The 53,486-nt window shown below is 52.7% G+C and overlaps 2 protein-coding genes and 1 pseudogene across 8 annotated transcripts in view; 1 reads left to right on the top strand and 2 right to left on the bottom strand.

The window, feature by feature from the left end:
• The first annotated feature begins 10,255 nt into the window (after positions 1-10,255).
• LOC106991560 (carcinoembryonic antigen-related cell adhesion molecule 6-like) lies at positions 10,256-17,232 on the top strand (annotated as a pseudogene).
• Positions 17,233-25,683: 8,451 nt separating this feature from the next.
• LOC114117899 (carcinoembryonic antigen-related cell adhesion molecule 7-like) lies at positions 25,684-41,229 on the bottom strand. Of its 4 annotated transcripts, none has more exons than XM_060398636.1 (8): positions 41,057-41,229; positions 39,813-40,172; positions 38,348-38,626; positions 28,533-28,644; positions 27,315-27,343; positions 26,966-26,997; positions 26,184-26,348; positions 25,684-26,063 (listed from the first exon to the last, which is right to left on the bottom strand). In XM_060398636.1, exons 1-8 carry the CDS (start codon positions 41,118-41,120, stop codon positions 25,998-26,000), a joined length of 1,107 nt encoding a protein of 368 aa, XP_060254619.1. In that variant the 5' UTR covers positions 41,121-41,229; the 3' UTR covers positions 25,684-25,997. The 4 variants fall into 4 exon arrangements, with proteins under 4 accessions (XP_060254619.1, XP_042086911.1, XP_042086912.1 ...); XM_042230977.1 differs by having other exon boundaries at positions 26,307-26,348; XM_042230978.1 differs by lacking the exon at positions 26,184-26,348.
• Positions 41,230-50,739: 9,510 nt separating this feature from the next.
• Positions 50,740-53,486, bottom strand: part of LOC114117995 (carcinoembryonic antigen-related cell adhesion molecule 6-like) — an 11,461-nt gene continuing 8,714 nt past the window's right edge. For 2 of the 4 annotated variants that reach the window (XM_042230981.2, XM_027978392.3), the window contains 3 exons: positions 52,348-52,376; positions 52,000-52,084; positions 50,740-51,116 (listed from right to left, as the gene is read on the bottom strand). In XM_042230981.2, the coding sequence (XP_042086915.1) occupies positions 51,032-51,116; positions 52,000-52,084; positions 52,348-52,376 (199 nt within the window). In that variant the 3' untranslated portion in view covers positions 50,740-51,031. The remainder of the gene's footprint in view (positions 51,117-51,999; positions 52,085-52,347; positions 52,377-53,486) is intronic. The other 2 variants (XM_042230982.2, XM_042230983.2) reach the window with 1 other exon arrangement.

The following is a 53,486-nucleotide window of genomic DNA, read 5'->3' as shown; positions in this document are numbered from 1 at the left end:
GAACGCTTGTCACAGGGACGTCCTCCCCACGGTGCGTGGGAATCACCTGTGGAGCTTCTTGAAGACTGCGAACCCCCAGGTCACACCTTAGAAATCCTGTTTCAGCAGCCGCCAGGTGACAGGCTTGCCCAGCATGGCTGAGACCCCAGAACAACGGTTAGCCCACCCCACCCACCCCATGTTGGCCTCGCTGTGCTTTGTTCTGGGGTCTCTCAGCACAGTCACAGATCCAGGGGTTTCCAAATTTTGGTGGTAATTGTTCCTGTGACACAGAAACCCAGCTCGATGCCCAGGGTCTTCCTGTTGTTCTCAAATATCTGGGAAGATTGCAGATATTGGACCCGCCTGAAGGTCACACTGACTCTGGAGGAGAGAAAGGGGTCACGAGAGTGATGACTGGAGAGGGGACCTGACCTCTCCCTTAGCTTGTCACCAGCCTGGCATCTGTTTTCAGGGACTGCTGCTGTTGCTGCTGCTAAGACACTTCAGTCGTGCCTGACTCTGTGCTACCCCATAGACAGCAGCCCAGCAGGATCCTCCCTCCCTGGGACTCTCCAGGCAAGAGTACTGGAGTAGGTTGCCATTTCCTTCTCCAATGCATGCATGCGTGCTAATTCTCTTCAGTTGTGTCCAACTCTGTGCGACCCTATGGGCAGTAGCCCACCAGGCTCCCCGCCCACAGGATTCTCCAGGCAAGAATACTGAATTGGGTTGCCATTGCCTTCTCCAGGAACAGAGACCCAGAACTGGGTGTCAGGAGGAGCTGCAGTTGGCAGGTGAGAAGGGAAAGCTTTCCTGTGTGTCCTGGGAAGAGAGGGACCTGGTGCTGAGCGTGGGCTGCATCTGGGCTCCCTGGTCCTCGGGTCAAGTTCTAGGAGACTCTCCCTCTCTGTATCTGTTGCCTGAGCCTTGGTTAAGAAACTGTCCAGGTCTTCCTTGCCATTCCAGGGCCTCCTCAGTCAGCCTGGCTGATCTTTGTGAGGTCGCTGTGATCTTTCCCATGGGTGGCTGCAGGCAGGGATGGGAGCTGGCATGGGTGCCCATAGGCCCCTAGAAGGTTGGGCAGGGTAGTGTGGGCACCCAGGAGGGGCTCTGAGGGTCTGTTAGAGAAGGGGTCCCCTGGGGCCTAACGCCTAATGACCTGAGGTGAGGCTGATGTAATAATAATAGGTATAAGTGCACAGTAATTGTAACGCACTTGCATTATCCCAAAATCATCTCCACCACTCCGCAATTGTCTTCCATGAGACAGGTCCCTGGTTCCCTTAAGGTTGGAGACTGCTATTTAGAAGGAGGGATGGAAATCAGGCTCCTTCTCCACTTCCTTAGGCAAAACAAAGTTCACCTGTTAATTTCCTGTTAATTTTCTGTTTGGCCCAATGTTGTCCCCTGGAGGTCATGAACAGACCTAGGGAAAATGTAACGGGCTGCACAGGGGTGCCAACGCCAAAGGGTGTGAGCTGGCTGTGCACCCTGGGCAGAGGTGGGCGCTGACCTCCAGACTAGAGGCTATCAGCCGGAGTTCAGGTCACTGTGGGTCCCCAGGCTTCCCCACCTCATCCCAGTGCAGGGTGAGCCCAGGGAGACGATGGGCATTGTTCAGTGGCAGGAGAACCATCCATCCAGGTGGACGTGTGCTCAGGAGGAGCTCTCAGTCCCTGCAGCTTCAAAGGAAGGGCCGGCAGGGGGTCTCTGGGGCTTTGGGGAGAGGGTGGCAGCCTGTGGGCTGGACCCCAGAAGGCCCTGTCCTTCTCCACCTCCCGGCACTGGGCCTGCACCCTAGTTCTCTGTGTCCCCATCAGTGGTCTGCTCTCAGCCTCCCACCTTGCCAGGACCTGGGGCAGCTCCAACCAGAGCCTCTGTCAGGGGAGGAGAGACCCCCCCATGGGACCCCAGTCTCCCTGAGATGGAGCAACTGCGGACGCTAGTTCCTCTGTTCCGGAAGTTCTCCTCATTTCCCAGGACGCCTTAGGGGGAGGGCCTGAGATGTCTCCAGGGACCAGACCCAGGTGTCCCCACAGATGAGGGGCCTTGGGATGAGAAGCTGCTCCCCAATTCCTGAGTTCAGCTGGGGCTCCCCCCTCCCCGTGGCGACTCCCTCGGGATGGAGGATCGGGAGTCTGAGCCAGCTCATCTCTCTGAGAGCAGGGAAAGGACTCAAGCTGCCAGCCCAGGCCCTCCAGGGAGACTAGAAGATTCTCCTGAGTAGAGTCGGGAGTGGGTGTGATTATCTGGGAATGAGCAGAGGTCTGACCCATCACAGTTAAGAGGCCCCTGTCCTCACTCCTGACTCCAGGAGGAATAACGTCCTGCCCTGGAGCAGCTGTGGGCTCTTGCAGGTCTCCCCCCAGTCTGAAGCCAGGGCCCCTGTGTCCACAGGGAATATTCTCTGACCCCTCGGTGGCACACTGGGTGGGGGGTGGGGTGGTTTCTGTTATGTAGATTCCCTTATCTATTTCAGTTCAGTTTAGTTCAGTTGCTCAGTCGTGTCCGACTCTTTGCAACCCCATAAACCGCAGCCCGCCAGGTCTCCCTGTCCATCACCAACTCCCTGAGTTTACTCAAATGTCCATTGAGTTGGTGATGCTATCCAATCATTTCATCCTCTGTTGTCCCCTTCTCCTCCTGCCCTCAATCATTCCCAGCATTAGGGTCTTTTCCAATGAGTCAGCTCTTTGCATCAGGTGGCCAAAGTACTGGAGTTTCAGCTTCAAAATCAGTCCTTCCAATGAACACCCAGGACTGATGTCCTTTAGGATGGACTGGTTGGATCTCCTCGCAGTCCAAGAGACTCTCAAGAGTCTTCTCCAACACCACAGTTCAAAAGCATCAATTCTTCGGCACTCAGCTTTCACAGTCCAACTCTCACATCCGTACATGACTACTGGAAAAATCATAGCCTTGATTAGACAGACCTTTGTTGACAAAGTAATGTCTCTGCTTTTTAACATGATGTCTAGGTTAGTCATAACTTTCCTTCTAAGGAGTGAGTGTCTTTTAATTTCATGGCTGCTATCACCATCTGCAATGATTTTGGAGCCCCCCAAAATAAAGAGTATTTATTGAGCATGTGTGACCTGTCAGCCCTGGGTTGTGTCCTGCTCTCCAGAGAATACCGTAGACTTGGACTCCAGGCTCACACACCTGACCTTCTGACGGGGAGACAGACACTCAGAGAAAATCCTGGAAATAAGGAGCTAATTATGATGGAGGGGTCGACTGAAGGGGCAGCGTCTGGGGCATCCGGACCCTGTCACGGAATCTCAGCTGGACTGGGTGTCATGGAAGGCACCCCTGAGAAAGTGATCTTTTGACTGAGATGTGAAGGGTGTGCAGACCCTCAGCAGAGAGGGACAGGGGGCTCAGAGGGCAGAGCTACCTGAGGGGAGTCTGGCCTTCAGGTGGGCCTGGCTGGGAGGAGCAGCTGACAGAGTCCAGTGTGGCGAACTGGGAGAGTGGGGAGGACCGTGGACGGAGTCGGTTGGTGAGGGTCAGAGGCTGCTGGGCGGTGGGCGCTGCTAAGTGGGAAGGAGGTGGGCAGCCCTGTGGAGGCTCCGGACTGTGGACGAGCTCTGCCGCCCTCTGGTGGCCATGGAGGGGAGTGTCAAAGGGAAAGTACTCAAGGAGGTTTTCTGCTAAGACAACTCAAGCATATGTCAAGAGTTTACATATCATTTAACGAATCCCAGGGACAGAGGATGCTGGCAGGGTACAGACATGAGGTCGTGAAGGATCGTATACAACCTAGCGACTAACCATTTCCACACTGCGTATCATTCGTGCTGAATCGTGTCCCACTCAGAATTTCCAACATCTCTCATCCAAGATCTCTTCTTATACACCCCGCTCCAAGATTTCATCCGGTTGAGATCTGTGTTGATGCCAGGCCTGTTTCTCTCTGTCGAAGGAGATCCAGACGCAACGTTATCAGTCCTTGGGCAGGACGGGAGCATCTGTGAGTAGGAGGAGGGTGAGGAAATGTCCAGTGTCCTGCCTGTGCCGGAGGGTCCATGTGGACACGAAAAGGCTGCATTTCCGTTCCCCCCATGCCCCCTCAGTGTCTTCATGGGGCAGGGCCAGGTGGAATCGGAAGACCAGGGTGGTGCAGTGATTCTGAACCTCGTCTTCCCTCCTTCTCTGTCTCTGCCCCCATCAGGGAACCTGGTCTTCTTGGTGGGAAGGAAGGTGAGTGGCTCCATAGGCCCCTGATCAGAGATTCTTTCAGCAAAAGGGGCAGAGGGGTCAAGTCCGCTAGCTCTGCACTCAGTGTCCCTGAAACCCTGTGTGACTGTAGGAACTGAATTATTAGGGTCTAATGGCCTCTTTTGTATTCTAATTGATTAGATTGCTTTTACTTCTTTTCACCTTTTGATATTTGAAGTTTCAAAGGTGAATCTCCATCTTTCTTGAGCCTGAGCAGGGTTGGTGCCAGGGCGGTTCAGTTGTCTTAAAGGTTATTTTTCATAGTAGCTTCAGTTTCACAGCAACAGTGAGGGAAGGTACGGAGTTTTCCTAGATACCTGCTGCCCACAAGTGTAGGGCCTCCTCACTATTCAACATTCCACCCTCGAGGTGTGCATTTTATCAGCTGATGAACCCGCGTGAACACGTGAACATGACCCAGCTTCCATAGCTTCCACTGGGGCTCACACTTGTCACTGTAACTTGCGTGGGTTTGAGCAAGTGATCAGCTGCAGCATGGGCTTCCCGGTGGCGCCGTGGTAAAGATCCTCCTGCCCGTTCAGGAGACCCAGGTGTGATTTCTGGCTCAGGAATATCTCCTGGAGAACAAATGGCAACCCACTCCAGTGTTCTTGCCTGGGAATCCCATGGATAGAGGAGCCTGGCGGGCTCCAGTCCATGGGGTCACAAGAGAGTTTCACATGACTTAGCAACTAGAACAACCACAATGTCAGTAAGACTGCTGCTGCGCAAGTCACACCAGCAAGGCTAGTAGGCATAGAGCAGGTGGTTGTGAGTCTGCAGGGCTGGTGAACACAGAGCAGGTGGTTGTGTTTGCAGGGCTAGTGAACACAGGGCAGGTGGTTGTGAGTCTGCAGGGCTAGTGAGCACAGAGCAGGTGGTTGTGAGTCTGCAGGGCTAGTGAGCATAGAGCAGGTGGTTGTGAGTCTGCAGGGCTAGTGAGCACAGAGCAGGTGGTTGTGAGTCTGCAGGGCTAGTAAGCACAGAGCAGGTGGTTGTGTGTCTGTAAATTTTAAAAGGATGACATACATCACTTGTTTATTTACCCATACTCAAATAGAGACACCTCATGTGTGAGGCAGCCATGATGAACCAGTGTCTCCTACAAGTTAAGCATTGTTTAGAGGACTCTTCCGATGGCTCAGTGGATAGGAATCTGCCTGCCAAAGCACAGGACATGGGTTTGGTCCCTTACCCTCACTTTTGATCTGACACTGAAGCTACTATGAAAAATAACCTTTAAGACAACTGAACCGCCCTGGCACCAACCCTGCCTATGTTCAAGGAAGATGGAAATTCACCTTTGAAACTTCAAATATCAAAAGGTGAAAAGAAGTAAAAGCAATCTAATAAATCAGAATACAAAAGAGGCCATTAGACCCTAATAATTCAGTTCCTACAGTCACAGGGTGTCAGGGACACTGAGTGCAGAGCTAGCGGGCTTGAGCCCTGTGTCCGTTTTGCTGAAAGAATCTCTGATCAGGGGCCTATGGAGCCGCCCCACCTTCCTTCCCTCCATGAAGACCAGGTCCCCTTATGGGGGCAGAGACAGAGAAGGAGGGAAGACGAGGTTCAGAATCACTGCACCACCCTGGTCTTCCGATTCCACCTGGCCCTGCCCCATGAAGACACTAAGGGGGCACGGGAGGAAAGGAAATGCAGCCTCTTCATGTCCACATGGACTCTCCAGCACAGGCAGGACACACGGACGTTCCTCACCCTCCTCCTACTTACAGATGCTCCAGTCCTGCCCAAGGACTGAGAATGTTGCGTCTGGATCTTCTTCTACAGAGAGAAACAGGCCTGGTGTCAACACAGATCTCAACTGGATGAAATCTTGGAGCGGGGTGTGTAAGAAGAGATCTTGGATGAGAGATGTTGGAAATTCAGAGTGGGACACGATTCAGCATGAATGATACGCAGTGTTGAAAGGGTTAGTCGTAGGTCGAATACGATCCTATGCGACCTCATGTCTGTACCCTGCCAGCATCCTCTGTCCCTGGGATTCGTTAAATGATATGTAAACTCTTGACATATGCTTGAGTTGTCTTAGGAGAAAACTTCCTTGAGGTACTTTTCCTTCGTCACTCCCCTCCATGGCCACCAGAGGGCGGCAGAGCTCGTCCACAGTCCGGAGCCTCCACAGGGCTGCCCACCTCCTTCCCACTTAGCAGCGCCCACCGCCCAGCAGCCTCTGACCCTCACCAACCGACTCCGTCCACAGTCCTCCCCACTCTCCCAATTCCCCACACTGGACTCTGTCAGCCGCTCCTCCCAGCCAGGCCCCCCTAAGGCCAGACTCCCCTCAGGTAGCTCTGCCCTCTGAGCCCCGTGTCCTTCTCTGCTGAGGGTCTGCTCACCCTTCAAGAAGACTCAGTCAAAAGATCACTTTCTCAGGGGTGCCTTCCATGACACCCAGTCCAGCTGAGATTCTGTGACAGGCTCCGGATGCACCAGACCCTTCCCTTTCAGGCCATCCCTCCATCATAATCAGCTTCTTATTTCCAGGATTTTCTCTGAGAGTCTGTCTCCGGTCACAAGGTCAGGTGTGTGAGCCCAGAGTCCAAGTCTATCCTATTCTCTGGAGACCAGGACACAACCCAGGGCTGACAGGTCACACATGCTCAATAAATACTCTTTACTTTGCCGACTAAGGTCCGTCTAGTCAAGGCTATGGTTTTTCCTTGGTCATGTATGGATGTGAGAGTTGGACTGTGAAGAAGGCTGAGCGCCGAAGAATTGATGCTTTTGAACTGTGGTGTTGGAGAAGACTCTTGAGAGTCCCTGGGACTGCAAGGAGATCCAACCAGTCCATTCTGAAGGAGATCACTCCTGGGTGTTCTTTGGAAGGAATGATGCTAAAGCTGAAGCTCCAGTACTTTGGGCACCTCATGCGAAGAGTTGACTCATTGGAAAAGACTCTGATGCTGGGATGGATTGGGGGCAGGAGGAGAAGGGGACGACAGAGGATGAGATGGCTGGATGGCATCACGGACTCAAAGGACATGAGTCTGAGTGAACTCTGGGAGTTGGTGATGGACAGGGAGGCCTGGCGTGCTGTGATTCATGGGGTCGCAAAGAGTCGGACACTACTGAGGGACTAAACTGACCTGAACTGAAATAGATAAGGGAATCTACATAACAGAAGCCAGAACTCACACCCCCAACCCAGTGTGACACCGAGGGGTCAGAGAATATTCCCTGTGGACACAGGGGCCCTGGCTTCAAACTGGGAGGAGACTTGCAAGAGCCCGAGCTGCTCCAGGGCGGGACTTTATTCCTCATGGAGTCAGGTGTGAGGACAGGGGCCTCTGTGTCGGGTCAGACCTCTGCTCATTCCCAGATAATCACACCCACTCCCATCCCCACTCAGGAGAATCTTCGAGTCTCCCTGGAGGGCCTGGGCTGGCAGCTTGAGTCCTTCCCCTTCTCTCAGAGACCTGACCTGGCTCAGACTCCCGATCCTTGATCCCAAGGGAGTCACCACAGAGGAGGCGGGAGCCCCAGCTGAACTCACAGGAATTGGGGAGCAGCTCCTCATCCCAAGTTCCCTCATCTGTGGGGACACCTGGGTCTGGTCCCTGAAGACATCTCAGCCCCTGCCCCTAAGGCATTCAGGGAAAGGAGGGGAACTTCCGGAACAGAGGAACCAGCTTCTGCAGCTGCTCCATCTCAGGGGGACTGGGGTCCCATGGGGGTCTCCCCTCCACTGACAGAGTCTCCAGGTGGAGCTGCCCCAGGTCCTGGCACTCTGAGGAGGCTGAGAGCAGACCACTGATGGGGACACAGAGAACTAGGGTGCAGGCCCAGTGCCATGAGGTGGAGAAGGACAGAGCCTTCTGGGGTCCAGCCCACAGGCTGCCACCCTCTCCCCAAAGCCCCAGAGACCCCGCTGCCAGCCCTTCCTTTGGAGCCTCAGGGACTGAGAGCTCCTCCTGAGCACACGTCCACCTGGATGGATGGTTCTCCTGCCACTGAACAATGCCCATTGTCTCCCTGGGCTCACCCTGCACTGGGATGAGGTGGGGAAGCCTGGGGACCCACAGTGACCTGAACTCCGGCTGATAGCCTCTAGTCTGGAGGTCAGCGCCCACCTCTGCCCAAGGCGCACAGCCAGCTGACACCCTTTGGCCTTTGCACCCCTGTGCAGCCCGTGACATTGTCCCCAGGTCTGCTCATGACCTCCAGGGGACAACATTGGGCCAAACAGAAAATTAACAGGAAATTAACAGGTGAACTTTGTTTTGCCTAAGAGAGTGGAGAAGGAGCCTGATTTCCATCCCTCCTTCTAAACAGCGGTCTCCAACCTTAAGGGCACCAGGGACCGGTCCCATGGAAGACAATTGCGGAGTGGTGGAGATGATTTGGGGATAATTCAAGTGCGTTACAATTACTGTGCACTTACACCTATTATTATTACTTCAGCTTCACGTCAGGTCATTAGGCGTTGGACCCCAGGGGACCCCTGCTCTAACAGACCCTCAGAGCCCCTCCTGGGTGCCCACACTACTCTCACCAACCTTTTAAGGGGCCTATGGGCACCCATGCCAGCTCCCATCCCTGCCTGCAACCACCCATGGGAAAGATCACACTGACCACACAAAGATCAGCCAGGCTGACAGGAGGCCCTGGAATGGCAAGGAGGACCTGGACAGTTTCTGAACCAAGGCTCAGGCAACAGAAACACAGAGGGAGAGTCTCCCGGAACTTGACCCGAGGACCAGGGAGCCCAGAGTCAGCCCACCCTCAGCACCAGGTTCCTCTCTTCCCAGGACACACAGGAAAACTTTCCCTTCTCACCTGCCAACTGCAGCTCCTCCTGACACCCAGTTCTGGGTCTCTGTTCCTGGAGAAGGCAATGGCAACCCACTTCAGTATTCTTGCCTGGAGAATCCTGGGGACAGAGAAGCCTGGTGGACTGCTGCCCATAGGGTCGCACAGAGTCGGACTCAACTGAAGAGAATTAGCAGGCATGCATGCATTGGAGAAGGAAATGGCAACCCACTCCAGTACTCTTGCCTGGAGAGTCCCAGGGAAGGAGGATCCTGCTGGGCTGCTGTCTATGGGGTCACACAGAGTCAGACACGACTGAAGTGTCTTAGCAGCAGCAACAGCAGCAGTCCCTGAAAACAGATGCCAGGCTGGTGACAAGCTAAGGTAGAGGTCAGGTCCACTCTCCAGTCATCACTCACGTGACCCCTTTCTCTCCTCCAGAGTCAGTGTGACCTTCAGGCGGGTCCAATATCTGCAATCTTCCCAGATATTTGAGAACAACAGGAAGACCCTGGGCATCGAGCTGGGTTTCTGTGTCACAGGAACAATTACCACCAAAATTTGGAAACCCCTGCATCTGTGTGTTGTGCTGAGGACAACACTGGGGTGAGTGGGGCGGCCTAACCGCTGTTCTGGGGTCTCAGCCAGGCTGGGCAAGCGTGTCACCTGGCGGCTGCTGAAACAGCATTTCTAAGGTGTGACCTGGGGGTTCGCAGTCTTCATGAAGCTCCACAGATGATCCCACGCACCGTGGGGAGGACGTCCCTGTGACAAGCGTTCCTGATGCACCCCCCACCCTCAGGCTCCTCCTCTGAAGGGAAAAGCCAGAGGGGATGAAGGAGGGCTGTCAGGGAGGCTGAGTGTGCATCTGATCCAGAGCAGTGGGGACCCTGGACCCGGACACCCCAAGGTTGTGCTTTTCCTGACAAGGGTGTGTGTGTGTGTGCATGTGTGTGTGTGTAGATGTGTGTGTATCTAGGTGTCTGTGTGTAGCTGAGATGTAGGTATGTGTGAGTAGGGGTGTGTGGGGGGGTGTTGTGTGTAGGGGTGTGTGTCTGTGTGTCTGTGTGTGTGTGTGTAGGTGGAGAATCACTGCTCTAGAAGGCATAGGACTCAGCAGAGTTCGGGAATAGAAATACAGACAGAGGGGGAAGGGGGAGGGGCCACGAGGGAGGGAAGGAGGAGATGAGGGGGAGGGGCCTGGACAGAGACTCCGCCCCATTGGGCTGGGCCACGTGACCCAGCAAAGTGCTCCTGCCCATGGGCAGGCCCAGCACACAGGGGGAAGGACAGCAGAGCTTCTGCAAGGACTGCAGGGTTTGTGAGCGTCTCTGGAGAGGAAGTTCTCCTCACATAGAGAGGGACACAGCAGACAGCAGGCACCATGGAGCCCCCTTCAGGCCCTGCAAGCAGGCGGCATGTGCCCTGGAGCAGGCTCCTGCTGGCAGGTGAGAGGGGACAGTTTTCAGGGAGGAGGCGGAGACTGGAGAACGAGAGCCTGGCTGGTCCCTGGGGGAGACGGGGCTCTGAGAAGGGACAGGGGCCTTCTGTTCAGACCTGAGGGCAGAGGGCAGGGGACCGGGGAAGGAGGGGCTCAGCCACAGGAGACTCTGCTTGAGCTAGAGCTGGTGAGGGGCGGGAGGACTCCACTGCTGTAGGTTTTACGAGTTATTCTTCACTGAGCAGTTTGTTGATAACTGAAGACATAATAACATTTTATTGTGTCACTACAGAAAAAAGACATAAACAGCACAGTAAACACTGTCCTTACCCGGCACCCTTAGAAACAGACAATTAAAACCAGGCTGTGGAATTCCTGGGAACTCTCCTTCCTTCATCCCCAGGTACTAATGTCTGGAGCCTGGTCCAGGCCCAGGGTTTCAAGCAGGATCAGAGAAGCCCCTGCCCTCACAGAGCCCGCGCTCTGTGGGGAGGAAGACAGACAAGCAGAGAGATGGAGAGTGTGCTGGCAGGTGCTACAGGCGTCATCCAGGAACCTGAGCGGGAAAGGGTCGGCAGTGAGCACGGAGGGCCTTTACAGCAGCTCTTCGTTGTGGGAGGCATTTCCCAACAGGCCCTGAGTGTGAGCAGGCGTGTGAGGGCAGCAAGGGGGTGAGCCGGGGACAGCTGGGGAAGCAGAGGAAAAAACGAGCCCAGAGGGGCTGAAGTGACGGGGGTCATGCTGCTGACCTAAATCCACTCACACACATACATGCAGACACACCCACACTAAGGCTGAAGGGTGAAGAAACCAGCTCAGGATCCAGGGCACCATTTTCCCATCCCCCACGCAGGTCACAGTATTAACTGATATCTCTCTCTTCCCTCCCAGTCTCACTCTTAACTTTCTGGACCCCGCCCACCACTGCCCAGCTCACTATTGAAACGGTGCCCCCGCTTGCTGCAGAAGGGTCGGATGTTTTTCTAGTTGCCCACAACGTGACAAAGATTTCTCTAGGCTATGCCTGGCACAGAGGAGAAAGGGTAGAAAACATCAAGCTAATTGCATCATATAGGGTAGATAATGATGCAACTATCTATGGGCCTGTGTACAGCGGACGGGAGGCACTTTACCCCAACGGAACCCTGCTGATCCAGAGCGTCACCCAGAAAGACACAGGATCCTACACCCTGCTCGTTACAAAGAAGGATTTACAGACAGAAATACAAACTGGACACCTCCATGTATACCGTGAGTGCTTCCTCTCTGACCTCAGGGTGTTTGGCAGGCGAGGGCGGGGGTGAGGGTGGTGGTTGAATTCTGTTCACACAGGACTGACAGCCCCGGAAGTTGCCCCCATCCCCCTCTGCATTATGTCCCGGGTCGGGGTTTGAACATTCAGTGCAGGACACACACTGTGGAGACAAACTCCAAAGGGTCAGAAATACTTCCAGGAAGCCAGGCCCTGCAGACAGTGTACAGAGAGAAGGACGGGCTGATGGAGGGACTCAGCAGAGGGACAGCACTCTCAGTCCAGCCCCCTGGCCCCTCCCCGTGACCAGGACCCTGAGGAAGACCCTGCAGGACTCAGGGAAGACCCTGGCCTGAGGGCCCCAGGGATCCTCACAGAGAAGCTCAGCCCCAGGAAGCCCCTCCCAGACCCTGTCCCAGGGCTCCTGCCTCCAGTGACACCAGGAAGCCTGTGCCAAATCCCTAGGCTCCCAAGCTGGTCACCAGCCAGGGCTCAGCCCCGAGAGCCACATCCGCGCAGGGGCACAGCCTGGTTCTACTCCTGAGACTCGGCATGGAGAGCACACAGGTACAAGGTCCCCAGGAATCAACCAAATGCCCTGGGGGACTTGGAGACGCCAGAGAAATCTCAGCACCCCCAGAGAGGAACAGAGGAAGGAAGACACTCCTGGCAGCTCCTCGACCCCAGGGTGCCGCCCAGGGAGCTCTCTCCCGAGGCTGGTTGATGAAACCAGGATAGACACCAGGTGGTCTCTGAATCCCAGGTCTGTCCATCAGTAAATGCTGCTGCACAGTCGACCCCCGAGGAAGCCTGTGCTTCTCCCAGACATAGAGCAGGTGGCCTCACACTCTGAGCTCAGATCCCCATGCATTTGTCTTGCCATACACAAGCATGCCTTATTCTTCAAAGACTCTGTCTGGCTGAGAGGCGAAGGATTCCAGTTTTGTTTGAAGGTGTTTCTAGAGGAGGCTAAGGTATAAAGAAAGGGAAAGTGTTAGTCGCTCAATCACGTCCCACTCTTTGCTACCCCATGTGCTATAGCCCAGCAAGTTCGGCTGTCCTTGGAATTCTCCAGGCAAGAATGCTGACTGGGTAGCAATTCCCATCTCCAGGGGATCTTCCCAACCCAGGGATTGAGCCCAGGTCTCCTGCACTGGCAGGCAGATTCTTTACTGTCTGAGCCACCAGGGAGGCTCAGGGCAATGTTCTCTCTGTTATCTGCACAGCGGTGCTACCCTCACCCGTCATCACCAGCAACAACTCCAACCCCTGGGAGCACGAGGACACCGTGGTGTTAACATGTGGAGCTGAGACCCAGAACACCTCCTACATGTGGTGGATCAACAGTCAGAGCCTCCCCAAGAGCACCAGGCTGGAACTGTCCAAGGACAAGAGGACTCTCACAGTAGTCGCCGTGACAAGGAATGACACAGGACCCTATGTGTGTGAAGCCCGGAACCCAGTGAGTGTCAGCCGCAGTGACCCATTCACCCTGGATGTCCTCTGTGAGTAATCTCTGTTCCTAGGTGACCTGAGCTGCCCACCCAAATGCACGTTGCCAGAGGCCAATCCACACCCATCCCTCTCAGGTCCGAGTACATGGGCCATCACCCCTGGACACCCAGACTGGCCATGACTTCCTGTCCCAGGCAAGTCCAGGCAGGTCCACCTTGAATGAAGCCAGGGAGGGGATGGGCTGCTCTGTGTTGGTGGCTGAGGATCACCAGAATATGATGGGAGAAACAAATTAATGTCAGACTCACAATGAGTGAGCATGAAGGATAATGATTGCAAATTTTTCAGACAAGCGTGTGAACAGCTCAGAAGGACCCAGGGCCCCAGTACAGACCCGGAACTTCCCTTCCCTCTGGTTGCACCACGTGTGGCTTTCTGCTCTTTGCTCCAAATGGTCCGGAAACCCCACCACGTCCCCCACAGACTATGGACTCCAGTGGTGATGCTGTCCCAGACAAGCAACAGTGTCAGGACGGAGGATGCAGGGTCCCATCAGTGTAGGGTCTCCTCCCAGTCAGAGTCTGCAGATGAGACCCCACCTCCCCAGCTGAGCACTAGAGTGACCGTCAACACCTTTGCATCTTCCCTTGTAACTTCCCTGGAAGTGGGTGCGTAATGAATGCAAGTAACGAGGACGTGGGTAGTCTCCTTTCGGAGCCTGTATAACAATGCTTAATTAATTATGCAAAACTTAGCTAATTTTGTCATAGTTTGGTTATTGTTTGTGAGAACTGTTTGATTGTAGGGGTAGCTAAGAGGCGACAATTGTGCTGGAAACAAAAAATCACAGGGAGGGGGCATACTGTGAGAATAAAAGAGTCCTTCAGAGGAAAATGAACAGATGGAAATGGCTATAGTGAGAGAATGGAGAGTGAGAGCAAGTCCAGGGTTTCAAATCTGATTAAGAGGAAAATGATGCAACCACGTGTGGTGGAGGTGTCAGGAGGACACCGTGGTGACAAAGCAGACCGCCACACGGGGCTCAGAGCATTTCCTCCTCCTAACCAGGCCCTCCCGGAAGACTCCTCTGGGTGTTCCCTCCAGGGAACTCGGACCCCATTTCCCTTCTCTCTTTCTCTTCTGCTTTCAGGGCAAGAAAACAGCCGAGCCCTCGGTGTGGGAGCCATTACTGGCATCGTGATTGGGGTCCTGCTTGTGCTGACGCCGCTGGCTGTCCTGGGGTATTTCATTTTCCTTCACAGGTACGGTGGCATTCCCAGATGCTGCTCCTGCCCCAGGTTGAGGCTAGTCCTAGAGGAATGACACCCCATCCTCCAATTTCCGGCCTGGATCTCCAGGACCTCCCCACTTCCCCACAGATATTCTCTCTCGTCCTTCAGTTCCTGCCTCACCTGGTATTGACCTGGGGGAGATTCCTTAACACCGTCCTCATTTATTTTGTTAATTAGTCACGAAGTTGTGTCCATCTCTTTTCCCACTCCTTGGACTCCCCTGTCCATGGAATTTCCAGGCAGGAATACTGGAGTGGGTTGACATTACCTTCCTCAGGGATCTTCCTCGCCTAGGGATCGAACCCGTGTCTCCTGCACCGGCAAGCGGATTCTTTATCTCTGAGCCACCAGGGAAGCCTTATTTATCAGTTGACAGAATTAAGACCCCTCCATGTCCTAGTTCCCTATATGTAGGCTGGCAGGTAGTAAGTACTCAGAAAAAGATATCTCTTCCTGTATATTTAAATCCAGCTACTCTATGAGGGGCAGTCATGGGGCCAGGGTCTGCGGGGCATCCTGACCAAGGTCACACTTGGCTAGAGAGTGGAAGTCTGGACAGGCCAGGTGGGGTCAAACGCCCCCAGCTGGCAGATGCGTTAACAACAGCCCAGATCATGAGACAGAACATCGTGCCGGGTCAGCGGGTGGTGGGATGTCTCTACACTTCAGGTCCAGGTGATGGAGACAGAGGACAAGGCCGCCGTCACATTTCAGCAGCTCCTGGGTGAGGGCAGGGGGCCACAGCAGCGACACTGCCCTCAGTGAGACCCCAGAGTCGCTGGCTTCCCTTTCCTCCCCACGCACTGGCCCTGCTCTCTCCATAAGCATGATGCATCCACTCAGACAGAGCTCTGGATGGATGGATGCCTTTCCCAGAGCCCTGGTCCCTTCGTTGGCCACTTTCTTCTGAACCCTATTAGCCTATGGTCCTGTCCCTCTCGACTCGGGGCAGATATGGCTGCTTAAGGACTTTCCTCAGCTTCCTTGTTGGGCCCTCCCCTCTAAGCGGCCTTGGTGGAGAAAGAAGGTGTCTAGCCCCTGCTTGGAAGTGAGGATCCTCGTGTCCCTTGTTCTGACACCAAAGCCATGACCTCCCTCTACCCTCCTCACAAATATGCAGGTTTTTCTTCCCTAACCCCGGCTGCCTGCACAACAGAGGGAAGTGGCCCCCAGCATCCACCTCAGGTGAGTGTCTATTCAGCCCAGGACAGCGGGGCGCCCAGGGCAGGCCCTGCCCTGTCTGTTCCTGCCTGCCTCCCCCAGGGTCTCTGGCCCTTTCTCTGGGGCTTCAGCACAGGGGCCCCGACTGGCTAGTCTGCTTGTCCTGTGGCTTATAATCCTGGGAGGCTCCCTCGCCCTCACTGGGGTCAGAAATTGCCAGTGTCTCTCCTTGGTGGGGCTCTTTCTCCCATGGTTCTCCAGAAGGTGGACTCTCAGCCTCTCCTGAGAGAATGGGCTAAGCTTCCTCACATGCTCGGTGGTAACTCCTGTCTCCTCCCAGGACGTGGTCCCTCTGGCAGCTCTGTCTCCCAGGTGAGTACATCCCTTCCTTGTCTCTTCTCCCCAGGGTCCCCGCTTCACAGGCTCAGGGCAGGGGGACTGTCCAACCCTGAAGCACTGTGCAGACCCCTTTCACTGGAGGGTAGTTGAAAGTCGCTCAGTCGTGTCCAGCCTTTGTGATCCCATGGACTGTAGACCGCCAGGCTCCTCTGTCCATGGATTTCTCCAGGCAAGAATACTGGAATTGGTTACTATTGCCTTCTCCAGGAGATCTCCCTTACCCAGGGATTGAGCCTGGGTCTCCCGCATTGCAGGCAGATTATTTGCCTCTGAGCCACCAGGGAAGCTCGTAAGAGTAGTTAGGACATGGCAAGTCCCACCAAGCTGGGAGGTGGATGCACTTCAGGGACGTGACCACCCACCACATTATCCAGAGGTTGCTCTGGTCCCCTGACTTGACCTCAGGAGAACCTTGGAGTCGAGCCAAGAGGAGAGTGGGCACTGGATCATCCATCAGGGGAGCCAGGCTAACAAGGGTGGGAAGCAGAGCCCAGACAGGATTTGGGGTGGGGGCAGCAGGCTTGGAGATGGCTGATCGGGAGAAATGACACTCCTTCCCTCTCCTCTGATGCCTGCTTCATCCATGCCCAGGCCTCCCGACCTGATGCCAGGCCTCCAGCTCCCATCTACCAGCTGACTGTGGGGATCCAAGTTCTGGTCCCATAAGCCCAAGGGGCAGAGGAAATGCCCCCTGCACACCTGGCTGTGTTTGAAGGTCCAAGAAATAGCAGGAAAGATGGAAAGGGGGTGAAGGGGAGGTAGGTCTGAACCAAAAACCTCTGACCCAAACAGACCTTGGTGACCCAGGGCTGGGAAGTCCCTGGGGAGCCATCTGAGAAGGTTACATGAGCTTGGAGGCGTCGGTTTTCTTTTGCAGGAATTACTACGCCCCAACACAGACGTTTATCAGCCACAAAGCAGATGTGGGTCCTTAGTTCCTCCAGACACGTCTCCTTAACAGACTGTGGGAAAGAACTTACCTGAGACCTAAGACCCGAGTGAGGTCAAGAGGAAGAGCCTGAGGCAGAGAACCAGCTCTGAGACCTGAGGCTATTCAGGAACCTGGGCCCAGGCTCAGGGTCCTCCTGGATTCCTGGAAACCCTGACAGGCTGCCCTGAACCCTGGGTGGACCAGAATTCAGGCTGCGATTCCCACAATGGGGGGAGGTCCCAACAGGGCAGCAGACTGGGCCCGTGACCCACGGTGGACCACCGGAGAGATCTGAATAAAGAGCAGTTTCCTTATGGCTGGAAAATGTACTGCCCTTGCGTCCTGTCCAGCAAGAATTCACCTGATTCTCTGCTCCGGTATCTCCATGGTTCCTCAGGGAACGCATTAGCTCTAATTACCTGGCCTCCCCATCTATTCCCTGGGGGAAAGGAAGGGGAAGATTGTGAGAATGGAGGGAGGGGGCATGCTAACAGGAAAGGAGGGTCACCAGACTCTTTGCAGCCACGTGGGCACTTGGCAGTCCTCAGACTGCCCTGGGGTCCCAGGCACCTCCCAGTGCCTGCTCACCTGGCATGGGGTCTCTGGAGCATAGAATATGGTTTCATCTGAGACCCCAAGAACCTGAGTCAGGAAGGATGAGGCGCGGGTGAGACCATATTATGGGTGAGGCCCCTTTGCAGCCTCTTGGTGTCCTGAACCCTCTGGCCCTCCTGTCCAGGCCCTGCTAGCCCCAACTGGTGATGCCTCCAATGAATTTTTGTTGTTCAGTTGCTAAGTTGTGTCTGAGTATTTGGGACCCTGTGGACTGCAGCACGCCAGGCTTCCCTGTCCTTCACTATCCCCGGGAGTTTGCTTTAACTAACTCCACTGAGTTAGCGATGGCACAGGAACTTTTGTCTGTCCCCAGATACTGGATCCAGAATGCCTTCTCTCCATGGGTTTCCATTGTTTCCCTAAGGGCCTAGGCCCTGAGGACACTCTTCCCTCTCATGGGACAGAGGAGCAATCAGAGTCAGCAAAGTAAAAGCGACTCAGAAGCCATGCTCTGAGCAAGGCCCTCCCGGGAATTCCCCATGACCTCTGTCCACTTCCTGCTGCTTTCCACTTTGCTCTCCACTGTAAATTGTGAGTCTCCCCCAACCACACACACCCATATGTAAGCCTCAGGGCGGAGTTGCAGGCTCTACCTAAAAGTCAACCTGGCTACCACGGGAAAGGGCTCACCTGTCCCCTCCTCAACGTGTCCCGAGGGCCTCCCCACCCAGATCTCACCTGCAGCCTCCACCACACACCTGGGCTAGCGGTTCTCAGTCTCTCCCTGAGGCCCCTGTCGTAGGTGCTGTTCTCACATAGGTCCCTGGGGTAGGTGCCACACTCACACACATGTAGCAGGCGTGTGCACAGGGCACAGAGCCCACGGAAGACAGGCGTGCTCAGCCAGTGGGCAGTGTCGTGTGTGCTGAGATGAGATGGGAGGCAGGAGAGACCGCCTGCAAAGCTTCCGGTCATGACTGAGGTCTACATTACTCCTTATTCCCCTGCACACAGTCTTGGATGAGACAAGGTGACACCTCTTGGTGTTCCTTATTGTTCTGTAACTAGTGACCACAATGTTAGTGGCACAAATCTAGGTGTCAATATGACCCTGTTCTTTCTGGATTCTACAGACAGTTCATTTCTTTGCCTTTCCACGCTGTGAGGGGCTGCCTGCTTTCCTGGGTTCGTGGCCCCTTCCTCCATCTTCAAAGCAAGCAGTGGAGCATCTTGAAGCTCCCCAAGCTCTCCTTCCACCACCCCATCTCCTCTGGCTCTGCCCCTCCTGCCTTCCTCTTTCATTTATGAGGAATATTGTGAAAGTATTGCACTCAGCCCAAACATTCCCCACCGTAATCCTCAAGTCACCCCATCATATATCCCATTACCCCACCATAATCTCCCAGTCACGTGATCTGAATTTCATCTATAGGTTTCCTTCATCATGGGGCACATTTCTCGGATTGTGGGCTTGAAGTTTGGACATCTCTTAGGGTTCTGAGCTCTGCCTACCACTCCTCTCAAGGCTGGGGTCATCATCTTCCGTCACTGCCTTCTGGTCTGGGCAGCTTGGACTTTGTCTTGCTGATGTGGGGTCAAGTCCTGCCAGGACGTCCACAGCAATCCCACTGACCCTGAGCCCTGAGATCGAGGCTAGTCCACACTCCCTGCAGCTCTCCCCACCTCTTCTTTCCTGAGAAGTGAAAGTTGCTCAGTCTGTCCAACTCTTTGCGACCCCATGGACTGTAACCCTCCAGGCACATCTGCCATGGGATTCTCCAGGCAGGAATAATGGAGTGGGTAGCCATTGCCATCTATGTAGGCTCATCAAACCCGGGTCTCCCGCATTGCAGGAAGGTACTTTACTGTCTGAGACACCACAGAAGCCTCTTCTTTTCTAGCAATGCCCAATTTTTCAGAATGAAAAGAGAGCAGATGTGACTCAAAGAACACAACTCCCACGTCTCCAGGTGGCCTGTGTTCATCAGCACCATGGACAGTGTCTCTCCTGTGCTCAGCCCCTGGGCTGCAGCAAGAAGGGCTCAATGGGAAGGGATGGCTGGATATCCTGCCCATTTCTATTCTATGACAAAGATGAACATGGTAGAATGTGTCCAGGGATAACCCACTTGCTCCAGTTTATGATTCGGGAGCACTTACTCCTGTCTGTATATTAGTTGTAGCTACACCCATGATAACTCCCGGGTGAATGATCCTGCACCCGGAGGGGGTCCTCAAGGAGGCTGGGAACTAACTTTGTCCTCTCAGAGTATCTGCCCATCACTGAGTGTCAGATAACTGGCTTGTCTACAATTTGGAGGGAACGTTTCATGATTAAGTCCTGACCCTCGGTACCTGACCTTGGAGACAGCCATCACCTAGCCTGGAGGCCCGCTGAGCACAGCCTCCTGTTCCCTCATTCTCCAAATGATACCCCCTCACTCACGGAGCAAGGCTGACCAGAACACCTGGGCTACCCTCCCAGCTCCTCCAGTCTGAGCCTCAAGCCTGGTGTGAGAGCTTTTGCAATCTCTCCATGCTTCCAACAGAGCAAGGGTCCTGCTGAAGAACAAGTGGGGCCTGAAGACCAGTCTCCAAGGTAAATCGATCACCTGAGGGCTCTTCCATTTGCCTGTGAACCACAGGGAAGAGAAGTCATAGTCACCCCAAATTTCCTCATCTCCATAAATATACCATTGACAAGGGTAACTCTGACAGCCAAACCCAGCACTATACTTCCCAAGGGCTCAGGTCTAACCCATCCATCATCCCTAACAGTCACACAAAATGCTCGAGATACCCAGTATAATGGTCCCCTGGGTCCCAGGGGCCTCCCCTATCTTCCATGGGGACAGACTCTGCAGGAAACACCCGGGCTCAGGTGCACCACCTGTGGAACCATGGTGTTTAAATGGAGCAGCAGAGGGAGCTACTGAGGGTATCTCAGGGGTCCTGGCATCTGGCCAACCACAGAGGCCCAGCCACAGGACTTCATGAAAAGATGGATAGAAGGATGGGTAGGGGATAAAGGAGGGAGGCGATGTGGGCAGAGAGATGGACGTATGGACACAGGTGCTATCTCCTCACAGAATTTTCCCGTAAAGAGTGAGGATGTTGGAAATGAACATTTTCCTATACTCCCCAGGCAAACGCAGTTTAGTGGATTCCGTGGCATTCAGTGTGCACACAGGTTGACCAGCACTCCAGTTCTAAGAGGATCCCCGAGCTGGGAGCTCGGACATAGAAGGATTCACCTGTCTTGCTTCTGCTGAGTCCACTGGCCAGCTCCAGGCCTGGTGCAGGGAGCTGCATACCTGTGTGTCGAATGAATGAGCCCCTGGATCATACTCCACTGGGGCTGAGATTTGTGGTGAGGATGTTCACTGCAGAGCAGATGGCCAGTGTGAAAGGCGAGATGCTCGCTAGTGGCTGTTCCAGACTGAAAACAAATTTGCAGTGAAGTCACCCCAATGGCAGAGCATGTCCTCAGCCTGTGGAAAATTAGTGTTTCAATGGTGTTCTGGATTCTTGAGAAAGAGGGACATGAAAAGAAGTGCTGACAACCTCGGGAACAACATTTAATTCTGAACTACTCTTAGGAAACATTTTTATTTATTTATTTATTTCTGGCTGCACTGGGTCTTCATTGTTTTCCACCAGTTTTCTCTAGTGCTGTGAGCAGGGGCTGCTGTGAGCAGGGGCTATTCTTCGCTGCGATGAGCCAGCTTCTCTTTGCGGTGGTTTCTCTCCTCCCGAGCATGGGCGCTTGGCAAGCACACTTCAGTCATTGCAGCTGATGGGCTCTAGAGCACAGACTCAGCAGTTCTGATGCATGGCCTTAGTTGCTCAGAAGCATGTGAAATCCTCCTGACCAGGGATGAAACCCATGTCCCATGCTTTTTCAGGCAGATTTCTATCCACTTAGCCACCAGGAAAGTCCTCTAAACAATGCTTAACTTGTAGGTAGACACTGAATCATCATGGCCGCCTCACACAAGAGGTTTTCCTGGATACCTGCCACCCACAAGTGTAGGGCCTCCTCAATATTCAACACTCCACCCCCGAGGTGTGCATCTTATCAGCTGATGAACCCGCGTGAATACATGAACATGACTCAGCTTCCGTAGCTTCCATTGGGGCTCACACTTGGCACCGTAACTTGCGTGAGTTTCAGCAAGTGATCATCAGCAGCATGGGCTTCCCCGGTGGCACCAGGGTAAAGATCCTCCTGCCAATTCAGGAGACCAAGGTGTGATTTCTGGCTCAGGAAGATCTCCTGGAGAAGAAATGGCAACCCACTCCAGTGTTCTTGCCTGGGAAATCCCATGGATAGAGGAGCCTGGCGGGCTACAGTCTATGGGGTCACGGGAGAGTTGCACCTGATTTAGCAACTAGAACAACCGCAAAGTCAGGAAGAGTCCTGCAGCCCAAGTCACACCAGCAGGGCTAGTGAGGACAGAGCAGGTGGTTGTGAGTCATCAGGGCTAGTGAGCGCAGAGCAGGTGGTGTGAGTCTGTAAATTCAATAAGGATGACATACAGCGCTTGTTTATTTACCCATACTCAAATACAGAAACCTCATGTGTGGGGCGGCCATGATGATCCGGTGTCTACCTACAAGTTAAGCATTGTTTAGAGGACTTTCCTGGTGGCTCTGTGGATAGGTATCCACTTGCCATAGCGCAAGACATGCGTTTCATCCCTGGTCAGGAGGATTTCACATGCTTCTGAGCAACTAAGGCCATGCGTCAGAACTGCAGACTCTGTGCTCTAGAGCCCACGAGCTACAACGCCTGAAGTGTGCTTGCCGAGAGCCCACGCTCGGGAGTAGAGAAGCCACCGCGATGAGGAGGCAGCATATCGCAGTAAAGAGTAGCCCCTGCTCACCGCATTAGAGGAAACTGGTGGAAAACAATGAAGACCCAGTGCAGCCAGAAATAAATGAATAAATAAAAATATTTCCTAAGAGTAGTTCAGAACTAAATGTTATTCCCGAAGTTGTCAGGTCTTCTTTTCATGTCCCTCTTTCTCAAACATTCAGAACACCATTGAAACACTAATTTTCCACAGGCTGAGGACATGCTCTGCCATTGGGGTGACTTCACTGCAAATTTGTTTTCAGTCTGGAACAGCCACTAGCGAGCATCCCGCCTTTCACACCGGCCATCTGCTCTGCAGTGAACATCCTCACCACAAATCTCGGCCCCAGTGGAGTATGATCCAGGGGCTCATTCATTCGACACACAGGTATGCAGCTCCCTGCACCAGGCCTGGAGCTGGCCAGTGGACTCAGCAGAAGCAGGACAGGTGAATCCTTCCATGTCCAAGCTCCCAGCTCAGGGATCCTCTTAGAACTGGAGTGCTGGTCAACCTGTGTGTACACTGAATGCCACTGAATCCACTGAACTGCGTTTGCCTGGGGAGTATAGGAAAATGTTCATTTCCAACATCCTCACTCTTTACAGGAAAATTCTGTGAGGAGATAGCACCTGTGTCCATACGTCCATCTCTCTGCCCACATCGCCTCCCTCCTTTATCCCCTACCCATCCTTCTATCCATCTCTTCACGAAGTCCTGTGGCTGTGCCTCTGTGGTTGGCCAGATGCCAGGACCCCTGAGATACCCTCAGTAGCTCCCTCTGCTGCTCCATTTAAACACCATGGTTCCACAGGTGGTGCACCTGAGCCCGGGTGATTCCTGCAGAGTCTGTCCCCAGGGAAGATAAGGGAGGCCCCTGGGACCCACATGACTATTATACTGGGTATCTCGAGCATTTTGCATGAGTGTTAGGGATGATGGATGGGTTAGACCTGAGCCCTTGGGAAGTATAGTGCTGGGTTTGGCTGTCAGAGTTACCCCTGTCAATGGTACATTTATGGAAAAGAGGAAGTTTGGTGTGACTGTGGAGCCCTAGTTCCTTCTCTTCCCTGGGGTTCACAGGCAGACAGATGAGCCCTCAGGTGACAGATTGTACCCTGGAGACTGGTCTTCAGGCCCCACTTGTTCTTCAGCAGGACCCTTGCTCTGTTGGAAGCATGGAGAGCTGGCTAAAGCTCTAACACCAGGCTTGAGGCTCAGACTGGAGGAGCTGGGTGGGTAGCCCAGGCGTTCTGCTCAGCCTTGCTCTGTGGGGAAGGGGGTATCATTTGGAGAATGAGGGAACAGGAGGCTGTGCTCAGGGAGCCTCCAGGCTAGGTGATGGCCACGAGGTTCTGCCACGAAAATCTCATGGCAGATGTACCTGGAGGGTTCCAGTCCATGGGGTTGCAAAGAGTTGGACAGACTGAGCAACGTTCACTTCACAGGAAAGGAGAAGTGGGGAGAGCTGCAGGGAGTGTGGACTGGCCTCGATCTCCAGGGCTCAGGGCCAGTGAGATTGCTGTGGACGTCATGGCAGGACTTGACCCCACATCAGCATGACAAAGTCCAAGCTGCCCAGAGCAAATCGCAGTGAGGGAAGATGATGACCGCAGCCTTGAGAGGAGTGCTCAAACGAGCACAGAACCCTAAGAGATGTCCACAGCCTCAAGCCCACAATCCGAGAAACGTGCCCCATGATGAAGGAAACCTACAGACGAAATTCAGATCACGTGACTGCAAGATTATGGTGGGGTATATGGGAGATATGGTGGGGTGACTTGGAGATTATGGTGGGAAATGTATTGGGCTGAGTCAGTACATTCATAATGTTCTAAGGCAGGAGAGGCAGAGCCAGAGGAGACGGGGTGGTGGAAGGAGAGCTTGGGGAGCTTCAAGATGCTCCACTGCTGGCTTTGAAGATGGAGGAAGGGGCCACGAACCCAGGAAAGCAGGCAGCCCCTCACAGCATGGAAAGGCAAAGAAATGAACTGTCTGTAGAATCCAGAAAGAACAGGGTCATACTGACACCTTGATTTGTGCCACTAACATTGTGGTCACTTGTTACAGAACAATAAGGAACACCAAGAGGTGTCACCTTGTCTCATCCAAGACTGTGTGCAGGGGGATGAGGAGTAATGTAGACCTCAGTCATGACCGGAAGCTTTGCAGGCGGTCTCTCCTGCCTGCCGTCTCATCTCAGCACATACGACACTGGCACTGGCAGGGCACGCCTGTCTTCCGTGGGCTCTGTGCCCTGTGCACACGCCTGCTACATGTGTGTGAGTGTGGCACCTACCCCAGGGACCTGTATGAGAACAGCACCTACGACAGGGGCCTCAGGGAGACACTGAGAACCGCTAGCCTAGGTGTGTGGTGGAGGCTGCCGGTGGGAGGGCCCTTGGGACTTTGAGGAGGGGACAGGTGAGCCCTTTGCCGTGGTAGCCAAGGTGGAGTTTTAGGCAGAGCCTGCACCTCCGCCCTGAAGCTTGTGTGTGTGTGTGTGTGTGTGTGTGTGTGTGTGTGTCAGGAGCAGGATCACGATCCGCACCAAAAAGCAGGGTGGGATCCAGCAGGAAGTGGACAGAGGTCACGGGGAGTTCCTGGGAGGACCTTGCTTAGAGCATGGCTTCTGAGTCCCTTTTACTTTGCTGACTCTGGTTGTTCCTCTGTCCCCTGAGAGGGAACGGTGTCCTCAGGGCCTAGGCCCTTAGGGAAACAATGGAAACTCATGGAGAGAAGGCATTCTGGATCCAGTATCTGGGGACAGACAAAAGTTCCTGTCCCATCGCTGACTCAGTGGACATTAGTTGAAGCAAACTCCAGGGGATAGTGAAGGACAGGGAAGCCTGGTGTGCTGCAGTCCACGGGGTCCCAAATACTCAGACATAACTTAGCAACTGAACAACTAAAATTCATTAGAGGCAGCACCATTGGGGCCAGCAGGGTCTGGACAGGAGGGCCAGAGGGTTCAGGACACCAAGAGGCTGCAACGGGGCCTCACCCATAATAGCTGTCTCACCCACGACTCGTCCTTCCTGACTCGAGTTCTAGTGGGTCTCAGATGGTCCCATATTCTGTGCTCCAGAGACCCCACGCCAGGTGAGCAGGCACTGGGAGGTGCCTGGGACCCCAGGGCAGTGTCAGGACTGCCGATGCCCACGTGGCTGCGAAGGGTCTGGTGACCCTCCTTTCCTGTTAGCATGCCCCCTCCCTCCATTCTCACAATCTTCCCCTTCCTTTCCCCCAGGGAATATATGGGGAGGTCAGGTAACTAGAGCTAATGCGTTCCCTGAGGAACCATGGAGAGGCCGAAGCAGAGATTCAGGTGAATTTCTAGCTGGACAAGACCCAGGGGCAGTACATTTTGCAGCCAGAAGGAAAGTGCTCTTTATTCAGATCTCTCCGGTGGTCTGCAGTGGGTCACGGGCCCAGTTACTTGACTGTTGAAACCGCCCCCAACTGTGGGAATCGCAGCCCAAGTTCTGGTCCACCCAGGGATCAGGGCAGCCCGTCAGGGTCTCCAGAAATCAACCCTGAGCCTGGGCCCAGGGTCCCGAATAGCCTCAGGTCTCAGAGCTGGTTCTCTGCCTCAAGCTCTTCCTCTTGACCTCACTCGGGACTTGGGTCTCAGGTAAGCTCTTTCCCACAGTCTGTTAAGGAGACGAGTCTGGAGGAACTAAGGACCCACATCTGCTTTGTGGCTGATATGACAGTAAACGTCTGTGTCGGGGCGTAGTAATTCCTGCAAAAGAAACCCGACACCTCCAAGCTCATGTAACCTTCTCAGATGACTTCCCAGGGACTTCCCAGCCCTGGGTCACCCAGGGTCTGTTTGTGTCAGAGGTTATTGGTCCAGACCCACCTCCCCTTTATCTGCTTTCCATCTTTCTGCTATTTCTTGGACCTTCAAACACAGCCAGGTGTGCAGGGGGAATTCCTCAGCTCCTTGGGCTTGTGGGACCAGAACCTGGATCCCCACACTCACCTGGTAGATGGGAGTTGGTGGCCTCGCATCAGGTAGGGAGGCCTGGGAATGGAGGAGCAGGCATCAGAGGAGAGGGAAGGAGAGTCATTTCTCCCGAGCAGCCATCTCCAAGCCTGCAGCCCCCACCCCAATCCTGTCTGGGCTCTGTTTCCCACCCTTGTTAGCCTGGCTCTCCTGGCTGATGATCCAGTGCGCACTCTCCTCCTGGCTCGACTCCAAGGTTCTCCTGAGGTCAAGTCAGGGGACCAGGGCAGCCTCTGGATAATGTGGTTGGTGGTCACGTCCCTGAAGTGCATCCAGCTCCCAGCTTGGTGTGGCTTGCTATATCCTAACTACTCTTATGAGCTTCCCTGGTGGCTCAGAAGGCAAAGAATCTGCGTGCAATGTGGGAGACCCAGGCGCGATCACTGGGTCATGGAGATCCCTTGGAGAAGGCAATGGTTACCCATTCCAGAATTCTTGCCTGGAGAAATCCAAGGCCAGAGGAGCCTGGAGGTCTACAGTCCATGGGGTCACAAAGGCTGGACACAACTGAGCGACTTTCAACTACCCTCAAGTGAAAGGGGTCTGCACAGTGCATCAGGGTTGGACAGTCCCCCTGCCCTGAGCCTGTGAAGCGGGGACCCTGGGGAGAAGAGGCAAGGAAGGGATGTACTCACCTGGGAGACAGAGCTGCCAGAGGGACCATGTCCTGGGAGGAGACAGGAGTTACCACTGAGCATGTGAGGAAGCTTAGCCCATTCTCTCAGGAGAGACTGAGAGTCCACCTTCTGGAGAACAATGGGAGAAAGAGCCCCACCAAGGGAGAGACACTGACAATTTCAGGCCCCAGTGAGGGCGAAGGAGCCTCCCAGGATTATAAGCCACAGGACAAGCAGACTAGCCAGTCAGGGTCCCCTGTGCTGAAGCCCCAGAGTTAGAGCCAGAGACCCTGGGGGAGCCAGGCAGGAACAGACAGGGCAGGGCCTGCTCGGGGCGCCTGCTCTGCTTGGCTGAACAGACACTCACCTGAGATGGACACTGCAGGCCAGTTTCCTCTGTTGGGCAGGCAGCCGGGGTTAGGGAAGAAAAAAAAAACAAACAGGCATATTTGTGAGGAGTGTAGAGGGAAGTCAAGGCTTTGGTGTCAGAACAAGGGACAGGAGGATCCCCATGTCCAAGCAGGGGCTGGACGCCTCCTTTCTCCACCAAGGCTTCTTAGAGGGGAGGGCCCAGCAAGGACGCTGAGGAAAGTCCTTAAGAAGCTGTATCTGCCCTGAGTCCAGAGGGGCAGGACCATAGGCTAATAGGGTTCAGAAGAAAGTGGCCACCGAAGGGACCAGGGCTCTGCGAAAGGCATCCATCCATCCAGAGCTCTGAGTGGATGCATCATGCTTATGGAGAGAGCAGGCCCAGTGCGTGGGGAGGAAAGGGAAGCCAGCGACTCTGGGATCTCACTGAGGGCAGTGTCGCTGCTGTGGCCCCCTGCCCTCACCCGGGAGCTGCTGAAATGTGACAGCGGCCTTGTCCTCTGTCTCCATCACCTGGACCTGAAGTGTAAAGACATCCCACCTCCCCCTGACCTGGCACGATGTTCTGTCTCAAGCATCAGGGGTGTCGTTAACGCATCTGCCAGCTGAGGGCATTTGACCCCACCTGGCCTGTCCAGATTTCTTTCTCTGGCCAAGCGTGTCCTTGATTAGGATGCCCCTCAGGCCCTGGCCCCATGACTGCCCCTCATAGAGTAGCTGGATTTAAATATACAGGAAGAGATATCTTTTTCTGAGTACTTACTACCTGCCAGCCTACATATAGGAACTAGGACATGGAGGGGACTTAATTGTGTTAACTGATAGATGAGGCTTCCCTGGTGTCTTAGAGATAAAGAATCCGCTTGCCAATGCAGGAGACATGGGTTCGATCCCTGGGTCAGGAAGATCCCCTGGGGAAGCAAATGGCAACCCACTCCAGTATTCCTGCCTGGAAATTCCATGGACAGAGGAGTCCATGGAGTGGCAAAAGAGATGGACACAACTTCGCGACTAAATAACAAAATAAATGAGGACGGTGTTAAGGAATCTCCCCCAGGTCAATACCAGGTGAGGCAGGAACTGAGAACGAGAGAGAATATCCATGGGGAAGTGGGGAGGTCCTGGAGATCCAGGCCGGAAATGGAGGATGGGGTGTCCTTCCTCTAGGACTAGGGTCAACCTGGGGCAGGAGCAGCATCTGGGAATGCCATTGTACCTGTGAAGGAAGATGAAATGCCCCAGGCCAGCCAGCAGTATCATTACAAGCAGGACCCCAATCACGATGCCAGTAATGGCCCCCACACCGAGGGCTCGGCTGTTTTCTTGCCCTGAAAGCAGAAGAGAAGGAGAGAGGGGAGATGGGGTCCGAGTTCCCTGGAGGGAACACCAAGAGGAGTCTTCCGGGAGACGGCCTGGTTAGGAGGAAGAAAATGATCTGAGGCCTGTGTGGTGGTCTGTTTTGTCATCACGGTGTCCTCCTGACTCTCCCACCGCACATGATTGCATCGGTTTCCTCTTTATCAGATTTGAAACCCTGGTTTTGCTCTAACTCGCCATTCTCTCACTGTAGCCAGTTCCATGTCCTGTTCACTTTCCTCTGTGGAGGGAGCCAGAGAAGGATTTTAATCTCATCAACACCCTGGTGAACGGCCTCTGAACAGCCCTAAAATCCAGCTGTTCTTCTCCAGGTTTAAGATGAGGAAACTGAGGCACAAGATCCAGTGTGCTGCCCACAGTCAAACAACTCTCACAAATAATAACCAAACTACGACAACATGAGCTAAGTTTTGCATAATTAGACACATCGTTCCACAGGCTCTGAAAGGAGACCACACCCTCATCATTGGCATTCATTACACACCCACTTCCTGTGAAATCACCAGGGAAGGTGTAGAGGTGTTGAGGGTCACTTAGAGTGCTCAGCTGGGGAGTTGAGGTCTCATCTGCAGACTCTGACGGTGGGGAGACTCTACACTGGGGGGATCCTGCATCCTCTAACCTGACATTGTTGATTGTGTGGGGTAGCATTGCCTTCTCAGGGAGCCGTAAACTCCGCTCATCAATTCAGTGACCATTGGATGCATGTCCCCATGTCACCTGATCTGTTTGCACCTGGACTGGAATGCTCATGGGCTTTCTCAGAGGTAGGGACTGACTACCAAAGAGCATGACCTTTGCCTGTGGCTCCAGATCTCTTGGACTGATGCCTCTGTCCATGGAATTCTCCAGGTAAGAATACTGGAGTGAGTTGCCATTTCCTCCTCCAGGGAATCTTCCCCACCCAGGGATCAAACCTGCATCTCTTAGTCTCAGGGATAGGCACTGTCAGGTAGGTTCTTTGGTTGTTTACTACTAGCCCCACCTGTGAAGCCCCTAGAGAGGGAAGAGGGGACATCAAACTTGAGGACAAGTCCAGTTCCTTGGCTGATCGCATCTGAGAGCTCCATGGGATGAGCCTTCCTTCTCAGGGTCCAAAACTAGCCTCCTGTCTGTTCTGGTTTTCCACTCCTAATGTGCTTGTCTGAGACTGACTCAGCTGCTATATAATCAAGGTCCATGTCTAAAGCACTGGAGTCCTCAGTGTGAGGGGATGGCTGTCTCCATACTGGGCAGGTCTAAGGAGAACCTGCTTCTCAAGAAAGATGTTTTCTTCCTCGTTGTTAAGTTATTTAAACAGAGTTGAAGAAAATTTGGAGCTGAAGTATAAGAAGTGAAAACAATAACTTGGAAGGCTGATTCCTCAGCACATTTGAGCAGGTAGAAGAAAGAATCCATGAACGTGGAGGAAAAAAAAAAACAAAAGAAATTATTCAGGCTGGGGATTAGAAAGGAAAAAAAAAATGAGGACTGGTGACCCCAGGCAAAGTATTATGCAGAATTCCATCAAGTGGACAAACATGTGCAGAGTGGCAGTTTTTGAAGTAGAAAGAGAGAGGAAAGCACTGAAAAAAAAAGGTTAAAATTAATGGCTTAAAACTTTCCAAGCTAGATGAGAGATTACCTATCAAGGGTGGTTTAGGAACTCCACGAAAGGATCTTTCATGATACAGATGTTGTGACACAATTTAGTCAAATTGCTGAAATACTGAGGGAAAGAGGAAGTGATTAAAGCTGCAAGAGAGGTGGCTTATCACGCACAATGGATCTTCAACAAGGTGAAAAGCAAATTTCACATCAGAGACCAGGGGGCCAGAAGATATTGGGATGACTGAATTAAGTCCTACATGGAAGATTTCAGCCAGGAAAGCAATGTACAGAAAAAGTCTTCTTCAGTGAAGCTCAATTAAGACTTTCCTAGATAAACAATAGTCAAGGGAGTTTATTGCTTGGAGATGTGCCTCATATGAAACGTAAAGGGGATCCTTTAAGATGACTGTTCAAACACTGGACAGTAACTCAAAGCCACAGGAATGTATAAAGAACAGTGGTCAGGAGAAGACCAAGGTGGGGGACGTGGAGTACATCTCTCTCCACAGATGCATCAGGAACACACCTTCAGAGACAGGAGTGCATGCAGAACACCAGCTGAGAGTGGAGAGGAGGACCTGACCAGCAGAGAAGAATATACAGATCCACGCAGAACACGGACGCGGACAGTGAAACAGCTGATCGCTGGCAGCTCTAACCAAAAGACAACTGGCTGAATGGATACAAACACAAGACCCATATATACGCAGTCCACCTGCGTGGACTTCAGACCTAAAGACACAGGCAGACAAAGTGAGAGGATGGAAAAATACATTCCAGTGAGAGCTTTACTTCCTTTCCCATCTGGATTCCTTTTATTTCTTTCTCTTCTGTGATTGCTCTAGCTAGGACTTCCAGATCGATGTTGAATAATAATAGTGGAAGTGGACACCCTTGTCTTGTTTCTGATCTTAGGGGGAATACTTTCACATTTTCACCCTGAGAATAATGTTGTAGGCTTCTCATATATGGCCTTTTCTGTGTTGAGGTAGGTTCCTTCTATGCCCATTTTCTGAAGAGTTGTCATCATAAATGGGTGCTGAATTTTGTCAAAGGCTTCTTCTGCATCTATTGAGATGATCACATGGTTTTTATCTTTCAATTTGTTAATATGATATATCACATGATTGCTTAGCATATATTGAAGAATCCTTGCATCACTGGAATAAACCCAACCTGATCATGGTTTATGAACTTCTTGATGTGTTGCTGAACTCTGTTTGCTAAGATCTTGTTGAGGATTTCTGCGTCTCTGCCCATCAGTGATATTGGCCCATAGTGTTCTTTTTAGTGTTGTCTTTGTCTGGTTTTGGTATCAGAGTAATGGTGGCCTCATAGAATGAGTTTGGAAGTCTTCCTTCCTCTGTAATTATTTTGAAAGAGTTTTAGAAGGATAGGCATTAGCTCTTCTCTAAATGTTTGACAGAATTCTCCTGTGAAGCCATTTGGTCCTGGACTTTTCTTTTTTGGGAGATTTTTGATCACAGCTTCAATTTCAGTGCTTGTAATGGGGTTGTTTGTGATTTCTATTTCTTCCTGGTTGGGTCAGGAAGACTGAACCAGTCTTCCTGGTTCAGTCCAAGACTGGACTTTTCTATGAATCTGTCCATTTCTTCCAGGTTATCCATTTTATTGCCATATAGTTTTCATAATAGTCTCTTATAATCCAAAGCCAGTTCTCAGAGGGAAGTTTATAACAGTACAATCCTACCTCAAGAAACAAGAAAAACATTGAATAGACTACCTCACTTTACACCTAAAACAACTGGAAAAAGAAGAACAAAAAGCCCCCAAAGTTAGTAGAAGGAAACAAATCAACAAGATCCAAGCAGAAATAAATGAAAAAGAAATGAAAGAAACCTCACTTTACACCTAAAACAACTGGAAAAAGAAGAACAAAAAGCCCCCAAAGTTAGTAGAAGGAAACAAATCAACAAGATCCAAGCAGAAATAAATGAAAAGAAATGAAAGAAACAATGAAAGAAACAAGAAAGAGGAATAACATTAAAAGGTCGTTCTTTGAGAAAATAAACAAAATTGACAAACCTTTAGCCAGACTCATCAAGAAAAAAAGAGAGAAGAATCAAATCAACAAAATTAGAAATGAAAAAGGAGAGGTTAAAACAGACTTTACAGATGGTAAAAGAAGAAGTAAAGCTCTCACTGTTTGCAGATGACAGGATAATGTACATAGCAAACCATAAAGACACTATCAGAAAATTACTAATCAGTGAATTTAGCAAAGTTGCAAATAAAAAATCAGTACACAGAAAGCACTGATGCTGCTGCTGCTGCTGCTAAGTCACTTCAGTTGTGTCCGTCTCTGTGTGACCCCATAGAAGGCAGCCCACCAGGCTCCACTGTCCCTGGGATTCTCCAGGCAAGAACACTGGAGTGGATTGCCATTTCCTTCTCCAATGCATGAAAGTGAAAAGTGAAAGAGAAGTCACTGAGTCATGTCCAACTCTCAGCGACCCCATGGACTGCAGCCTACCAGGTTCCTCCGTCCATGGGATTTTCCAGGCAGGAGTACTGGAGTGGGGTGCCATTGCCTTCTCCCAGAAACCACTTGCATTTCTATAAACTAACATTGAAAAATCAGAAAGAGAAATTAAGGAATCAATCCCATTCATCATTACAACAAAAAGAATTAAATATCTAGGAATAAACTTACCTAAGGAGACAAAAGAACTGTACACAGAAAAGTATAAGACACTAATGAAAGAAATCAAAGACGACAGAAACAGATGGAGAGATACTCCATGTTCCTGGGTAGGAAGAACCAATACTGTGAAAATGATGATACTACCAAATGCAATCTACAGATTCCATGTGATCCCTATCTAACTACCAATGACATTTTCCACAGAACTAGAACAAAGAATTTCATAATTCATATGAAAACACAAAAGACCCCGAATAGCCAAAGCAGTTTTGAAAAGGAAGAATGGAGCAGGAGGAATCAACCTTCCTGACTTCAGATTATACTACAAAGCTATAGTCATCAAGACAGCATGGTAGTGGCACAAAAAAACATAATTTTTTGTGTGCCAGGACCATACATAGAAAGAAACATAGGCCAATGAAACAAGACAGAAAGCCCCCAAACAAACCCAGGCACCTATGTGTACACTTTTTCTTTTACAAAGAAGGCAAGAATACAGAATGGGGCAAAGACAGCCTCTTCAATAAATGGTGCTGGGAAAACTGGACAGCTACAGGTAAAAGAATGAAATTAGAAGAATTCCTAACACCACACACAAAGACATACTCAAAATGGATTAAAGACTTTAATATAAGACCAGAAACTATAAAACTCTTAGAGGAAAACATAGGCAAAACACTCGATGACATAAACCAAAGCAAGATCCTCTATGACCCACCTCCTAGAGTCATGGAAATCAAAACAAAAATAAACAAGTGGGACCTGATTAAACTTAAAAGCTTTTGAACAGCAATGGAAACTACAAGCAAGGTGAGAATACAACTCTCAGAATGGGAAAAAATAATAGCAAATTAAATAACTGACAAAGGGTTAAGTTCCAAAAAATACAAGCAGCTCATACAACTCAATACCAGAAAAAAAACCCACCCCAATCAGAAAGTGGGAAAAAGAACTAAACAGACACTTCTCCAAAGAAGACATCAGTCAGTCAGTCAGTTCAGTTGTTCAGTCATGTCCGACTCTTTGCGACCCCATGAATTGCAGCATGCCAGGCCTCCCGGTCCATCACCAACTCCTGGAGTTCACTCAGACTCACGTCCATTGAGTCAGTGGTGCCATCCAGCCATCTCATCCTCTGTTGTCCGTTCTCCTCCTGCCCCCAATCCCTCCCAGCATCAGAGTCTTTTCCAATGAGTCAACTCTTCGCATGAGGTGGCCAGGTACTGGAGTTTCAGCTTTAGCATCATTCCTTCTAATGAACACCCAGGACTGATCTCCTTCAGAATGGACTGGCTGGATCTCCTTGAAGTCCAAGGGACTCTCAAGAGTCTTCTCCAACACCACAGTTCAAAAGCATCAATTCTTCGGTGCTTAGCTTTCTTCACAGTCCAACTCTCACATCCATACATGACCACAGGAAAAACCATAGCCTTGACTAGACAGACCTTTGTTGGCAAAGTAATATCTCTGCTTTTGAATATGCTGTCTAGGTTGCATAGAGATGGCTAACAAACACATGAAAAGAAGCTCAGCATGGCTCAATCCTAAAGGAATGCAAATCAAAACTACAATGAGATATCACTTCACACCAGTCAGAATGGCCATCATCAAAAAGTCGACAAACAATAAATGTTGGAGACGGTGTGAGAAAAGGGAATGCTCTTGTACTGCTGGTCGGAATGTAAATTGATACAGCCACTATGGAAGACAGAATGGAGACTCCTTAAAACACTAGGAATAAAACCACCATATGGCCCAGCAATCCCACTGCTGGGCACATACCCCAAGGAAACCAAAACTGAAAAAGACAGCTGTAACCCGTTGTTCACTGCAGCACTATTTACAAGAGCTGGAACATGGAAGCAACCTAGATGTCCATCGACTGATGAATGGATAAAGAAATTGTGGTGCATAGACACAATGGAGTAACCTCAGCCACAAAAAGGAACGCCTTTGAGTCAGTTCTAATGAGGTGGATGGACCTAGAACCTATTATACAGAGGGAAGTAAGTCAGAAAAAGAAAGATAAATACCACATTATAACGCATATATACGGAATCTAGAAATATGGTCCTGAAGAATTTACTTACAGGGCAGCAATGGAGAAACAGACACAGAGAATCGACTTATGGACATGGGGAGAGGGGAGGAGAGGGTGAGATTCGTGGAAAGAGTAACATGGAAACTTGCATTACCATATGCAAAATAGATAGCCAACGGGAAATTGCTGTATGGCTCAGGAAACTCAGACAGCGGCTGTGTATCAACCTATAGGGGGTGGGGAGGGAGGTTCCAAAGGGAGGGGTAAATGTACGCCTATGGCTGATTCATGTTGAGGTTTGACAGAAAACAACAAAATTCTGTAAAGCAATTACCCTTCAATAAAAAAATTAAAGAAAAAAGAACAGAGCTAAGAGTGATCCAAGGTAGCTATCTCATTTAAGCCAATATTTTTGTCTTTCTTGCAATCGCTTGTTTTTCTTTCTCATTTCAGAGATATTTCATGGAACAATATTTATAAATCTATATAATGGACACACACTGTATAAGGATGGCTGAAATTGATGACAATAGGTGTAATAAAATCGGGGGGATGGAGATGTATAGGAGCACCTCGTTTGTCTTATGCATCATAGAATGTAGTTGATATTTCAACTAGATAGATACATGTTTAAGATATTAATTGCCATCTTCAAGTTAGCCCCTAAGAAAAGAACTGAAATATATGTGGAAAGGGAAAGATAGTCTCAAAATGACAACTTAGAAAGGAAATCACTTAACTACCAAAGAGGAAGAAATAGAGGAATTAATAGGACAAATACCAAGTAGCGAGATGCAGAAGCTCTTTCCTATCAGAAGTATCTGACTCATAGATAGCCTCAACCTTCAAATTAAAGGCAGAGGTTGACAGAATGGATTAAAATTATGACCCATCTCTATACTCTCTTCAAGGGACTCACTTTAGATACAAAGATATAGAAGGTTGAAGTAAGGTTGGAAAAAGATATTCTATGCAAAGAGTAATAAAAAGAGAATTGTGGTGGCTGTATGAGTATCTGATACAATAATCTCTAAACCAAAAAAGCCTACAAGAGACAAAGTAAGACGTTACATATCAAGAAAAGTTTCATTCACCAAGGAAATCGAACAATTATAAGCATCATGCACCTAACACCACCAGATTTGTGAATCGAAATGGACAGCATCGAGGGGAGAAACAGCTCGGTCACAACAGTGACACGACAACACCCAGCTTTCAATGATGGATGCGGCAGTCAGAGGAAATTTCAGTGAGAAACTAGAGGCCGTGACAGCACTGCAAACCAGAGACCTAACTGACCAACAGACAACACACAGTCCTAGGCGTTTATGTTGCACAAATTACAGTCCTCAAGGCCCTCATCTCACCACACACGACCACCGCCCATCCTGGGGAGAAATGGCGTCACTTCCACTGTAGAGACGACGGCGCAACTAAGAAAGACAGGGGGAGGGACGTGGAGTCGAGTGTGCCGGCAAGCCCGCAGTCACAGCAATGCCAGCTAGCATGCGGACACTTCCTGCTTGAACACGTCTGCTGTGGTCCCACCTTCACTGTAGTGCGTATTCACACAGCTCTATAGAGTGCATACCACACCCCACGGTAAACACAAGGAAAAGGAGGCTTAGCCTTTGTGATTCACCGGGGCTTCCCAGCAGGCGCTAGTGGTAACGATCCCACCTGCCAATCAGGAGACATAGGACACAGGGACCCAGTCCTGAGTGGGGAAGATCGCCTGGAGGAGGTCACGGCAACCCCGGCAGTGGAAGGTGGAGTCTTCACCGCTGGGCTGCCCAGGAAGTCCCAGGGACTGATTTTAGCGCTGCTTCCAGAGGTCTTGGCAACGAGGCTTCACAGCAGAGGGCCAGGAGAACTCAGGGGGTGAGGAGGGGAGAGACAGCACACGTTCCAATTGCTTGAAGTGGAGGAAATGAGACGATAGGCTAATTGTTGGTGGAGTTAATAAAGGAAGGTTATCCAGATTAAAATGGGCTTCCCTGGTGGCCTATACGGGAAGAGCGCCTGCAGTGCAGTAGACTCGGGTTCCATCCTTGGGTCAGGATGATCCCCTGGAGTAGCGAATGGCACCCCACTCCAGGACTCTTGCCTGGGAAATCCCATGGACAGAGTAGCCTAGTGAGCTCAAGTCCGTGGTGTCACAAAGAGTCGGACACCACTGAACAACTAAGACAGGAGGCGATAATGGCCACTCACAGGTCACATGCAGCCTGAGGGGGTCACTTCTGCTGGAGCTGCCCCTGTTGGAGGCCTCACACTGATAATCCCCGGCATCCTCTCTGCTGACAGGGTCTATGGAGAGGGTGCTGTTGTCTGAGGACAGTGTCATCCTCTCTGTGAGGAGGAGACTCTGGCCTTTGAAGAGCCAGCGTATGGAGACCCCAGTCTCATCTGCGAGGCAGGTCAGGATCACGGGGCCCTTGTGTTCTGTGATTGTGGCGTTGCTGGCTTGGAGGGAGCATTGTGCCACCGGGGGTGTGTAGAGAGAGAGGGGTGACTGCTGAGAGTGGGTCAGGGGCTTGGGCCTTGCTCCCTCCGCAGTCTTGGGGCCCAGTGACCTCTGTAAAGGCGACTGTGAGGAAGGCCCTGGGTCTTTTGGGAAAGAGACCATCCCACATCTCCTCTGACCCCCAGATCACACCAGGGGGACCCTTGCCTGGTCGCTGGGACAACACTCTAGTACAGGACAGCTCTGTGCTATCAGCCCTGGGAACCTTGGTTTTCTGACTGTGGTGCTATCCAGGCCAGACAGGGAGTGCAGGACCTGAGAGTACATGTTGTGATTGGGGATAGAGAGCCTGGGCGCATTGCCAGGGCCTCACACTGACAGGCCGGGAGCGCTGTGTGGCTGGGTGAGAGGCTGTGTGGCAGGAGAGCTTGAGGTACCCTCTGGGTGGTCAGAGGAGTCTGAGGGGGAAGTGGTGGGGTGTCCGGACCATTTGGAGCAAAGAGCAGAAAGCCACACGTGGTGCAACCAGAGGGAAGGGAAGTTCCTGGTCTGTACTGGGGCCCCTGGGTCCTTCTGAGCTGTTCACACGCTTGTCTGAAAAATTTGCAATCATTATCCTTCATGCTCACTCACTGTGCGTCTGACATTAATTCGTTTCTCCCATCTTATTCTGGTGATCCTCAGCCACCAACACAGAGCAGCCCATCCCCTCCCTGGCTTCATTCAGGTGGACCTGCCTGGACTTGCCTGGGACAGGAAGTCACGTCCAGTCTGGGTGTCCAGGGGTGATGGCCCATGTACTCAGACCTGAGAGGGATGGGTGTCAATTGGCCTCTGGCAACGTGCATTTGGGTGGGCAGCTCAGGTCACCTAGGAACAGAGGTTACTCACAGAGGACATCCAGGGTGAATGGGTCACTGCGGCTGACACTCACTGGGTTCCGGGCTTCACACACATAGGGTCCTGTGTCATTCCTTGTCACGGCGACTACTGTGAGAGTCCTCTTGTCCTTGGACAGTTCTAGCCTCATGCTCTTGGGGAGGCTCTGACTGTTGATCCACCACATGTAGGAGGTGTTCTGGGTCTCAGCTCCACATGTTAACACCACGGTGTCCTCGTGCTCCCTGGGGCTGGAGTTGTTGCTGGTGATGACGGGTGAGGGTAGCACCGCTGTGCAGATAACAGAGAGAACATTGCCCTGAGCCTCCCTGGTGGCTCAGACAGTAAAGAATCTGCCTGCCAGTGCAGGAGCCCTCGGCTCAATTCCTGGGTTGGGAAGATCCCCTGGAGATGGGAATTGCTACCCAGTCAGCATTCTTGCCTGGAGAGTTCCAAGGACAGTGGAACTTGCTGGGCTATAGCACATGGGGTAGCAAAGAGTGGGACGTGACTGAGCGACTAACACTTTCCCTTTCTTTATACCTTTGTCTCCTGTGGAAACACCTTTAACAAAACTGGCATCCTTCACCTCTCAGCCAGACAGAGTCTTTAAAGAAAAGGCATGCTTGTGTATGGCAAGATGAATCCATGGGGACCTTAGCTCAGAGTGTGAGGCCACCTGCTCTACGTCTGGGAGAAGCACAGGCTTCCTCGGGGGTCGACTGTGCAGCAGCGTTTAGTGATGGAGAGACCTGGGTGGGATTCAGAGACCACCTGGCATCTATCCTGGTTTTCATCAACCAGCCTCGGGAGAGAGCTACCTGGGCGGCACCCTGGGGTCGGGGAGCTGCCAGGAGTGTCTTCCTTCCTCTGTTCCTCTCTGGGGGTGCTGAGATTTCTCTGGAGTCTCCAAGTCCCCCAGGGCATTTGGTTGATTTTGGGGACCATGTACCTGTGCGCTCTCCATGCCAAGTCTCAGGAGTAGGACCAGGCTGTGCCCCTGTGTGGATATGAGCCTAGGGATTTGGCACAGGCTTCCCGGTGTCACTGGAGGCAGGAGCCCTGGGACATGGTCTGGGAGGGGCTTCCTGGGGCTGAGCTTCTCTGTGAGGATCCCTGGGGCCCTCAGGCCAGGGTCTTCCCTGAGTCCTGCAGGGTCTTCCTCTGGGTCACGGGGAGGGGCCCAGGGGGCTGGACTGAGAGCGCTCTCCCTCTGCTGAGTCCCTCCATCAGCCCGTCCTTCTCTCTGCACAGTGTCTGCAGGGCCTGGCTTCCTGGAAGCATTTCTGACCCTTTGGAGTTTGTCTCCACAGCGTGTGTCCTGCACTGAATGTTCAAACCCCGACACGGGACATAATGCAGAGAGAAATGGGGGCAACTTCCGGGGCTGTCAGTCCTGTGTGAACAGAATTCAACCACCACCCTCACCCCCGCCCTCGCCTGCCAAACACCCTGAGGTCAGAGAGGAAGCACTCACGGTATACATGGAGGTGTCCAGTCTGTCTTTCTGTCTGTAAATCCTTCTTTGTAACGAGCTGGGTGTAGGATCCTGTGTCTTTCTGGGTGACGCTCTGGATCAGCCGGGTTCCATTGGGATAAAGTGTCTCCCGTCCTCTGTATACAGACCCATTGGTAGTTGCATTATTATCTACCCTATACAATGCAATTAGCTGGGTGTTGTCTACCCTTTCTCCTCTGTGCCAGGCATAGCCTAGAGGATTCTCTGACACGTTGTGGGCAAGTAGAAGAACATCTGACCCTTCTGCAGTAAGGGGGGGCACCGTTTCAGTAGTCAGCTGGGCAGTGGTGGGCGGGGTCCAGAAAGTTAAGAGTGAGACTAGGAGGGAAGAGAGAGAAATCAGTTATTATTGTGACCTGCGTGGGGGATGGGAAAATGGTGCCCTGGGTCCTGAGCTGGTCTCTTCATCCCTCAGCCTTAGTGTGGGTGTGTGTGCGTGTATGTGTAAGTGGTTCAAGGTCAGCAGCATGACCCCCGTTCACTTCAGCCCCTCTGGGCTTTTTTCCTCTGCTTCCCCAGCTGTCCCCTGGCTCACTCCCTTGCTACCCTCACACGCCTGCTCACACTCAGGGCCTCTTCGGAGATGCCCCCAAAACGACCAGCTGCTGTAAAGACCCTGTGTGCTCACTGCTGACCCTTCCCGCTCGGATTCCTTCGTGACGCCTGGAGCACCTGCAAGCACACTCTCCATCTCTCTGCTTGTGTGTCTTCCTCCCCACAGAGCGCGGGCTCCGTGAGGGCAGGGGCTTGTCTGATCCTGCTTGAAACCCAGGGCCTGGACCAGGCTCCAGACATTAGTACCTGGGGATGAAGGACGAGAGTTCCCAGGAATTCCACAGCCTGGTTTTATTTGTCAATTTCTAAGGGTGCCGGGTAAGGACAGTGTTTACTGTCCCGGTTATGTCTTTTTCTGTACTGACACCCAGATAGAAATAATTATTATCATCATCAGTCTTCAACAGTTACTGCTCAGTGAAGAATTACACATAAAACCTACAGCAGTTGAGTCTTCCCGCCCCTCACCAGCTCTAGCTCATGCAGAGTCCCCTGTGGCTGAGCGCCCTCCCTCCCCTGTCCGGTGTCCTCTGCCCTCAGTCTGAACAGAATCCCCCTGTAACCTCTCAGAGCCCCATCTCCCCCAGGGACCAGCCAGTCTCTTTTCTCCAGTCTCTGCCCCCTCCCTGAACACTGTCCCCTCTCACCTGCCAGCAGGAGCCTGCTCCAGGGGACATGCCGCCTGCTTGCAGGGCCTGACGGGGACTCCATGGTGCCTGCTGTCTGCTGTGTACCTCTCTCTGTGAGAACTTCCTCTCCAGAAACGCTCACAAGCCCTGCGTCCTTGTGTGAGCTCTGCTGTCCTTCCCGCTCTGTGCTGGGCCTCCTCCTGGGGCAGGAGCACTTCGCTGGGTACGTGGCCGTGGGGCGGGGTCTCTGCCCAGGCCCCTCCCCTGCTTCCCCTCTCCTCCTTCCCTCCCTAGTGGCCCCCCTCCCCCTTCCCCCTCTGTCTGTATTTCTATTCCCTGAACTCTGCTGAGTCCTCTGCCTTCCAGAGCAGTGATTCTCCACCTACACACACACACACACACACACACATACCACTACACACACCTACTCACAACACCACCCGACACACCCCTACTCACACATACCTACATCTCAGCTACACACAGACACCTAGATACACACACATCTATACACACACACATGCACACACACACACCCTTGTCTGGAAAAGCACAATCTTTGGGTGTCCGGGTCCGGGGTCCCAGCTGGTCTGGATCAGATGCACACTCAGCCTCCCTGACAGCCCTCCCTCATCCCCTCTGGCTTTTCCCTTCAGAGGAGGAGCCTGGGGGTGGGGGTGCATCAGGAACGCTTGTCACAGGGACGTCCTCCCCACAGTGCGTGGAATCACCTGTGGAGCTTCATGAAGACTGCGAACCCCCAGGTGACACCTTAGAAATGCTGTTTCAGCAGCCGCCAGGTCACAGGCTTGCCCAGCCTGGCTGAGACCCCAGAACAGCGGTTAGGCCGCCCCACCCACCCCAGTGTTGTCCTCAGCACAACACACAGATGCAGGGGTTTCCAAATTTTGGTGGTAACTGTTCCTGTGACACAGAAACCCAGCTCGATGCCCAGGGCCTTCCTGTTGTTCTCAAATATCTGAGAAGATTGCAGATATTGGACCCGCCTGAAGGTCACACTGACTCTGGAGGAGAGAAAGGGGTCACATGAGTGATGACTGGAGAGGGGACCTGATCTCTACCTTAGCTTGTCACCAGCCTGGCGTCTGTTCTCATGGACTGCTGCTGTTGCTGCTGCTAAGACACTTCAGTCGTGCCTGACTCTGTGTGACCCCATAGACAGCAGCCCAGCAGGATCCTCCCTCCCTGGGACTCTCCAGGCAAGAGCACTGGAGTGGGTTGCCATTTCCTTCTCCAAGGCATGCATGCATGCTAATTCTCTTCAGTTGTGTCAGACTCTGTGCGACCCTATGGGCAGCAGTCCACCAGGCTTCTCCGTCCCCAGGATTCTCCAGGCAAGAATACTGAAGTGGGTTGCCATTGCCTTCTCCAGGAACAGAGACCCAGAACCGGGTGTCAGGAGGAGCTGCAGTTGGCAGGTGAGAAGGGAAAGGTTTCCTGTGTTTCCTGTGAGGAGAGGAAGCTGGTGCTGAGGGTGGGCTGACTCTGGGCTCCCTGGTCCTCGGGGCAAGTTCTGGGAGACTCTCCCTCTGTGTGTCTGTTGCCTGAGCCTTGGTTCAGAAACTGTCCAGGTCCTCCTTGCCATTCCAGGCCCTCCTCTGTCATCCTGGCTGATCTTTGTGTGGTCAGTGTGATCTTTCCCATGGGTGGTTTCAGGCAGGGATGGGAGCTGGCATGGGTGCCCATAGGCCCCTAGAAGGTTGGGCAGGGTAGTGTGGGCACCCAGGAGGGGATCTGAGGGTCTGTTAGAGGAGGGGTCCCCTGGGATCTAATGCCTAATGACCTGAGCTGAAGCTGATGTAATAATAATAGGTATAGGTGCACAGTAATTGTAACGCGCTTGAATTATCCCCAAATCATCTCCACCACTCCACAATTGTCTTCTCTGAAACCAGTCCCTGGTGCCCTTAAGGTTGGAGACCACTGTTTAAGGAGGGATGGAAATCAGGCTCCTTCTCCACTTCCTTAGGCAAAACAAAGTTCACCTGTTAATTTCCTGTTAATTTTCTGTTTGGCCCAATGTTGCCCCCTGGAGGTCATGAGCAAACCTGGGGATAATGTAACGGGCTGCACAGGGGTGCCAACGCCAAAGGGTGTGAGCTGGCTCTGCGCCCTGGGCAGAGGTGGAGGCTGACCTTCAGACTAGAGGCTATCAGCCGGAGTTGAGGTCACTGTGTGTCCCCAGTCTTCCCGACCTCATCCCAGTGCAGGGTGAGCCCAGAGAGACGATGGGCATTGTTCAGTGGCAGGAGAACCATCCATCCAGGTGGACGTGTGCTCAGGAGGAGCTCTCAGTCCCAGAGGCTTCAAAGGAAGGCCTGGCGGGGGGGTCTCTGGGGCTTTGGGGAGTGGGTGGCAGCCTGTGGGCTGGACCCCAGAAGGCCATGTCCTTCTCCACCTCCCGGCACTGGGCCTGCACCCTAGTTCTCTGTGTCCCCATCAGTGGTCTGCTCTCAGCCTCCTCGCAGTGCCAGGACCTGGGGCAGCTCCACCTAGACTCTGTCAGGGGAGGGGAGACCCCCATGGGACCCCAGTCCCTCTGAAATGGAGCAACTGCAGAAGCTGGTTCCTCCGTTCCGGAGGTTCCCCTCCTTTCCCAGGACGCCTTAGGGGGAGGGGCTGTCTCCAGGGACCAGACCCAGGTATCCCCACAGATGAGGGGCCTTGGGATGAGGAGCTGCTCCCCAATTCCTGAGTTCAGCTGGGGCTCCGCCCTCCCCTTGGTGACTCCCTTGGGATAGAGGATCGGGAGTCTGAGCCAGCTGAGCTCTCTGAGAGCAGGGGAAGGACTCGAGCTGCCAGCCCAGGCCCTCCAGGGAGACTAGAAGATTCTCCTGAGAGGAGATGGGAGGGGGTGTGATTACCTGGGAATGAGCAGAGGTCTGACTCGTCACAGTTAAGAGGCCCCTGTCTTCACTCCTGACTCCAGGAGGAATAACGTCCCACCCTGGAGCAGCTGTGGGCCCTTACAGGTCTCCTAGACTGTGATGCCAGGGCCCCTGTGTCCACAAGGAATATTCTCTGACCCCTCGGTGTCTCACTGGGTGTGGGGTGTGAGTTCTGGCTTCTGTTATGCAGACCCCCTTATCTATTAAAGAGTATTTCTTGAGCATGTGTGACCTGTCAGCCCTGGGTTGTGTCCTGCTCTCCAGAGAATTGGATAGACTTGGACTCCGGGCTCACACACCTGACCTTGTGACGGGGAGACAGACACACAGAGAAAATCCTGGAAATAAGGAGCTAATTATGATGGAGGGATGGACTGAAGCGGAAGTGTCTGGTGCATCCGGAGTCTGTCACGGAATCTCATCTGGACTGGGTGTCATGGAAGGCACCCCTGAGAAAGTGATCTTTTGACTGAGACGTGAAGGGTGAGCAGACCCTCAGCAGAGAGAGACGGGGGCTCATAGGGCAGAGCTACCTGAGGGGAGTCTGGCCTTCAGGTGGGCCTGGCTGGGAGGAGCGGCTGACAGAGTCCGGTGTGGGGAACTGGGAGAGTGGGGAGGACTGTGGACGGAGTCGGTTGGTGAGGGTCAGAGGCTGCTGCGCGGTGGGAGCTGTTAGTGGGAAGGAGGTGGGCAGCCCTGTGGAGGCTCCAGACTGCGGAGGAGCTCTGCCGCCCTCTGGTGGCCATGGAGGGGAGTGTCGAAGGAAAAGTACCTCAAGGAGGTTTTCTCCTGACAACTCATGCATATGTCAAGAGTTTACATATCATTTTAGGAATCCCAGGGACACAGGATGCTGGCTGGCTACAGACATGAGGTCGCAAAGGATCCTATACGACCTAGCGACTAACCCCTTCAACACTGCATATCATTTATGCTGAATCATGTCCCACTCTGAATTTCCAACATCTCTCATCCAAGATATCCTCTTATATACCCCACTCCAAGATTTCATCCGGTTGAGATCTGTGTTGACACCAGGCCTGTTTCTGTCTGTAGAAGAAGATCCAGACACAACATTCTCAGTCTTTGGGCAGGACTGGAGCATCTGTGAGTAGTAGGAGGGTGAGGAACGTCCGTGTGTCCTGCCTGTGCCGGAGGGTCCATGTGGACATGAAAAGGCTGCATTTCCGTTCCCCCCGTGCCCCCTTATTGTCTTCATGGGGCAGGGCCAGGTGGAATCGGAAGACCAGGGTGGTGTAGTGATTCTCAACCTCGTCTTCCCTCCTTCTCTGTCTCTGCCCCCATCAGGGGACCTGGTCTTCATGGAGGGAAGGAAGGTGGGGCGGCTCCATAGGCCCCTGATCAGAGATTCTTTCAGCAAAAGGGACACAGGGGTCAAGTCCGCTAGCTCTGCACTCAGTGTCCCTGACACCCTGTGTGACTGTAGGAACTGAATTATTAGGGTCTAATGGCCTCTTTTGTGTTCTAATTTATTAGATTGCTTTTACTTCTTTTTACCTTTTGATATTTGAAGTTTCAATGGTGAATTTCCATCTTCCTTGAACATGAGCAGGGTTGGTGCCAGGGTAGTTCAGTTGTCTTAAAGGTTATTTTTTATTGTAGCTTCAGTTTCACAGTAAAAGTGAGGATAAGGGATGAAACCCATGTTCCGTGCTTTGGCAGGCAGATTCCTATCCACTGAGCCATCGGAAAAGTCCTCTAAACAATGCTGAAATTGTAGGAGACACTGGTTCATCAGGTCACTGCACACACGGGGTTTCTGTATTTGAGCATGGGTAAATAAACAAGCGATGTATGTCATCCTTTTTTACTTTACAGGCACAGAACCACCTGCTCTGCGCTCACTAGCCCTGCAGACTCACAACCACCTGCGCTGTGCTCAGTAGCCATGCAGACACACAACCACCCGCTCTGCGCTCACTAGCCCTGCAGACTCACAACCACCTGCTCTGTGCTCACTAGCCCCGCAGACTCACAACCACCTGCTCTGGGCTCACTAGCCCTGCAGACTCACAACCACCCGCTCTGCGCTCACTAGCCGTGCAGACACACAACCACCCGCTCTGCGCTCACTAGCCGTGCAGACACACAACCACCTGCTCTGTGCTCACTAGCCCTGCAGACTCACAACCACCTGCTCTGCGCTCACTAGCCCTGCTGGTGTGACTTGGGCAGCAGGACTCTTCCTGACTTTGCGGTTGTTCTAGTTGCTAAGTCAGGTGCAACTCTCCCATGACCCCATGGACTGAAGCCCGCCAGGCTCCTCTATCCATGGGATTCCCAGGCAAGAACACTGGAGTGGGTTGCCATTTGTTCTCCAGGAGATCTTCCTGAGCCAGATATCACACCTGGGTCTCCTGAATTGGCAGGAGGATCTTTACCATGGCGCCACTGGGAAGCCCATGCTGCAGCTGATGACTTGCTCAAACCCACGCAAGTTACGGTGCCAAGTGTGAGCCTAATGGAAGCTATGGAAGCTGGGTCATGTTCATGTATTCACGTGGGTTCATCAGTTGATAAAATGTACACGTCGGGTGGAGAATGTTGAATATTGAGGAGGCCCTACACTTGTGGGCAGCACGTATCTAGGAAAACCTCATGTGTGAGGCGGCCATGATGAACCAGTGTCTACCTACAAGTTAAGCATGGTTTACAGGATTTTCCCGGTGGCTCAGTGGATAGAAATCTGCCTGAAAAAGCGTGGGACGCGGGTTTGATCCCTGGTCAGGAGGATTTCACATGCTTCTGAGCAACTAAGGCCATGCGTCAGAACTGCTGAGTCTGTGCTCTAGAGCCCATGAGCGGCAACGACTGAAGTGTGCTTGCCGAGCGCCCATGCTCGGGAAGAGAGACGCCCCCATGATGAGCAGCTGGCGTATCGCAGCGAGAGTAGCCCCTGCTCACCGCACTAGAGGAAACTGGTGGAAAACAGTGAGGACCCAGTGCAGCCAGAAATAAAAACTAAATAAAAATGTTTCCTAAGAGAAGTTCAGAATTATATGTTATTCCCGAAGCTGTCAGGTCTTCTTTTCATGTCCTTCTTTCTCAAGCATCCAGAACACCATTGAAACACTAATTTTCCACAGGCTGAGGACATGCTCTGCCATTGGGGTGACTTCACTACAAATTTGTTTTCAGCCTGGAACAGCCACTAGCGAGCATCCCGCCTTTCACACTGGCCATCTGCTCTGCAGTGAACATCTTCACCACAAATCTCGGCCCACGTGGAGTATGATCCAGGGGCTCATTCATTCGACACACAGGTATGCAGCTCCCTGCACCAGATCTGGAGCTGGCCAGTGGACTCAGCAGAAGCAGGACAGGTGAATCCTCCCATGTCCGAGCTCCCAGCTCAGGGATCCTCTTAGAACTGGAGTCCTGGTCAACCTGTGTGCACACTGAATGCCACTGTATCCACTAAACTGCGTTTGCCTGGGGAGTATAGGAAAATGTTCATTTCCAGCATCCTCACCCTTTACGGAAAAATCCTGTGAGGAGACAGCACGTGTGTCTATACGTCCATCCCTCTGGCACACCCCATCCCTCCTTATCCCATACCCATTCTTCATCTTTTCATGAAGTCCTGTGGCTGGGCCTCTGTGTTTGGCCAGATGCCAGGACCCCTGACATACCCTCAGTAGCTCCCTCTGCTGCTCCATTTAAACACCATGGTTCCACAGGTGGTGCACCTGAGCCCGGGTGATTCCTGCAGAGTCTGTCCCCATGGAAGATAAGGGAGGCCCCTGGTAACCCGGTGACAATTATACTGGGTATCTCAAGCGTTTTGCATGACTGTTAAGGATGCTGGATGGGTTAGACCTGAGTTCATGACAAATATAGTGCTGGGTTTGGCTGTCAGGGTTACCCCTGTCAATGGTACATTTATGGAAAAGAGGAAGTTTGGGATGACTGTGGAGCCCTAGTTCCTTCTCTATTCTGGGGTTCACAGGCAGATGGATGAGCCCTCAGGTGATGGATTGTACCCTGGAGACTGGTCTTCAGGCCCCACTTGTTTTCAGCAGGACCCTTGCTCTGTTGGAAGCATGGAGAGATGGCAAAAGCTCTCACACCAGGCTTGAGGCTCAGACTGGAGGAGCTGGGAGGGTAGCCCAGGCGTTCTGCTCAGCCTTGCTCCGTGGGGGAGGGGGGATCATTTGGAGAATGAGGGAACAGGAGGCTGTGCTCAGGGGGCCTCCAGGCTAGGTGATGGCTGTCTCTAAGGTCAGGTACCGAGGGTCAGGACTTAATCATGAAACGTTCCCTCCAAGTTGTAGACAAGCCAGTCATCTGACACTCAGCGGTGGGGAGATACTCTGAGAGGACAGAGTTAGCTCCCAGCCTCCTTGAGGACCCCCTCCAGGTGCAGGATCATTCACCCGGCAGTTATCATGGGTGTAGCTACAACTAATACACAGACAGGAGAAAGTGCTCCCGATTCATAAACTAGAGCAAGTGGGTTATCCCTGGACACATTCTACCATGTTCATCTTTGTCATAGAATAGAAATGGGCAGAATATCCAGCAGCCCCATCCCATTGAGCCCTTCTTGCTGCAGCCCAGGGGCTGAGCACCGCAGAGACACTGTCCATGGTGCTGATGAACACAAGTCACCTGGAGACTTGGGAGCTGTGGTCTTTGAGTCACATCTGCTCTCTTTTCATTCTGAAAAATTGGGCATTGCTAGAAAAGAAGAGCCTTCTGTGGTGTCTCAGATAGTAAAGTACCTTCCTGCAATGCGGGAGACCTTGGTTTGATGAGCCTACATAGATGGCAATGGCTACCCACTCCAGTATTCTTGCCTGGAGAATCCCATGGCAGATGTGCCTGGAGGGTTACAGTCCATGGGGTTGCAAAGAGTTGGACAAACTGAGCAACTTTCACTTCACAGGAAAGAAGAGGTGGGGAGAGCTGCAGGGAGTGTGGACTGGCCTTGATCTCAGGGCTCAGGGCTAGTGAGGTTGCTGTGGACGTCCTGGCAGGACTTGACCTCACATCAGCAAGACAAAGTCCAAGCTGCCCAGAGCAAAAGGCAGTGAGGGAAGATGATGAAACCAGCCTTGAGAGGAGTGGTAGGCAGAGCTCAGAACCCTAAGAGATGTCCACAACCTCAAGCCCACAATCCGAGAAATGTGCCCCATGATGAAGGAAACCTACAGATGAAATCCAGATCACATGACTGGGAGATTATGGTGGGGAATGTTCGGGCTGAGTGCAATACTTTCACAATATTCCTTATAAATGAAAGAGGAAGGCAGGAGAGGCAGAGCCAGAGGAGGTGGGATGATGGAAAGAGAGCTGGGGGAGCTTTAAGAGTTCCACTGCTGGCTTTGAAGATGGAGGAAGGGGCCACAAAACCAGGAAAGCAGGCAGCCTCTCACAGCTTGGAAAGGCAAGCAATGAACCGTCTGTAGAATCCAGAAAGAACGGGGTCATATTGACACCTTGACTTGGGTAGATTTGTGCCAGTAAATTTGTGGTCATTTGCTACAGAACAATAAGGAACATCAAGAGGTGTCACCTTGCCTCATCCGAGGCTGTGTGCAGGGGGATGAGGAGTAATGTAGACCTCAGTCATGACCGGAAGCTTTGCAGGCGGTCTCTCCTGCCTCCCATCTCATCTCAGCACACACGACACTGGCACTGGCAGAGCACGCCTGTCTTCTGTGGGCTCTGTGCCCTGTGCACACGCCTGCTATATGTGTGTGAGTGTGGCACCTATCCCAGTGGGCCTATGTAAGAACAGCACCTATCACGGGGGCCTCAGGGAGAGACTGAGAACTGCTAGCCCAAGTGTGTGGTGGGGGCTGCAGGTGAGATCCAGGTGGGGAGGCCCTCGGGACACTTTTGAGGAAGGGACAGGTGGGCCCTTTGCCGTGGTAGCCAGGTTGAGTTTTAGGTAGAGGCTCGTGTATGTCTGTGTGTGTGTGTGTGTGTGTGTGTGTGGTGGGGGAAGACTCACAATTCACACTGGAGAGCAAAGTGGAAACCAGCAGGAAGTGGAGAGAGGTCACGGGAAGTTCCCGGGAGGACCTTGCTCAGAGCATGGCTTCTCGGTCCCTCTTACTTTGGTGACTCTGATTGCTCCTCTGTCCCCCCGAGAGGGAATGGTGTCCTCAGGGCCTAGGCCCTTAGGGAAGCAACAGAAACCCATGGAGAGAGAAGGCATTCTGGATCCTAGATCTGGGGACAGACAAAAGTTCCTGTGCCATCGCTCACTCAAGCAAACTCCGGGGGATAGTGAAGGACAGGGAAGCCCGGCGTGCTGCAATCCACGGGGTCCCAAATACTCAGACACAACTTAGCAACTGAAAAACAAAAATTCATTGGAGGCAGCACCAGTTGGGCCCAGCAGGGCCTGGACAGGAGGGCCAGAGGGCTCAGGACACCAAGAGGCTGCAATGGGGCCTCACCCATAATAGCTGTCTCACCCACGACTCGTCCTTCCTGACTCGAGGTCTACTGGGTCTCAGATGGTCCCATATTCTGTGCTCCAGAGACCCCATGCCAGGTGAGCAGGCACTGGAAGGTGCCCGGGACCCCAAGGCAGTGTGAGGACTGCCGATGCCCACGTGGCTGCGAAGGGTCTGGTGACCCTCCTTTCCTCTTAGCATGCCCCCTCCCTCCATTCTCACAATCTTCCCCTTCCTTTCCCCCAGGGAATAGATGGGGAGGTCAGGTAACTAGAGCTAATGCGTTCCCTGAGGAACCATGGAGAGGCCGAAGCAGAGATTCAGGTGAATTTTTTGCTGGACAGGACGCAAGGGCAGTACATTTTGCAGCCATAAGGAAAGTGCTCTTTATTCAGATCTCTCTGGTGGTCCACAGTGGGTCACGGGCCCAGTCACTTGCGCTGTTGAAACCTCCCCCAACTGCGGGAATCGCAGCCTGAGTTCTGGTCCACCCAGGGTTCAGGGCAGCCTGTCAGGGTCTCCAGGAATTGACCCTGAGCCTGGGCCCAGGTTCCTGAATAGCCGCAGGTCCCAGAGCTGGTTCTCTGCCTCAGGCTCTCCCTCTTGACCTCACTCGGGTCTTGGGTCTCAGGTAAGCTCTTTCCCACAGTCTATTAAGGAGACGTGTCTGGAGGAACTAAGATCCAGATCTGCGTGGCTGTTATCACAGTAAACGTCTGTGTCGGCGCGTAATAATTCCTGCAAAAGAAAACCGACGCCTCCAAGCTCATGTAACCTTCTCAGATGGCTCCCCAGGGACTTCCCAGCCCCGGGTCACCCAGGGTCTGTTTGTGTCAGAGGTTTTTAGTCCAGACCCACCTCCCCTTCACCCCCTTTACATCTTTCCTGCTATTCCTTGGACCTTCAAACACAGCCTGGGGGCATTTCCTTTGCCCCTTGGGCTTATGGGACCAGAACTTGGATCCCCATACTCAGCTCGTAGATGGGAGCTGGTGGCCTCGCATCACGTAGGGAGGCCTGGGCATGGAGGAAGCAGGCATCAGAGGAGAGGGAAGGAGAGTCATTTCTCCGAGCAGCCATCTCCAAGCCTGCAGCCCCCACCCCAATCCTGTCTGGGCTGTTTCCCACCCTTGTTAGCCTGGCTCTCCTGACTGATGATCCAGTGCCCGCTCTCCTCCTGGCTCGACTCCAAGGTTCTCCTGAGGTCAAGTCAGGAGACCAGGGCAGCCCCAGGATAAGGTGGTGGGTGGTCATGTTCCTGAAGTGGATCCAGCTCCCAGCTTGGTGGGACTTGCCATGTCCTAACTACTCTTACCAGCCTCTCTGGTGGCTCAGAAGGCAAAGAATCTGCCTGCAATGCAGGAGACCCAGGCTCGATCCCTGGGTCAGGGAGATCCCCTGGAGAAGGCAATGGTAACCCAATCCAGTATTCTTGCCTGGAGAAATCCATGGACAGAGAAGACTGTCAGGCTACAGTCCCTGGGGTCTCATTAGTCGGACACGACTGAGTGACTTTCAACTACCCTCGAGTGAAAGGGGTCTGCACAGTGCATCAGGGTTGGACAGGCCCCCTGCCCTGAGCCTGTGAAGCGGGGACGCTGGGGAGAAGGGATGTACTCACCTGGGACACAGAGATGCCAGAGGGACCACATCCTGGGAGGAGACAGGAGTTAGCACCGAGCATGTCAGGAGCTTAGCCCATTCTCCTAGGAGAGGCTGAGAATCTACCTTCCAGAAAACCATGGGAGAAAGAGCCCCACCAAGGGAGAGACACTGGCAATTTCAGGCCCCAGTGAGGGCGAGGAGCCTCCCAGGATTATAAGCCACAGGACAAGCAGACTAGCCAGTCAGGGTCCCCTGTGCTGAAGCCCCAGAGTTAGAGCCAGAGACCCTGGGGGAGGCAGGCAGGAACAGACAGGGCAGGGCCTGCCTGGGGCTCCCCACTGTCCTGGGCTGAACAGACACTCACCTGAGGTGGACGCTGGGGGCCGCTTCCCTCTGTTGTGCAGGCAGCCGGGGGTAGGAAAGAAAAACAGGCTTATTTGTAAGGAATGTAGAGAAAGGTCAAGGCTTTGGTGTTAGAACATGGGACAGGAGGATCCCCATGTCCAAGCAGGGGCTGGACACCTCCTTTCTCCACCAAGGCTGCCTAGAGGGGAGGGCCCAGCAAGGAATCTGAGGAAAGTCCTTAAGAAGCTGTATCTGCCCTGAGTCCAGAGAGGCAGGACCATAGGCTAATAGGGTTCAGAAGAAAGTGGCCACTGAAGGAACCAGGGCTCTGGGAAAGGCATCCATCCATCCAGAGCTCTGTCTGTGTGGATGCATCATGCTTATGGAGAGAGCAGGGCCAGTGCGTGGGGAGGAAAGGGAAGCCAGTGACTCTGGGGTCTCACTGCGGGCAGTGTCGCTGCTGTGGGCCCCTGCCCTCACCCGGGAGCTGCTGAAATGTGACAGCGGCCTTGTCCTCTGTCTCCATCACCTGGACCTGAAGTGTAAAGACATCCCACCACCCGCTGACCCGGCACGATGTTCTGTCTCATGCGTCAGGGGTGTCGTTTACGCATCTGCCAGCTGGGGGCGTCTGACCCCACCTGGCCTGTCCAGACTTCCACTCTCTGGCCAAGCATGACCTTGGTCAGGATGCCCCTCAGATCCTGGCCCTGTGACTGCCCCTCATAGAGTACCTGGATTTGAATATACAGGAAGACATATCTTTTCTCTGAGTACTTACTACCTCCAGCCTACATATAGGGAACTAGGACATGGAGGGGTCTTAGTTGTTTTAACTGATAGATGAGGCTTCCCTTGTGGCTCAGAGGTAAAGAATCTGCCTGCCAATGCAGGAGACACAGGTTCGATCCCTGGGCCAGGAAGATTCCCTGGAGAAGGAAATGGCAACCCACTCCAGTATTCCTGCCTGGAAATTCCATGGACAGAGGAGTCCATGGAGTGGTAAAGGAGATGGACACAACTTCGCAACTAAATAACAAAATAAATGAGGACGGTGTTAAGGAAGCTGCCACAGGTCAATACCAGGTGAGGCAGGAACTGAAGGACGAGAGAGAGTATCCGTGGGGAAGTGGGGAGGTCCTGGAGATCCAGGCCGGA

The sequence above is a fragment of the Ovis aries genome, chromosome 14 (genome assembly GCF_016772045.2).
Source record: "Ovis aries strain OAR_USU_Benz2616 breed Rambouillet chromosome 14, ARS-UI_Ramb_v3.0, whole genome shotgun sequence".
Taxonomy (NCBI): Eukaryota; Metazoa; Chordata; class Mammalia; order Artiodactyla; family Bovidae; genus Ovis; species Ovis aries.
Note: the sequence above shows the minus strand (reverse complement) of the source record. Positions and strands in the feature narration are given on the sequence as shown.

Excerpts from the sequence above, each read along its gene's own strand:
- LOC114117899 (XM_060398636.1), bottom strand. The coding sequence starts at position 41,120 with ATGGAGTCCCCGTCAGGCCCTGCAAGCAGGCGGCATGTCCCCTGGAGC. Across the intron at positions 40,173-41,056 it reads GAGCAGGCTCCTGCTGGCAG|TCTCACTCTTAACTTTCTGG; the intron begins GTGAGAGGGGAC and ends CTTCCCTCCTAG. Across the intron at positions 26,349-26,965 it reads CTGGCAGCTCTGTCTCCCAG|GCCTCCCTACCTGATGCGAG; the intron begins GTGAGTACATCC and ends CTCCATTCCCAG.